We start from the raw sequence: 57,648 nt of genomic DNA, 5'->3' as shown, positions 1-57,648 counted from the left end.
GTGTGTGTGTGTGTGTGTGTGTGTGTGTGTGTGTGTGTGTGTGTGTGTGGTTTTTAAACTATACACATTAAGTAGATGCATCATGCTATATATGGTGGGGCTCAGACTGTTTTAATTCACAGTGTGTGCTCTGCTGCCAAAGGGCTCTCTCCTCCCACAACCAGATTCTTTGGGTTGGCCGGTGCTCCCCTCCTCCAGGCAACGCTACACTGGAGTCTGAAAGTGCTCATTCTGCTTTATTCTGCTTCACATTTGTTTTCTATGTTCTTTTGAACGTCTCAGCTGTTTTGTTGTTGTTGTTTTGTTTTGTTTTTGTTTTTTTTTAAGTGGGATTGCTCTGAAAAGGGATATTATTTTTAGAATAAATTGAATCAGGTGAGATGAAATCTAACAAAATTCATTATATCAAAGAAGGTTCTTTATTAGTTACAATTCCTATTTGAGAGATATAACCACGTTCATCATAAATGATAAAGAGTATGCATGTGGGGGGGCTCCCCTTTTCTGAGGAGTAGAGGAGGGGGAAAGGGAGAATAGAGTAGGAGGGTGAACTTGGATGAGAGAAGGGAAAGGGCTATGATTGGGATGTAAAGGTTACGCGGAGAAACCTTGTCTTGAAAAAAACAAAAACAAAAATTTAAGAAAGAATGGGAGGAAGAAAGAAAATGTCAAAAAAAAAGTGTGCATATATTACTGTGTTTTAATTATTACTGGTGCTGTAAGGTAGTCTGCCTTCTGCCTGACTTGTTAAAATTTTCAGTTAGCAGCTATTAAAATCCCCAAGTTCAGCCAAGCTGAATGGAATTTAGAAAAGACAGACTGGTACAGAACAACCTTTTCCCAGTTTTGTTGATATAATGTTCTTTTTGGAATGTGTACAATATACCTTTGTTCATTTAGCTGATTTCTCTACCCCACTATCTGGTTTCAATCAGGACACTGCATTGTGATGCTTATTCTAAGCATCACCTGTCTTAAGTTTGTGTAAACATGCCACCATTTGTTCTCTGTATTGTCAATAAAACAACTAGTCACAGTGCTGAGCAAGGGAGAGAATAGGGTGGGACATCCTGGTTCGGAGGGGAGGGGAAGGAAGCAAGGGGGAGAGAGAAGAGAGCAGAGATCAGCAGGACAGAACTTTAAACCACAGGGAGAGATGAACTGGACCTAAGATATGGCTAAAAACAAGTATAATGGGTGAAATCTGAATGGGAGGAAACTATGAGGGCTTGGAGGTTTAGGATGGAGTAACTGTTGCCCAGCATTGTGCACTAGGTTAATTAAATAAATCCTAGTCTCTGTGTATATATTTGAATATACAGATGGTTTAGAAATAACTGCTGCTTAATTAAAAGATAAATATTAATAACCCATAACACACTTTCCTATTTCACCCAAGAAATTTCTGTGTATTCTCATATTTATGTGTATATAAAATAGGTATTTATAAGCAATTGTTGATTTAAAAAATTATATAGTGATTTGTCTTTAAAAAATAATTCTTTGATCTACATATAATTATATAAAAAGTAATCTCAGGAATGTGCTGATTTCCACATAAAAATTAAATCTGAGATGAATATTTGATAGTACAGGATATGAAGCATCTTCAATATTTTTCATAGTTGAGCAGTATTTTTATGTTATGATCATCAGTGTTGAGACCATTGACTTATAATACATAATGCATTGCAGAAATTGTGGGAAGTCTGTCCTAATCCCAAGACAATAGGGTGACCCCAAGAACCAGGGTATTAAAGAAAGTCTGTCCTAATCCCAAAACAATAGGGAAACTCCAAGAACCAGGGTATTAAAAAAATAGTTAGTGTGTAGGCCAGACATCTCAGTGGCAAAACAAAAACAAAATTTTAAAAGAAACAAAATTCTGTATTACCCTTAAAAAATGTGCCCAAGTAAACAAAGCTTTTTAAAATTCGTACTTGACTTTGAAATATTTATGAAAGCCACTATGTCTGGAGCTTGGCAATGTACAGTCCATGTACAAATATTTTATACTTGTTCATGCCTGTGCCTGTGTGTGGAGGCCAGAGGCTGAGCTCAGATGTCTTCTTTGGTTGCTCTGCACCTCATTCCTAAAACAGTCTCTCTCTTAACCTGGAGCTAGACTGGCTCACCAAGACCCAATAGTATTTCCTTTGTTAATCTTTCTTCTGCTTTCTTACAACATATCCTAAAGTTACTATTCTGAGATTAATTCAAGAATAATCATATTATTTTAATATAAGCTAAGATTATTCAATCTTTTTACCCTCTCCTAAAAAGTACAAGATCATAAAACTATGTAAATTGCCTTCCACCCCACTATTTTGGTTGAGAGTGTTAGTTCTGTTTGCTCTGTTTTTTCATAGACTAAAAACCATTACTGGGCGCTAAAGAGATGGCTCAATCAGGAAAGTGTCTGCTGTGCAAGCATGAGTTTGGATGGAAGTCCTCAAGGGAAGCCAGCCCCCCCCCCAGGGGTGAGGAGGAGTGGAAAAGGCAAATCCCCAAAGTTCTTTGGCTAGCCAGCCTTCCCAAACCAATGAGCTCTAAGTATAGGGAGACACTGTCTCAAAACTAAGATGAAGAGCAACTGGAGAAGGTGCCCAAAGCCAACCTCCAGCCTCCACACACAGGGACACACATACACTTAGGCACTGGAATGCAGATGTTCATAATCACAAACAAGTACCCCCACACATGCAGTGCAAGATGCTCTTCTAAATTATAAGAAACCAAAAGACAAAACAATCAATCAAATGCAGATAACATACTTTATTGGACTATGGGTGTTTTGAGGACAATTGGGAATTTACAATGTTGGCTGCATTAAACATTATTACAGTATTATTCATTGCAAGTGAGACTATATATAGCCATTATATAGCTATTTTAACTCTAAGAGATACCTACTGGAGTAATTAAATTTCCTGTCTTTAGATCTTCTAAGCAAGCAAGCAAGAAGAACAACAATAAAATCCTAGAAGTTTACAGAGGGGGACTGAGGAGAGTAGAAAATTTGTGGCTCTGAAACAACAGTTGTAAATGTCGCTTTTATTTCCTCAGATGAAGGAATGACATGAGAGCCATACACAAGCAGTACTTATACAGAGAACATTTCCTTCTATGTTCTAATTATCCTTAGACCTAGACCTGTATGCTTCTAGCCTCTGTACAATCTCCAAGCTGACTGATTCAATACAGTTTCTTGTAGCTTCTGACTGAATTGTTCTGCCTGGCCTCATACTAACTTTGGCAATATATTCTAATCTTCTGGCTCCTTCTCATTCTCTGGCTTGCTCTGTCTTCATCTGTGTCTAGCTTGTTCTTTCTGCCAGCTGTCTCTGTAAAACTGTCTCAGGAAGACTGTCACACCACACCACCACCATCATCTGTGTCTAGCCTCTTTTCTTTCTCTGCTCTTAAGTAGCCTCTCTTTCCTGTCTGTCCTCATGAGAATTGGGTGGAGCCTATCTCTGACTCATTCTATCAAATCTTTCTCTGATTCATCATTTTGTCTGACCCTCAATAAAGGTCACTTTCAAACATGGCTGTTTCCTTCTACAAACTAACCTTACTTTCATTGTTAGGGATTAAAGGTATGTTGTAAAGGTGAGTCTTACTACAGCCAGATCATACTGTAAGCCACCAGTTTCCTCAGTTGTACTATTATCCCCAACTGACAAGCAGGACTATGTGGTAAGTAAAAATAGGGCCTGGACATAACTTGGCAGTAAAGTACTTACCTAGCATGGCAGAGAATCTAGAACTCATCTTCATACCCCAAACACACACAGATAGATAGATAGATAGATAGATAGATAGATAGATAGATAGATAGATACAAACAAAATCTATTCTAAACAACCTAACATCAGAATCATATCAGTCCATGAAGTCCCACAGCTCCTATAACGTCAATCACAAGCTGTAAATAACCATGACCTAAACCAACCCCTAGTCTCTATGTTACTCCCCTGTGTGCCAGACAATATATCTTGCTGTACATGAACACGCAGTAACCCTGGCCTGAAATTAGTGTGTTTCTGTCTGCAGTAACAGCTTACCCTGAGTGTGAGTTCAGCCTTTTCAGTTTCTAATCTATAAAGGTAGCCAAAGGTGTTGTATACTTGTGATCAGAGCAGTGACATTCACTCTAAGCCATGTCCTGCCCTCTGTTTTACAAGAGGGCTGGGTGTCCCTTCCCTAAGAGAACACATTCTATGAGGTCAAAGATTGCCCAAGTGGCCATGTTTTATGAGAGGGTTAGGTGCCTGTTCCCTCGGTGAGTTTGTGAGCTTGAAGACTGCCAAGGGAACCCATGGCCTCTCCACTTCCTCTCACTTTAGAGGGATAATGATAGATTAATATTATGCATGCTAGATTAGTAAACTTGCTCACAAACAAAACATATGAACTCTATTAAGTTAACAAACAATGACTTTTTTTTTTAAATACCAGGCTTATGTGTTTTTATTCAGTCTTTAACCTACAGAATCTCCACTCACAACACTGACTGGTAGTGGTTATAGTGTCATCGTCCTCTGAAGGATGCACCAGGCTAGGGAGTAAAGATACTAAAGGTTCCCTAAGGCCACACAATGATGAAGTCAGAACCAGAGCCTTAGGCAGTCTGAACTAGGACAGTACTCTTACTTGCTTCACTGGGTATCCTTAGAAGTATTTTGGAATTCTACATCTCAGTACTCAGCCTCAGGTCCCTGATGTCAGAGGAAGCCAATCTAGGAACAAACCAGCTCTTAATTGGGAGCATAATGTCAGTATCATCCTAAAGATGGTTATGACATGTCCTAGTCACTACATTCTATTGCTGTGAAGAGACACTATGACTCTTTAATGTCATAAAGCAACTCTTATGAAAGAAAGTATTTAACTGGGAGATTGCTTATAGTTTCAGAAGCTTAGTCTATTATTATTCTGGTGGGAAGCATGATGGCCAGGAGCATGGCAGCAGGCAGGCACAATGCTAGAGAAATAGCTAATAGCCCTGGTGTGAAGGCAGGGAGGGAAGGAGGAAGGGAGAGAGGAGGGTGAGACACTGGGCCTGACTTGGTCTTTTGGAACCTCAAAGCTTACCCCTCAATTGCACACTTCCTCCGTCAAAGCCACACCTTCTAATCCTTCTAATCTTTTCAAATAGTACCACTCCCTTGTGACTAAGCATTTGAATCTATGAGCCCATGGGGGCAACTCTTATTCTTCAAACCACTGCAGCACATAACCCTAAAATAGATTTTGCCCCTTTCCAATGAAGAAACCAATATTCCACCAGGAAGTGAAGCAACTCCTTGGGGCTACTCCTCCAGTGAGGGCTGGGCTTGGGGGAACCTTTCATACCCTAGGAGTCTCTCTCTGAATTGCTTCTCCAGGCCACTGGTAGCCTGAGCTGTCCTTCCCAGGCCAGGGTGAGGCTATCATATACTATAATCATAATAGAAATAGCCTTGTTGGTAAGTTCAATATATTCCTTGGTTCATTTTTTTTTTAATTGAGATTTTTTTTTTAAAGCATAGAAAATGCAAAAACGAATTGCAAAAATAGAGCATGGGGTTTCAAATAACTTAGAAGAAAACAAGTTATGTTAATTACAAGAAATTCATTCTCATACCCTCAGCTTAGTAAAGACAGAACCTAAGTTTGCTTGTGGATCATACAAAGGGCAGAACAGAGTAGAAGGTGCTAGGCCTGGGGACTGAAAGCCTGTGTCTGAGGCAGACTGTAGTATTTTGAGGGATGGTTGTTTGACCTCCACAACTTCTGAGTTTTCTAGCCTGACTTGTGAAAGTTAAAGCTTCTGTATATTTAGCCCCATTTTTCTAAAGGCTAAGTGAAACCAAGTACAAGGCGGCTCCAGATCTGAATAGGAAAAAGTTGGCCGTGCCTGTGGTATGGATTACTCAGAGGTAAACCTTATAGCACTCGTCAGCAGAAGAGAGAAAAGATGTGTGTATGTTTACATAAAACATGCATGTGCATGCAAGTGCTTGCATGCCTAAGTGTGAGCATGAGCACAAATAATATATACATATATATGTATATATTCATGAAAAATCCACTTGCAGTCTCAGACCACTGCATGACTTCTCCTGGGGAGAAATGAACAAATATCTAATCCCTCTGGATCAGATACCAACTGCAGATAAAGAAACAGTTCCACTCCAGCCTACATTGGTGAACCAAGGGGTTTACTTAGGGTCACTTAACGGAATACAGGTGACTCCACCACATCTGCCTTACTGAGAAGTTCCATCTTAGCTTGTGACAACCTCCCCAAAGTGGTATAGACAAAACCCCTCCTTAACTTACCTTCCTCTTCCAATTATAAACTCCATGTGCATCTTGGACAGGATTACATACACCTGGGAGCAAGGTGAGGCCAGGAGGAAGTGAAATCAGGGGTCTCTCTTTCTCTCTCATCAGAATTTTCTTTTTCACTAATGTATGTGATGAAATGGATGCTTTATCTCAGAATCACAGCATTCAAGAGAAGAAATGAAGTCTGTTTGTGAATCACATTTCCCAAGATCCAGCAAAGACATCGTGCTCCCATCAGATGATTTCTCAAGTCCATGGATAGTTCCTCACAATTCTTCTCTATTGATATGAAGCTGGTTCGTTTTAATATTTAATATTGTACTTAGAGAAAAGTGAAGAATTGTAGGTTTAGTGATTCATCTGTGGAACCAAGAAGCATGATGGTGGCCTGAGTCCTACGCCCTTGACCTGAGGAAAATTTGGGAAATGAGGGGATAGAATTGAAGCAACAGGGGTCCATTGGTTCCCCTTCCTTCCCAAATATGCTGCTTAGAAATCCATTCTAGCCTTGATAGACAAGGATTGCTGTACCTGGCAACTTTTCCTGCAGAGGATCAGGGAGGAACTGTGTTGGGTTCCTGCAGGTCTACAGGCTTTCCTACAACTGCTTCTCATGTGTCACATAAACAGTTATGTGTAGAGTCACATGATTGAGTCCAATCAAACTTTTATTGGGATTTACATAATTCTTACATGTCAGAAACATTACTCTTCCCCCAACTACCTAAGTCTATAAAAACCCATTCTTGGCTTGCTGGCCCTAGAAAAAGAGGTTGTGACTATCCTTGGCCTATGGACCATTTTAACCCCTCCTTAATTAAATAACAGAAATTGAAGCCATTTTCTCTCTTTCTGACCTCTATTTTCCCTTGTCTTATTTTTCCCCCATGCTCTCATTTGTACCTGATTGATCAGAACATTTTTTCCTCTCAAGCCTTACATCTGTGTTTTATGGCACTATAAACTTCCCAGGGAAATAAAAACCATTTGCCACAGATCCACCTGTAAGTATCCAGCAAGCTCAGTGGCCATGGAGAATGTGGAGCCTCTGGCTGACAGTTCCTTTCTCCCTTCCACCTCGTATAACAGAGAATAATATAAATGCAGGAGCTATACTTTCTCATTTTGTGGCAGAAAAGTTGTGAGTGTGACTATGAATCACTGCTAGAAAATAAGGTCTTTGGATTCTGTTGGAATAGTTCTGGGAAGGGAGAGAGACAGAGAGAGAGACAGAAAGACAGAGAGAGACAGAGAAATAGAGACAGAAAGAGAGACAAACAGGGGGGAATCATAGCCCCATCCTTTCAGCCAGGAGTAAAGTTCAGTAGCTGACCCTGACCCTAACATTGAGTGACTGAGGAATTTCTGAGTCTCCCTCTGGGCTTCATGATTAAGAAAACAATGAACTCTCGGGTTGAGGATTGCTACAGTCTATTACCCAGACCACCTTCATCCACGGGAAGTTTATGTTGCTAAAAGGATGATGAGCACCATGTAAATTTTAATTATAAGAAAACTTAAAATTGAGTTTCCTATGCCACCAATTGCTGCTGACTGTTCTTTTAGCACCCTTACTTGAGAGGCAACCTGTATGAACTACCCTCTGGCTAAAGTTCTACTCTGTCAACCAACATCTTCATCAGTCACTGCCCTACAGCTTCCTTCCCCTTGACAGTCAGTGGCCCTGGCGGTCCCTAGTTTTGAGTCTTCATCCTCATTCTTCACAGCAGATATCTGCCCCCACCCCAGTATTCCACCAAATCACTTCTTCCAGCAGCCTGATCAAAACCCTCTGCATTTTTATGTGCAAGATGTATTTTAATTTTTATTCATTGTTTGTTTGTTTGATGCCAGGGATGGAACCCAGGACCTCAAGCTGAGCACGCACTCTGCAACCTAGCTTTATCCTGGGCCCATCCAGAAATAGGTTTATTCCTTATCTTGCTTGACTACAGTACCTCCCTGACACCACTTTTCAGATTTTCCCTGGCAGTTTTTGTCATACTCGCTGCTGTTTCTCCTGCCCTCCCAATGTTGGGGGATCCTCAATATCCCCTATAATCCTGTTCTTGTTTTACACACTCATCTTCAGTTATCCCATCTATACTTAGAGCTCTTAATTGCTGTTTAATTACTGATGCTCCTTAGTCACAGACCCATGACACGGAACACCTCATAGACAGACACCTCTGCCTGAGCATAAGCGCTCCCTAAACTCAACATGGCAAAGCCACTCACTACCCACTCCCTGACTCAGTGAATGGCACCCAGGTCAGAAGCCCAGGAAGGTTTTGTACATCTCCCTCCATGGTCTTTATGGTCTTTATGTGACAAGCATGTCCTTTGCTTACAAGGGTCTCCCCTACCTTGTCACCTGAGGATGCAACCTTCAAATAAAAAGTCACCTCTTTGGGGGATACCTTCCCAACTCATTCCAGCTGTAGGCTGCCTCCTCCTGGCCTCCTTGCTTTCTCTGTAGGCACGCCTCCTCTGTAGCCTGTGTGCTCCCTGCAGCAGCCATTTGCCTAAACAGACCGGGAGCTGGAGAATGGAGATTACGTTCCATTCGTTCACGTGTGTCTGTTGCCTAATAGCATTTGGCACGTTCCCACAGAGTGTCCACAGAAGTTGAGTGAATTGCTGGATAGATGCATAGTAACTATTTGCTGGGTATTGATTGCGTTAACATTATTGAAAATGATGTTAATTATTAATTCCATGCTGAATTGGCAAACATTCATTTGATCAATTATATACTTTGATTAATTATGTAACTTTCAAATGTAAAGTTGGAAAAACAGTTAAGCCCTTTAGGGAGACAGAGGGTCATTCGTAGTTAGCACCGATCATACCGTTGGCTTCTAAAAACCCTCAGGTGTTAGTACCTTTAGTTAGATTAAATATATCCTTAAAAGCCCAAACGATATACTATTCATTTGCTATAGCATCTGCCTTGGTTGAACCTCAACACAGACAAAAAAAATAAAAAGACCCTAAATCTGGGCTCCTTTACTTCAGTTAGCGCATAGTTGGCACACACCTGTAACTCCAACACTTGAGAGGCAAGAGGATCCTGAGTTTAGGGCTATCTTTAGCTACTTAACAAACCTGAGACCATCCTGAGCTATCATTCTATCCCCTACTGACATTCTCTGCCACATTTTTTAACAGAAACATCTGGAAACCTGGCCCTGGGGAGTTCCTAGCACATTATTGTTATTACATGCCTAGAAAGTCACATGTGAATGGATTAATGATGGCCCGGTGAACCAGAGGACTAATGTAAGGAATGCTGGTGGTCAGGCTCTCTGGGCTTCAGTTCGGTGAGCACAGTTATTAACCGAATAGAGGGGCTCACAGTGGCAGCTCAGGCTCTTTTTCTAAGGCATTTTACACACAATTTAGTAAAGCATATTAAAGAAGCTTGATGACAAGCTTCTGTGCAGAGTCCGCCAAGACCCCCGGTGAGAAGGAAAATGAATAATGTTTACATCCTTCTTTCTCTGTTTCCCTGTTTCCAGTGCTTAATTGCTACAACAAAGCATTTTCTAAATTCTAGAGGGGAAAAAAAAATCTATGTTTAATTGCATACTTATCAAAAGCCCCTTTCTTCATTCACTGGACCATTATTTGTGCTAAATAGTTTCTAGAAAAGCTATTTTCTTGTCACTTCATCAAGTCCCTTCCTTTATTATTAACATTCAACTAAATAGGAATTCAGCATCCACATGCTCTCAGTGCTGTGTGTAAATGTCATCACATAGCAGAATGTAAAACATATTAGCTTTATCCATTTTGTGTTAATAGTTTATAATCCATTCAATAATTCAAGTATAAATCTGGCATAAGTAATGGTGACTTTACACATGTATCAATGAACAAATGTGTCTGAAGCATCGACTTAGCTGTGTCAAACAGTGGTGCGGAGTGATTTTCCCACTCCTGAAGAAACATTGCAGCCATCCACGTCCTGGGTGTGGATCTCAAGGTCAATGCTGATGTCCAGCTTCGCTTGAGATGCACACCAGTGCCTCAGGCCTATGAGAACGGTGAAGCCCTCCTTCGGTCCATGTGCAAATACTGACAAAGTGTCCAGAATGCATCTTCCTTTTCCAGGATGTTTATAGCCTGAGATTATGGTCCTACAGCGATCTCCTGTTGAGACTTCGCAACCCCTCCTCCTGTGCTGTACACATCAATGTGCTGAGGTTCCTGGTTATTCCATAGTAGGTGCCCTCCATCAGGCTGAGCATGGCCCCACAATCAGAGTTCCTGTCCCCCACCCTGTGCACACGTGTGTGTGTGTGTGTGTGTGTGTGTGTGTGTGTGTGTGTGTATGGGCATGTATGCAGGCACGCATGTGTTGTCCCAGTCAGGTTTTCAGGACCAAGCTGCTCAGGATGCAGTGGAAATGTGTGTTGCTTGCCTGATGAGGCTTTCAGGAAAAGTGATGTGAGCTCCCATCCTGGTCTAGAAGTGACTTAAGAAAGCAGGAAAAGGAGAATGGCTGTGGGGTTCTTTTGACAATGTGGGCGTGATCTTTAGGATGGGTTCCCATAACTGAGCGTGCACTGTGCACATTGGAACCTCTGTCACTGATCCATCGATCACTCTTTTTTACATATTTGCCTAGATGCAGGGTTAAATGAAAGGGAAGTTATAGAGTTGAAATTGTCTGCAAACATTAAAAACTGAGTCATGTTGTGCATTATAGCATACTGTGGGAAAAGCGTGTATAACAGTGAGCCCTTGCCATGACAGCACTCTCTAACCAACTACCCAGCAGCGATGGCTGATAAAGAAAAATGTTTGTCACACCCATGTGGGGACGGCTTGACAGCTGTGCTGACCTTGCTTGGACCTATTTGCTTGTCTGAGTCAGCACTCAGAGATCATGGCTAGCTTAGCCTAAAGGGGTGCCATGCCCTGTCACTTGGTCTCTACAAGTCTGGCACAGGTGTTGAAGCAAGCAGACCTAACCATGCCAGCACTTTTTAAACATCTCACTGTAGTGCTTTTGCTAACCCCCTGTTGAGCACACCAGCCATTTCTCTAAAAAGCTGCATATACACATGGATTGTTGGCATTGCCATAGCTGTCATCCAAGGTTACAGAGTTCGGAAAGAGAAGCCAGTGCTAGGCTCTATCATTGTTAAGTATGGGACACTGTAATGGGAGTGGTGCTTTCAAAAATACAGGAGCTGATCCTCAGGGCTTCTGAGCCTGATGTTGGAAAAATTAAACAAATAAATTCAGATACTATTAAAATAACTGGATAAAGTGCAATGTAAGTGCAACCACAGATTTATACACACAGGTACACGCACACTCTCTCAAGCACACACACTGATATGAACATGCACACATGGACACACACATACACACACATGCACAAATACACATTTTAAATCTAGGTACCACATGGAACAGAAAACACATTCTATTTTTCTTTCTGAGCCTGGCTTCTTTTTTCCTTTTTAACATAATGATTTCCAGTTGTACTCATTTTCCTGAATTTCATTATTTCACTTTTCTTCACAGATGAGTAAAGTTCCATTGTGTATATGTATCCCACTGGTTTTACTCATTTATCTGTTGGTAGATGTCTAGATGTTTCATTCTGCTGTTGTGAACAGCGTGGCAGCAAACACACGCATCTGCTCCTCCTTCCCACATCAGAAGCATTTGTTGTCAAGTCTTATTGACAGTCACCATTCTGACTAGGGTGATCTGGAGTCTAAAGACATTTTAATTTTCATTTCTGTTTTGAATAAAAATATTGAACACTTTTTCACTTATATGCTGGCCATTTAGGTTTTCTATTTCAAGTTGTCTGTTCAGTTCATTGGCCCATTTGTTGATGGGATGATGATGATGATGATGATGATGATGATGATGATGATGTGTGTGTATATATAAGAGAGAATATGTTTAATTCTTGGAGTTCTCTTTATATCCTAGATATTAACTCCCGTTGATGTGCAGTTAGCAAACATTTCTCCCCATTTTGTAGGCTGTCTCTCCACTCTGGTGGTTATTTCCTTTGCTCTGCAGTGGCTTTTGAATTCCATCCATCCTCTTTGTCCATTCTAGGAGCTGCGCTATGGATTCCTTTTCACAGAATCCTTCCTGTACTTATATCTTAAAAGCATTTGCTGATATTCTCTGGCATTTTCCAGTATTGCACTGAGGTCTCTCATCTACTTCTTTGGAACCATGAATTACACACACACACACACACACACACACACACACACACACACACACACATTTTTTAGAATCTCTTTTTCCTAGCAGGTTCCTCAGGAAACAGCTTGCACATGTTAGCACACCATACATTTTGATTGAACTTTACCAGTAGGGATAATGGAGACAGAAAGAATAAAAGGACATTCTCTGAGCCTAACTAAATTATCTGTTGAGACCCTGCACTCTCAGAAAGCTGAAAGCATGGAGGGGTCTTGGGCAGTTTCTCTTCATGTTGTCATAATCAAAAGGACATACATACATATGTGTGCATGTGTGTGTTTTGAGACAGGGTTTCTCTGTGTAGCCTTGGCTGTCCTGGACTCACTTTGTAGACCAGGCTGGTCTTGAACTCAGAAAGATATGTCTGTCTCTGCTGGGATTACAGGTGTGTGTCACTGAGCCAGCTGGAACCACCAATATTATAACAAAAAAAAAAAAAATAAGCATAGAACTGATTCATTCTTTTGCCATAGATTTCTGTTGTAAAACTTTTTATTGATTCTTTGTGAATTTCACATCATGCACCCGAATTCCACTCATATCCTCACAACCTCTACACAAAAAGAAACACAAGATAAAATAAAAAATAAAACATCTCACTGTGGAAGCTGCGATGTGTCACAGTGTGTCAAACAAACAGCTTAATTTGCAAATGCACATTGTTCACTGTACTGAGTGATTGGTCTGGTTTGAGGCCTCTGGATCCTCACAGGGACTCTTCTCTGATATCCTGTTGTTGCCCTGTGTCATGTCCTGCTGCTTTGGATCTGTAGAGTTGACCCTTAATGTGCTTAGACCACAGATGGAGGAGATGTAGGGGGGAGTCGCTTCAAAGCCCTGCATCTGGGCCTGGGTGGTAGCTGAATTGTTTAGCCCACCAGCTCTCCTACACCCAAGCCACCAGGGCCAGACCTCCCAGGGGCCCAGGCAAGGGGTGGGGCAAGCTCTGTGCATCCCTCAGACATCAACACGGCCCAGATGGTAGCCCAGACTAGGAACGTCTTGCATGGCCTTTCATGATAACATAGGCTACAAACATCAACACAGGTCCCTGCTGCTGCAGAGCCATGAGCCCAGACATTACCCTTGGCGGGAGCATGAGCCTGGGCATCACCAGGGCCTCAGGTGGCAGCACAGGCCACTCATATCAGAGTGTTTCTCTCCACCCTCTTAACCACTGAACCATCTCTCCAGCCCCTCTCTCCACCCTCAAATTTCCAGTTCCTCCTCTTTTCAGAGCGCATAAACCATTCTGCTTCCCTTTCTCTCCCATCTCTCCACCACATACTTGCTCATTCTAGAAGTGCCTGCCTGCCCTCCTGCCTCTGTCATAGATTTCTTAGTTTAATATACTTTGTTATAATCAAACTTCCTCTTGATTATGACAACATGAAGAGAAACTGCCCAAGACCCCTCCATGCTTTCAGCTTTCTGAGAGTGCAGGGTCTCAACAGATAATTTAGTTAGGCTCTGAGAATGTCCTTTTATTCTTTCTGTCTCCATTATCCCTACTGGTAAAGTTCAATCAAAATGTATGGTGTGCTAACATGTGCAAGCTGTTTCCTGAGGAACCTGCTAGGAGAAAGAGAGTCTATGGTGAAACACAATGGTGAAACACACTCACCAAAACAAAACAAGACAAAACAACCTTGTAATAGCTTAGAGTTTAGTCTAACCACATGAGGAAAACAGGAAGTGCTCTAGATATTTTAAGTAGGAAAAACTTAGTGTAGGAAAATGGTTAATAATGAAGAAGTGAGTTGGCAAACAGGGAACCATGGGCAGTGGAGAGAAAATAGCCACAGGATACAATCCAGGTCTGTGGTGGATCTAATCCACAAGAATCACAGAGTCATTGGATCAGAGAGCTGTAAGGAATCTACCCTCCACCTTCTTATTGCCCTCTCCTTTCCCATTTTACCCAGACTTTGGCCAGCCCGCCGAGGAACGACGTTTGATATGAGCAGAGACAGCACTGACACACTGAACAGAAGCTCACAGGGCAGACTGTGGCCCTGCTCGTTGACTCCTTTAGTGAGTGGCCCTACTTTGTGTCAGTGTAAGCTATGGTGTTAAGCAGTATAACAATTGCTCCCTCTACTTTTCTTTTTCTCCCCCCTCCCCCAGGTATCACTATATAATACATGCTAGCCTTGACCTATGTGGCTGAAGCTGACTTCAAACTCATGATTCTCCTGCCTTGGCTCCCTGAGTCCCTGGGATTACAGGGATGTACCATTACAAGTTTTGTTACTTGTGGTTTTGTGGTTTGGGTGCCCTGTAGTCATCTAATGTGTGTGTGTGTGTGTGTGTGTGTGTGTGTATGTGTAAACCTGCTGAAGAAGATCCTAATACACTTAACCAGCTGAAAGCCAATGAACATTGGCTTTCAAACTTGTAAATATTCACACATTCGTTTCGAGGCTTACTCTGAATGAATTGTATGAAGCATTTAAAGGCAAAGCTGTTTTGTTTAAAGCATGGGCTGGAGGGCTGGGCTCCCTCTAATCTTGACACACAGTTTGGGGACCTAAAGCTTCCCAGGTCCGATCCATCTCATTGTTTACAGCTGCACAGGCCCACCCCTTTTGTGTGTCTTCAAGTCTAATTGGCAGGCATGTGGCGACCCGTTCCATCTATTGCACTAGATAACACAGTATTAAAGAAAAGTCCAAAGAGGCCTCTATTAGACCCCAAGGAGAAGATTGCTGGGATGACAGCTCAGACCTCGGGGTCATTAGCTGTACACACAGCTGGAAGTGGTGCCGGATCATTCGGCCAAGTTTGGGAATAGAATGGGTTAAGCACCCAGCTGGGGTAGATCGCTTCTACAAATGGAATTCTTTGTCTCAAAGAAGAAGACAGGACAAGATAGGACGAGACTACTTTGCAGGGCGCTCTGCGTTGGTGGGGATTGTTACATGGGGAGACTTCTTACCACCGCTTCTGGGTGGTTTTCCCATGCTCTCCTCTGAAGGCTCTCCCTGGGAGGAAGAGGGGTCACTTGGGTGCCCCTGCCTAGTCTTTCTAGCCCGATACCTTCAGAAGGAACCTTTTGGGAGCGGGGAGCGGCCCAAGGGTGCAGAGCACCTTTGCAAAGGGGCCTGAAGTAAATCAGCAAGGACTCGAGGCGTCTCGGTCTATGGGTCGCTGTCTGCATGGATGCATTGATTGTGCTTATTTCCAAAATCAAACGAAACGAAACAAAACAAAACAACAAAACCCCTTTTCACTAGTCACTCTTTGTATCTCACAACTTGATGGAAAAAATTTCATCACTTCAAGTACTCAAGCTTGTAGAAATACACAAATCCTACTGCCCTCTGGATCACGGGAAGCAGAACTGTGAGGGATCAGTTGGGAAAACAATCAAGAGACTTTAAAGACATGCCCAAGCGATGTTTCTCTAGAAAACATGAAATGTAAGAGAAGAGAGGTGCTCAAGGCCAGCGGGGCCAGGATACTGGCTTCCTCCGTCGTGGCGCTCTCTGCCCATCCTCGCACCCTATCCTCTCTTTAGAACCCCTCCCTTCCTCAGCGCGCCCGTGTCCACCCACACCTTCCCACTGTCCACCTCGCTCCATTCCGTCTGGTCTCCGCACCAGCGTTTCCTTCTGCGGCCCACGCTCGCGGTTCCCGCCGCCCCTGCTCTTCCCGGCAAATGGGGGATCCTGGCCAAGGGGGCCGCCCGGAGCCGGCCCTCCCCCAGCCCCCCCTTCCGGACAGCTGGACCATAAAGCGCGGGCTGCAGCGGTGGAGCCCAGCAGCCAGCGCCCCTCCGACGGCTGCGCACTGCCCGCCCGCCACCTGCGCCGCTCGCTGCTCTCGGCTGGCGGACCCGCGGACAGCGCCCTACCCCGGCTGCCGCCCGCACAGGCCCCGCGGAGCACAAGAGTCACCATGTCGGCCCCACTCGCGACCGCCTTCCTCCTGCTGTACCTGGTTGTGCAGCCGTGGCAGCGGGCGGGCGCCCAGGCCGCCCCCCAGGGTAAGTGGCCACCCAGGGTCCCTCTGCACCCAGGTGGCTGTCGCTGTCCTGTGATCGCCCAGATGGGGCAGCTCTGCGCTCTGTTGCCCTGCCCGGGGCTCCTGTGGCCTCGCCCCGCACCTCTCAGTTCCTCTGGGGTCTGAATGGAAGTACGTCGTGACCTGGAAGTGATGAGGAAAGTCTAGAATTTTCCCCAAGTCCGTTACCCAACCGTGGGACCAATTCCCTAAACTACAGTTTGGAGGGTGCAAATTTATTCCCACCATTCACTGCAGAATGTGCCGCAGGGTCCTTGGTCTTCTGGCGGGGATGAGCAGTCGAGCAGCGTCTGTCCGGGCAGCCCTTCTCCCCAGCAGAGCCTGAGCGCCCTGTGACCCGCTGTTCAGCCACACGCCTGCCTGAGCTTGCTCCTTATACTCAAAGGCTAACTTCCCCCCAGGAGTTACCCTGATCTCTTGAGTCTCTTCAGAAATTGATCTTTTTCTGTGAAGAGATTTTAGAAAACCTCTTTTTTTTTTTTTTTAATTTTTTCTTAGAAAAAAATCAAAAATTTGACAGAGGTTTGAAATAACGTTCAGGTAGAAGGCACTCAGGGCTAAGCAACATTTCTTGTAAAGGCCACAGGGAAGAAATTACTGCAGTGGCTCTGGCGGCTTGCACACGGCCTTCTCGGCGCTGCAGGGAAGGGAAGAGTGGAAGAAAAACCCAGGTGGAGTAAATGAAATGCTTTCTGCCCGAAGCTGGGCAATGCAAGCCTGTGAGGCAGTCCGTGTTCCCCTCCCCCCCACAGTGGCCACCCGTGTCACCGAATGGTCCAACCAGGACCTTCCTGCTGTTTTCAGTTTGGGTTGGAATACTGGAGTCCTATGGTCTTGCACATCGTGCCTATTTCTAAGAAGATGGGAAAGGAAGTTAAACACACACACAGACACACACAATTCAAACATTTTCTTATCCTGAGAGGGTATTTTCTGTTATATAATACTCTCTGTTATATAAATTCTTGACATTGGAGCACACAACTTCCTGGCGTGAGTTAGGTTCAGATTCTGCGTCTTAAGCCTGACAGTTCTGTAGAGACTTGGGCTCAAGTGATAGAACCTAAAGCATCTGCTGGAGACCATCTGATTAAGTCAAGTTTCTGGTAGATTCTTTATTATAGACTTATCAAGTCGGCAATCAGCATCTCAACTGGATTAATTCACTTATTTCCTTTTCCCTCTGAGTTGGGCTGCTAAGCCTAAATTAGCACGTATTCAATTTCCATGCTTATCAGTGTGGAAATTTCACCTGTAACATTAGAGGCTAGTGTTTGACTCCGGTACTTTTACTGAAGTGTAATAGCATTAATAGGAAACGGTAGCTTATTTCCTCCTCAAAATCCTCTCTAAAGTCATTGCAAACTAACCCTAGCTCAGCCTCTGGAGAGAACAGCAAATGAATCTGACGATTAGCCATGCAGACTCAAGCCAGTTAAATCCCAGGCCTGATGGAAGTGGAGCCGGCATGGCCCACGAGGAATTTAGTCTGGAATACAGTTCTCTAACTTTGAATTTATGTCTCTTTCTTGAAGATGCCCTATCTAGAACAGAGTTTTCAGACAAATCACTTTATTTCAACCTTATTTCCCACTGGTGGGAATGATAAGTTTTCAATTCTTTAGAAATTAAAGACCTTGATTTCCCCATTTGAAGTATATAGTCAGCAGCTGTTTTTGTAGTTTGGGAATGTGGAATGCTAGGAGGATACATTTGCTGTTTTGCTTTTCAACACATCTTGTATTAAATTCACTACTATGTCAGAGCTTCTAGGGAAAAGAAACAGCATAGATCCAGCTTGGAAACAAATTATGTATTTAAAAGAATAAACATACTTGAGAAACTAGGGTTTCTCCAATTTGTCTTAGAAATTTTATTTATTTATTTTTTTAGTACAAAGCAATACTTGTTCATTGTAAAAACAATCAGAATTGCAAGAAAGTAAACAAAAAAACATTATACAATCTAGAAATAGCTACTTTTAATGTAAGATGTTATTGAATCAACTTTTGTTCCAAATCTGTCTAAACAAAAAAAAAAATCACTGAAGATAACATATTGCACATATGTATAATTTTGTAACTTTTTTACTTTATCATGAACATTTTTCTAAATCTGTATGACTATAACTACATTTCAGAAATATAGACCAAAATTAATGTAGTCAGTTTTGTAATGTAGGACATTAACATTGTCTCTGGTATTTTGATATCATATTTACTGTCTTACCTGATGGGTTGCTTTGATTGGTGCCAGGCATTGCTTTAACTGTAAAGTCATTCTTTGCTAAGGACACTTAATATTTTCATGGCAAAGTGCTCAGTCCAGAAAGCTTCAGTATTCCCAACCCTGCTTTTCCTATTTTCACCCAATTTCTTCTACAACGAAGCTATAGGATCACAAGTGATGGTAGATCATGTGCCTAAGTCTGTTACCGTCTTATCTATCATTTCTTTCCAATACATTCCGTTAAATAGAATTGCTAGGTCAAGGGGCATTTGTGTTTCAGAGTCTTTGATACAGTTAATTAAATTCCCTTCAGAATGTTTCTATCGATTTGGCCTGAAGACATGGTGTAGAGATAGAGAGCGTGCCTAACATGAAGCCCTGGGTTCAATCCCCACTACAGAGAAAAGAGAATTTTTACTAATTTAAATTTTACTTAACAGAATATGAAAGAATACCCTGAACTCTCATCTACAGTGTTAGGTATTTTAAACATTTTCAATTTGATAGCAAAATAGTATTATTTTAATTAGCAATTCCTTCTACTAAACGAGCATATGAATATTTATTTATGTACCTGTTAGTCATTTGTGGTTCTTTTTCTGTAGACTGCCTATTTTTCTGTTTAGAATGCTTATCATCTTGCTGATTTGTAAGAGCTCACCATTTTAATAACCAGATTACTGGAGACAAGAGATAGCTCCCAGTGCTGAAGTTCCCGCCAGCCAGGGAAGTATTCAGCCGTGTCCGTACACATTAGTAGGCCCTCAGTCTGAGTGTCAGTGTTACCCCATCAGCTTTGTCACTGGACACTCAGCACTGGACAAACCCTTTGCACCTCAGTGAGTCTTAGGAAGCATTTGCCAGGAAGTGCTGCCTAGTGATGTAAAACAATTCACAGCTAGACAAATGCAGCCTTTGTTGTTTGTAGACCAACTCCATCCCTCTGGGTGCGCTCTGTTTTGGTTCTTCGATGGGATCTTTTTAAAACAGAAATACAGGAGAAGTGCAGATGCTGTCACAAAAGTGGCAAGTCCCGCTCCTACCACCGCATGCATGGGTTCTGCCTCTTTCCCTGTCTTGTCATGGAACTGGAAACTGCAATTGGCTCTGGTCCAGCAGGTACATAAAGGACCCCACAAGTGTAATTTGCTGCTTGAGAACCTGAGAGAAACAGGAGGCTTTAAGCCTCTAGTGTTTTTCTTAGGAGACCTTTTCAGAGCCACTTGTTCAGCCAAATCCAATTTTGTGTTTGCAAATCTAGGCTTCTCCTTAGGGCTGTAGCAATAAATATTGGGCTATATTTCTTCTGTTTCAAATGTCCACCCACTAAGACAAGGAAGAACTGGTGATTTTGGCAATGTGGGGGAGGGGAGGGGCAGCAAGACGCTTCACATTATTTTGTAGCTTATTGTCAAATGCTCCCCCCACCAACTTATAACAACAAAAATTGTTTGCCCCAAAGTCAGTCCCTCACTGATCACACACTTGCTTCTCATCTCTCTAGTCTTTGACCTTCTGCCATCTCCCAGTCAGAGGCTGAACCCGGGTTCCCTGCAACCAGTCCTGACAGATCCCACACTGCAGGAGCTCTACGTAATCTCCACCTTCAAGCTGCAGAGCAAAAGCTCGGCCACCATCTTTGGCCTCTACTCCTCAAATGACAACAGCAAATACTTTGAGTTCACTGTGATGGGGCGTTTGAACAAAGGTAAGCCAACTTGTAGGACTTTCACGAAGTGCTCTTCCTAGTCCAGGATTTAGGGTCTACTTTCCTTTTCTCATTTCCTTTTCGGTGCCATGTTCTTCATACTTACCTGTATGAAGGTAGTTGGGAGAGAGAAATGAAGAATTGCTTATGGCCAATATATATATTATCATATTACACGAGGTTTCATTATGGCATTAACATACATGTAGGGAATGTGTTTTCACTGTCTTCACCACCAAATTGCCCTCTCTTGTCCCATCCTCTTCTCATGTTTTGAGAGGCTTGTTCATTTGTTTATTGAAAGGCAATGCATTTAATTAGAGTTAGACAGGGTTATTTAGAGGAGCATGTAACCACCAGTGGCCACACTACTGAAGAAGCTGTTTCTCCCTACCCCAGCCACCATTAAATCTGACCACCCATAGATCCTTGGGAAGTGTTGGATCCTTGTGAAGCCTTCTCCAACCTATGGCAGAATATCGACAAGCCTAGTCTTGTGCAGATCTTATTCAAGTAACCACAGCTACTGAGAGTGCAAAAATACAGAGACCCTGCCATGCCTGGGCAAGAGCATTCCACAACACTCCATCCCTTCCTTTGACTTTTAAATATTCCTGTCCTCTCTTTTGCTACCAAGATGCCTTCTGACAAGGTTCCATCCTCATGTTATTCTGAAACTGGTTCAGAAAGGATGAGCCCAAGACAACTGCACATTGCCTTTATCACCCTTGGCTTTCATCAGTGTGCAGGGTAGGTAGCTTAAACAACAGGCATTTATTTCTCATAGTTCTAGAGACTGACAAGTCTAAGGCCAAGTTCTAGGCAGGTGTGCTGCTTGTCTTACACAGTCATCTCTTCATGGTGTGGAGACAGTGCAAGCTCACACAGTGGAGACAGTGCAAGCTGTCTGTGTCTCTTCTTGCAATTGCATGAATCCTATAAACAGGGCCCATCCTCAGGACCCAGCCTCAACTCATTAGCTCCCAAAGTCTCACCTTCAAATGCTACACACAAATGCTATGGGGATTAAGACTTCAGTGGGTGACTGTGAGACCACCTTGCTGTCCCTGTGTTCCCTGGGATGCCATGGCTGAGCATGTAACTCAGAGCTTGGGAGTGTTTTGTTGGCCTTCCAGAAGACCACAAACCCCAAGCAGCAGGGAAGAACGAATGGTTCTCAGCCTGATTCACCTCAGTGCACCAGTCTCTCACTGTTATCTGCCATCTGTTTTACTGTCAAAAGTAGTTACTATCTGCACTGAGAAATGGCTCCCAAAGAAAAAAGTCATGGGATTTCACCCCTTCCTTTCCATTCATGCCCTGGGGACAACACTTGTTCCTGTTTATTAAGGAATGTGACATATACATATTTTGCTGCTTTGAGCATTTCTGAGATAGGAGAGCCGAGGCTCCTAACTGGATTTTATATTTATTTCAGCCTGCTTTATAAAGTAGACCCTTCCTAATGTTTCTGAGTGTCTCTTAGATGTACTCATCTTGAACCCTTCAGCCTACAGGCTGAGAGAGGAAAACCTTTGCTTGCACAGAATGGTAGCATAAAAAAGCTTAAAAGAGTGGGATATGGATCTTTTCCTTTAAGCTACATTCTTATCCCCGCTTCCCTCCTCCCACACACTTGCCTATGGTCTTTTTTGGTCTGTCCCTGAGTGTCAGGGTGATGTCTGAGACACTATGAGCAGATGGACCAGCCCTTCCTGCTTTTCCCCTGTTCCCTTCCATGCTAAGAGGTACACTTACCCTCCATGAGACAGCAGCCCCATTCTGTTCACATCTGTTGAATTAGTCACTGACTTTTTAGCTATTTCAGATGATATTGAAAAACTTTTTTTTCCTGCTCAGTTCAATATGATAACTAGACCAAAAAACTACCCTGGCTTTTCTTACTTGCCACATTGCTCCCTCTGTTTCTAAAATGGTCAGTCTGTGTAGACCATCATGCCAGGGAACACAGGAAACAATCCTCCCTGAATCGACTCTTCCCATTTACTCTCAAAGCCAAAGTGACATTCAGTCACAGCATGTACAGAAATGAGTGAAGGGCTTGTTACTGTTCCCTCTGAAGAGAAGCTGGCTATGACGTGCCACTGTAAGTTCTAGATGATCGACCTTTTATAGAAAAGATGAGACAGCTGATTGAAACCTTCACTTGTTTTCTGGTGCTGGACAAAGAACCCAAGGTCTCATGTGCACTAGGCAAGCACTGCGCCAGTAAGCTCTTCCCAACCTCCCTCCTATGGTTTAAATCTTAAATGTCCCCCAGAAGCCCATGTACTAAGCCCATGTGCCACTGCAAGAGCATTCCATGTAGCTGAGCAAGGTGGGTCACTGGGGGGTGTGCCCTGGACGGGGACATGGAGACTTGGGACTTCTGTTTCTCTCTCTCTTATGGTTGACACAAAGTGATCAGTTTTTGCTCTACCTCATGCTCCCCATCATGGTGCTCTGCCCGTGGACCTCTGCAGATATGAGGCAAAGTCCACCAGCTTGTTTTAATTTGTTGATGTCAGCCATTTTTTTCACAGCACTGGAAAATTAACCAACATACCTCACCTGCCAGCCTGTTAGAAAAGACATGATTCTTAGAAAAAATTCGAACAACAAAAAGTGTTCTGCAGGAATTCAGAAATGAGAATTCTCAGAAAGAGACATTTTGTGAGTATTAAAGCTTGGAGAGTTGAATAATGCATATAGAGTTGTTTCTCTAGAAAAACAGGGAAGGTACACATATTTGCCATCATTGCCAAAGCCAAAGTTCTAGAAAGGAGCAGCAGCCATGAAAGTAAAGAAGCAACGAGTTCCTAGGTCCAAGGAGAAGAGGTGTTGTGTGCTGTGGCATGACTTCTTGTTGAACTGTTTGGTGGTAACCGTGCTGACATAGTTCGTGGAGGTCTGAGAGAGTGGCCTCCCTGCATGGTGGTCTCCGCATCCCTCAACTGGCCGAAGCTCGGCTGCTCTCCCTTTGGATAGTTTGCAAAGAAAACACTTCCACACCCAGAAGGAATCCAGCTGTCTTTCTACTGACTTAAAGAACCCAACCTGGGGACTGGAGGATAACTGCATGGGGATCCTGGAGAACAGGCCCGCTGATCTCAGATGAACCTGGAATGAACCAAAGGGTGACTGCAGACTGATGACTGTAGAAGAGCTTGCCAGTAAGCTCTCTGCTTCAGTTCTTCCCCCTTCTCCAAGCCATCCTACCCATTGTCATTTCATTATCACTCACTAAATAGTTTTGGTCAAGGTACACCCAACCGCGAAGACCTGTGGTGTCCCCCATTCCCAAATGAATGAGATGTGATTGCCTTACCTCTCCAGGTTCTACGCATAACCCTCAACTGTGCTGGCCAGTTTGTACCTCAGTATAGCCTTCTCTGCAGTCCATGCTTCCGTTAGGAAGAGTACCATCCCTTTCCGGCCCACTCATGTCATCTTTCTTTTTCTGCCCTTTTGTGCTTGCCCTGTGCTCTCCCCATTACATGTCCCACACCGTCTCCAAATACCAAAATCCTGAACACCGAAGATCCATCTAAACACCATCGCATACTTTTCTCTAGGTGACTTTATGATTTCTAGTAAAGAGAGGTAGTAACTGTACCTCACTTGGTACTTTAATTGCATACAAGACTCTTCAGTAGGTTATGAGCTCTTTCTCAGCAGAGATAAGACAGGACTTTCTCTGTTTTTGTATTGCCACAGCATTTTGTAGGCACTACAGCAGGGCCCCAAAGGTAACTGATTCCATATATGCAAGATGAATAAAATAGTGACACAGCCTTTTGTAGAAATTATGGAATTATAGTGTCTGGTACATATAAATTGTTTGAGAGGAGTTTTTGTTGTTGTTGTTGTTGTTGTTGTTGTTGTTGTTTAATGAATGTATGGTAAAGAACTTTAGCTTCAAGAGGTAGTGTTTCTGGTGCAAATGACCTGTCAAATTCTTAGTAACACAGGTGGTAAGATCTTCATACAAATGAGTATTTTGCAGAAACTATGTGGTTGGGTATGTTTGAAGCCATTCTAATATCCGGCATGGTGACACCTTTCTTGTCAGCATCCCAGACTGGAGTCCCAGTTAAAAATTCTGACAACTGGTCATCATGAGTGCATCTGTGAATCTGTCAGTACAGTGAGGGTGATAGCAAGAAGGCATTTCTGAAATTATAATAACTTTAAAATATGACCCAATTTGGCAGTGGTGGTTTTCATCTGAGACTTCCAAGAACTAAAGAGTAAAGTCATTTGCCATTATGCCACCTCCCTGCGTGCCTGCAGCCAGGTCACTCTCAAATATCTGCCCAAGCAGACAAAGTGCTATCGTTTCTAGGTTTTTAAAGCTGGCACCCTGCCTCATTACTTTAAAATTCGGTATGATATAACATTTTTACTACAAGGTCCATTTCTTCCAAAGCACTTTTTGGAAAATTCATTCCCAATATAGCACAACTTCAAAACTTCCTCACTTGGGTTTAGTTCTGTGGTTTTGTTTTCATAGCAGCCACTGAGAGGGCATCTAATCAGGCTCAGCAGCTTGGGTCCCATGTCACTTGGTACACAGGTAAGAAATTGTCACCCTGTGACATCAGAACAGGCCTCAGACTGTCAAGGACACAAATAGGCTAGACTTACAGAGAAAAGTCCTCCATGTTTTTGTTGTTGTTGTTGTTGTTTTAAGGCATGACTGTGGGTGACAACAACAAACAGCCATAGGGCTCCTTTCAGACACCAAGAATGTGAAGAAGAAATAGACTCAGAGTGTGGAAGGAAATTAGGGCAATGATCAGGTTGGGGCCTGTCCTGGGATAAGGAGTTTAGAATTGACCAGAAATCACTAGGGAGCCATTGGAAGAGTTCATCTGCTTATCAGTGTGCTTGCTCTAAAAAGGAAGAATTGGGTCTGGAGCGATGGTTCAGTGGTTAAGAGCTCTTGTTCTTACAGAGGCCCTGGATGTGACCCTCAATACCCAGCTGGCAACTCACAGTGGTCTGTAGCTCAAGTTGAAGGAAATCTGATACCCTCTTCAGAACTCTGCCTGTACCAAGTGCAAATTAGTGCACATAGCATATATCATGCAAAACATCCATACACATTTAAGTAAGCACAAGCTACTAAGTAAGTAAACAGGCAAGAATGGAATCAGGATAATCCTAGAGGAACCTCAGTCTTCCAGTCTTAAAACTGGACAAAAAGGCCCAATGGTGGAAGGGTGAGGCAGGGTTCTAGCAGAGGAACCCATGGGCACAGCAGATAGAGGCAGAAGCAAGTGCGCAGCGGCATCTGCCAACATCAGCAAGATTAGTGGAGAGTCAAACTGGTGTGCAGCCATGGGAACTGACTGCGGTAGCTGGAGAAACAGGCTGTGCCCAGGGAGCTTTCCCCTGAGAGCCGACCTGGCAGAGGTGTGGTGTTCCGGGGTCAGGGGCTGGCTTCTGAACTCCGGCAGCTCTCTAAAGAGGGAGCACGTGCATTCTGGGAAGGTCTGGAGGCACCCACCAAGCCGGCTGCAGGGTCTCCAGAGACTAAAAACTCAGCGCTGTTTGAGGGTCTCTGTGACAACTGATGAGGAAAAGTTGACTTCCCCGACTCCCTTCTGGGGTGGACTAAGGGCTCGGAGGATATAGTATAAAAGTATGGAGGCAGTGAGGTAGGAAATTTGCCATAAAAGAGAAAAATGAAAAATGAAAGCAATAAGAGAACAAAAGTCATTGGCTCAAGAATGAAGAATGGTAAATGTCAAAGCACTTGGATAATTTTTTTAGCAGACACTGTGAAAGTTTCCACAACCCCCTTTTTCCCCTTGTCACAAGTCCTAGGCGCTTGAGGGAATGTGTCATTTGGGAGACTTTGTTGCATATGCACGAAAAAATAATGGCAGAAATATGGCACCTCTTCAGGACAGTCTGAGCATACAGGCAGGCTTGCTGCGTAGGCGAGGACGGGAAAGCGCCACTCTGTCAGCTTTTGTCTACGTGGAAAGCTTTAAAAGCAGCCTGAATTGTTCTTTGAAAGTTCATATTCACAGCATTTGCTCACTGGGCATGTTTATAAAGCTCATCTCAACTGTTCAGTTATGACAATAAGCCATGGCCCATGTGCCCCGCAAAGGTCTGTTAAAAGTGGCATGGCGCCGAAGAGATGTTGGCTTTTTACTTTGTTTGTTTGTTTTGTTTTTTTAAAACCACAGAAATCTTAGTTTGGGGGAGGAAAATCAAGAGCATTTGTTTGAACTCTGCGTCTTAAATGCATGTCTGTCTTCTTAAACTCTTAATACAGGGAGGATAAATAGTAGCTCTAACTAGAATGATGGTGTTTTGGCTAAAAGTGTGCATGACCTAATTCAAGTTTAATAGACAAGTGGTATTTTTATTGGCTTGTAAAACACCAGGTATTTGCAAAATGCTCTGAGTAGAGAAGGAATTGAAGTTTTAAGAAGTGAAGTGCTGCTTATGTTTGCTTTCAATTTCTTCTCTCTGTTACTGTACACGCATCCAATTCCAAGCCATGCAGCCATCATTTTAAATTAACCTGTGATACAGTTAGTAGTAAAGAAAAGAGGAAAGATTCTCTTGCATGCAAGATTCAAAACAAATCTTCATTTTCTTCTCAGGGGAAGTGAGTCAACACCTAGAACCCCCAAACTCAGGAGGAAAGAGAGGGAAGATAGGGAGAGAAGAGGGAGAATGTCTCCTTGTGTGTATTCTGCAATCATCATTTCCGGTCTTTTCACGCCATGTTTAATGTTTGTATTAAGCCTTACCCATATTCAGGAGACTTAACACTGCACCGCCATGGAAGGCCCAGATCTCACAAGTTCCCTCTAACAGGAAGCACACAGACTGTAAAGAACTCTGCGAGAGCCCCTCCTGGCATGCGCATGTCACAGAACATGACGAGTTCTGTTCTTCTCCCTACAGGGTTGTCAAATGAAAAACAAAGCGAGCAGTCTTCAGAGGAAGCAGGAAGTGAACCTAGAAAGAGTAATGTGGGCAAAGCCTTAAAATATACCGTTTTCTTTGGCAACACTGAAACATAACAGTTTCTTGGCTAGCTGGCCTCCATGTCAGCTCTGTCTTGGCGATTCCAGTTAGCTGAAGAGGCACTTGAGGAAAGTCACTTCAAGTTACTTGCAAATCACACAGATCAACACCACCAGAGACTTCAATATGTACACTAGCTTCCACTTTTTGTTTTTTAATATAAATGTGTTAGATTTGTGTGTGTGTGTGTGTGTGTGTGTGTGTGTGTGTGTGTGCCTAAGAGTGTCTCGACAAGTTCATCAAACCCTTGGAAACAAGTCATTTTAGTCTTTCTAGCAAAAACTCATCCAAAGAGTTCAACTCACAAATTGTTATCTTTTAGGACCATGTTTTAGCTCAGGTCCTAATATATTTAGGACATCAATAAAGAGAGAGAAAGAAAAAAGAGCTGAAAGCCAGAAAATTAAAATTCCCATGAGTCTTTAGTTTGTGCATATAATAAGATCACTATTTTTTGCATTTGGGAGAACAGAAAATAAGGTCATGGTCATAGTTTCCATTAGGGATGGGTTGCCAAAGACAGTGCTACATCTAAAACATGGTGTTAAATATGCCCACAAAGATCTAGACGTGTCCTGGAACACATCACACTGGCGCTCTGATCTTAGTCCTACCCTGACGGTGACGTGAGCAAGCCCCTTGTCTAAGCTTCACTGCTGCCCCAGTGCATACTCTAGTTTCATAGGGTGCCTAGGAGGCTAGCTGAGAACAGCACACTGTCCTGGAATGTTCAGAGGCACCTGTGCTTGGCGAGTTGGTGAATGCATGGCTTTAGGAATGTACATGAATTTTATCTGACTTTCTGATGGGGGAAGGTTCTCTTTATTAAAGTTGTAGGGTTTAATTTTGGGTTTTCTAGAGTTCTGTGGTTTTCCATTCTTACAAAATACCCTCAGGAGAAAGGTAAGTCACCTGATAGCACTGCACCGTGTCAAGGATAGTACCTGGCCACAGAAACTGGTAAATCAACGTTCGTGCTTACACCCTACATGGTGCTCAGTAGTCCAGCCTGTGACCGGAAGGTCCCTTAGCCCAGAGCCATCTTTCCTCCTTTCATAACACCTTTGCTCTGTATCTGGCTCCAGCCATCCTCCGCTACCTGAAGAATGATGGGAAGATCCACTTGGTGGTTTTCAACAACTTGCAACTGGCTGATGGGAGGCGCCACAGGATTCTCCTGAAACTGAGCAATTTGCAGAAAGGCGCTGGCTCCATAGAACTCTACCTGGACTGCACCCAGGTGGACTCCGTGCACAACCTCCCCCGAGCCTTTTCTGGCCTCACCCAGAACCCAGAGTCCATTGAATTGAGGACTTTCCAGAGGAAGCCACAGGTAGGAACCCACAACCAGCTAAAACAAACTTTTTCTGCCATAGTCACATCATACGAATGAGTACAAGGTAAAAGAGTCAGGAGACTGACTTTGTGACCAACAAGGAGAAACTGACAAAAAAAATGTGAGAAACAGTGACAAGTACCTAGTGATCATAGAATATAGTGTCACTCATTCCTGTGGCCCAAGAAAGTCAGAAGCTTGTTGTGACAACCTGGAGTCAAGACGTGCTAAGGACAGCTACTTCAGACTGTCATCTAAATTCTATACGCAAATTCCCAGCAGTCCTTGAGAGGTTCCTGCCACAGAATACCATGTTTTGTTTTTGGTGACAGAAAACCCCCCTTCAGATGCCAGGGTTTTCCTTGGCAACTGGCTATTTCCACATGTGCTTTAGTAAAAAAGGTGGGCCACACAAGCTCACGGGAAAATGTGAGCCTGCAGAAATGATGTTAACGCCTGTTTCCAAGCACACTGGGCTGGTCTTGTTAGGCACTCTGGCTTTTGAATGGTGGCACTGGTCTGTGGTATGCATGTTTTTTTTTTCTCCCAGGACTTCTTAGAAGAGTTAAAGCTGGTGGTGCGTGGGTCGCTGTTCCAGGTGGCCAGCCTACAAGACTGTTTCCTGCAGCAGAGCGAGCCCCTGGCTGCGACAAGCACAGGTGTGGGCTCCAGGGCCATGTGCACTGTAAATTCTCATCAACACAGACTCGTGTCAAGACTCCTAAAGGGGCTGAGCCCCTAACCAGATCCGGGCTGGGATGGCCCCAGAGACGGCCCCTGTACAAATCAGGCTGGTGGACTAAGTCCAGGCCAGGGAATCTCTTCACTGCCCTTTTATTTGGAATTTATTTATTTATTTATTTATTCACTTTACATCCTCTCCTCACCCCCTCCCTCTTCTCCCGGACCCAACCTCCCTTCTTCCCCCTCCCCCTCCCCTACCCCTCAGAAAGAGGAGTCCCCCAACACATCAAGTCCCATCATGGCTGAGTGAATCCTCTTCCTCAGTGGCCTGGCAGTTCACCCATCTAGGGGAAAGGAATCCGAAAGTAGGCAACAGAGTCCATGTCTGAGACAACCCCTGCTCCCCACCCTTTTATTTTTATAACTTGCAAATTTGGACCAACTAACCAACAGCATGAGTGGCATTATTTTGTTAGATGAATTAGATAAATCACCCTAAATTGAATTCAGATACCCTAGGTTCTGAATAACCTTGCCATAGTGATTATCTAGAGAGTCATTTAATTTTGAGTCACTTAGAAATGTCATCCAACCAGTCACAGAGGTGCATTCCTGTATTCCCAGCACTCAGGAGGCTGAGGCAGGAGGATTGCCAGTTTGATACCAGCCTGGGCTACATAGTAAGACCCTGTCTCAGAAAAGCCCAAGGGCTCGGGATGTAACTTAATAGTAGAGTGCTTTGCCTAACATGTACAAGAAAGGCCCTAAATTCTAGTCCTGCGGGCCCAAGCCACACTGGCTGACCGCTGCTTACCTTTGCTGTTCCTACAGGAGACTTTAACCGACAGTTCCTGGGTCAAATGACACAATTAAACCAGCTCCTTGGAGAGGTGAAGGATCTCCTGAGGCAACAGGTGAGGAGCAGAGCAGCTTTATGTGCTGGCCCGAGGAGTGGCTGGCCCGCATGGGCAGGAAGGACGTAGGCCTGAGGCATACCTCACATAGCCCCACACAGCCCACTGGCCCAGACTCAGTCAGAAGAAAAGAGGGGAACACGCTTGCAGTGAGGCTCCCTGGCCAAGGCAGTGGGAGGCTCTTCGAGTGCTGTAGAACCTTTCTTGGGCAGGTCTACAAGGATGCTTTCATTCTGGGTTATTTAAGTATTCCTTTACACTTATTTCCTTGTATTTCTAAAGGTCAAGGAAACGTCATTTTTGCGAAACACTATTGCCGAATGCCAGGCTTGCGGTAAGTGCTCCTGTGGTGGCCTGCTCCTTCTGAGGGGGGTGGTACAGACTGAGGGTCTGAAGTGAGGCCACATGACCGCAGCTTCTCACAGTTCTGCACAGGAGTTGATGGGAAAAGGAAAAACCATGAGGAAGCCATTTTTCATTTTGTATCCTACATAGTCTGCATGAATTAATAAACCTATGGATTGAACTGGTCTTGTTTTGCAGGTCCTCTCAGCTTTCAGTCCCCAACCCCAAACACGCTGGTGCCCATAGCTCCTCCAGCACCCCCAACTCGCCCAACACGCCGGTGTGACTCCAACCCTTGTTTCCGAGGTGTCCGCTGTATGGACACCAGGGATGGCTTCCAGTGTGGACCGTGCCCAGAGGGTTACACAGGGAATGGGATCACCTGTTCCGACGTGGATGAGGTAATACTCAGCTGGACAGGGTAGGCCCTCCAGGTCTCTTCCTTGCCACTGTGCATCAAGAAGCCAGGCTGTGTATTAGTGGCCACCTGAGTTGTCCTCCAGGCTTCAAAGAAGCCTTACGGAGGCTTGACATTCCTGAGACACAATGAGTGGCAGCCAGAAAGCATAACATACAATTATGGCTGTCCTTGTCACTTTTCTCTGTGTTTCCAGCTTGTTCCCAGCTTTTTTACTGGCCACATCGCTACATTGCTGTAGTTCCTACTTTCTCCTCCAACATCTGTGCTGACTGTGTCTCTGAACAGTCTATGTTAGAAGTCTGCATGTGTGAGAACTAAGGGTCAGTGTAAGGGCCCTTGTTTCAGAAGTGGTGATAGCTTTCTTTGCGCTTCTTAAACAGTGGAGCAGAGGGACCCTCACTGCAAGCACATCTGTTAGGGAGGCCTGAGGGCAGCCGAGGCACACAACCATGCAGCCAGTGATAGCGTGCCAGCTCTCCAGCCAGCAGGCAGAACTCTGGCAGGAAACCAGCAGAACCATCATCCAGGCCCGAGTCTGGTCACAGAACAGCGCCCATAGCTGGTAGCAAAGCTGCACCCAAACTGTGCACCGGAGAGAAGACTGAAAGGAAAGTGGAGGGAGACGCCTCTCACATGGGCCCTAAAGGCTAATGGCTGCTCAGACAACTGCCTGCGCCCAAAGAGTGTGAGGTTAGGCTGGCCTCTAGGAATCTCTCAGTTGGAAAACTGACGCTGCACATCTTCCACAGAACTGTATCTGGTTTTTATCTGTGAGCTGGAATTTGCCTCCTGTTTTGAAAGGGCAGGAAATGCTCATGTTTTTTACAATAGTTAATTTTTTTTTTAATAATAGATATCAGAACCATCTTGTAGGCTCTTTAGGCGGCCTTGGAATTGTCACGAACAGGACAGGGCAGAGAGGCAAGCCCTCCCTGAAGGACCCTGTCTAACTGCCCCCCAGTTTCCATGAAAGATTACCTGATGCTCTAGGAATCATCTAAAAGGCCCCTGGCGACTGGTGCAGGCACACAAGCCTTTCCCAGGACATTGTTAGAATACCAGAGAGCGTGGACACCAGGACATAAACTGGCTATTGTTAAAGAGCAATTTAGTGTTGACAGAGCCTCTTCCATAGTGTAGTAAACGGCTACAGGACAACCCAACCTGGGGTAATCAGGAATTCAACAGGTAACTATGATGTTGGAAATTGCAATTTTTCTCTTGTCTATTTACCCACAGAATATAAAGGAATAAATAAGCATATGAAAATAGGCTGTGGAAAGTTCCAAGTTATTTTCCCCACAGAGCTATAGACTGAACCTTTTCTTTCCCCAGTGCAAATACCATCCCTGCTATCCAGGTGTGCGCTGCATGAACCTGGCTCCGGGTTTCAGCTGTGGTGCATGTCCAGTAGGCTTCTCGGGGCCCATGGTACAGGGTGTTGGGATCAACTTTGCTAAGACGAACAAGCAGGTGAGCAGAAATGGTAATTTTCCATTCATTTCTCATTATCGAACAATTTTCTCAGCTTCTCAGCACAACCCTTCACCACTGCGAGCAGCAGCCAGTGCCTTGCGGCGTAGCGTGATATACAGCAAGGAAAGTGTTTTGACTCATTTCTGAGGGCGTATGTCCACAAAGTCTAGTGAGAGGAAGCTGTTACAGTTGGGGTAATAGAGAATTACTAGAACCGTGGAATTAAGGTATGCAGTATGATTTTAGACTCACTCTGTTGATAGCCTTTGGACATCTTGTCCTGTAGAATAAATTGAGAATCTGAGAGTCAAATAAAAGCTTGGGGAAATTAGATCACTTTACAGAGTCATTGTTGCCAATCCGAAGCTGCTTTCAGATGAGAGGGTTTGAAGAGTTGAAATAAACCCTCCAAGGAAGCCTACCCTTTTTCTTATATAAGCTATAAATTGCCACAAAGCATCTCAGTATTGCCTGACAGTCTCCATTTATCTCCAAATGCTCTGCAATATCTGGTCATTATTTAATTGACTGACTGTGAAATGCTTTTTGATGTTTTGGGCTCTTAAAAATTCTTGGTCTATAAAGATATTTTACTACCTTAGGGAAATTATTAGTTTTGAAAAAGGGCAATGGGGTCATTATTTTGTTGCTGCTTATCAAAGGATTCTAGAGGGCATCATTTTTCAAGCTAGAAAAAGAAAGCACATTGGACATAAGAATGACAAGGAGCCACTAAGATGATGAGCCTAGTTTTTCTTCTAAGGACAAAATCTCTCAGATTGAACCGAGGAAAATTGGCAAAATGTCATATGAAATGCTTGATGTAAGCTAGTAAGGGACACTTGACAGTGGATATATGAATCCACATATGTATATATTAATATATGTATGAATTCCTAACCCCTACTGTGTATGCATGTCTTTGTGTGAGTGTATGAAGGAGTCATTTTGCTAAAACTTCATGATAAATTTTTAATGAATTGCCAAATTCAGTAGAATTCAAAGACAATAGTGTTTCCAGGGCTCTAAGGGATGCCAGTGTCACACCAGCTCATGGACATCAGGAGCAAGGGCATTCAGTGTGCACATGAGTGCAGCAGTCATGAACATCAGGAGACCTCGTCTGTATTTATTTATCCTAGGTAAAGCCCGATCCTTAGATAATGTTCCTCTTCACGGCACAGAGATGGAGAAACATGGGTAGCTCAAATGAGCAAGAGAGTTTGACTTCAGCTTTGGGACACGGTTGATAAAGGGGAAAACACTTACCAGGCAGCACTGCACCAAGGTTACAGTCACAAACTATAAGCCTGTGCTGTCAGCTATCTGGGTGAAACCTTCCTGAGCCTGTTACAACACCGAGCCATAGGTGTGCAGATGCCGGCACCAGCGCCAGCGAAGGCCCCTCTCAGGGCCACTATGAAGAAGCTGTGATGAGGGAACAGGGAAAACACCAACTGAACAGGGTCAGTGCTGTTGTCAAAGAAAGGGCACTGTCTGGAAAAACCAGACAGTGCGAGAAGTATTCAAATAAAAGTATTATCACTTCGTGTATGTGGTTTCAAGGCTGACCACTCTGCACTGAACAACCAACATGGGCTCACACCTGGGAGAAGCTAATTCCCCTTCTCCTAGCAGTCAGCAGTGGCCTGTAGTTCTTTGTTTAGAAGTGGGACTCCATGAAAATTTCCCCTTTTCATGTTAATGTATCCACTGATATTGCTATTTTCTGGTCTTGTATATGCAGACGTTTCTAGGAGAAACTGTTTCCACAAAAGATGTCTTAGTATTCTGGATCTTATGATATTTCCATCCCCTCTTTTCAAATGTTCTCTGAAAGCAACTCCAGGACAGCCAAGGCTACACGGAGAATCCCTGTCTTGAAAAAGAAAAAAACAAAATTTTTAAAAATTAAAAAAAAAAATCAAATGTTCTCTGAGCCACAGATGCAGACGTTATTTATTTCTGTTTATGCATATACATACATATATTAATCAAAGAAAAAGTGGCAATTAACTTGAGGGTAGTGGGGCATGGGAAGAGTTCTATTCAAATTGAAAACATTTAAAAATAAATAAACAAAAAGCTAGGTAAAATCATTTTTTTGAGGAAAGGGAAAAGGGTGTTATCAATAAAAAGTAGAACCACTGAGTTTAATAACTCAATAGATAACATGTGTGAAATGTCACAATGGAACGTACTATATGGTAATAAAAACTGATTTTAAAAACTCAGTCAACAGGTAAAACAAACTAGACACAGCTAACATGAGAAGCTGAGAAGTGATTCTGAGACCACCTCTTGGAATTTAGCCAAGATTCACAAAACAAGTGAGAGGGCAGGGACCGAAAGACACTATTATGAGAATGCTCAGGATTCCTCTGATTCTCCAGAAATATCCAAACTGGAGAGAAGTTTCTAGAACTGAAGAAAAACAGCAATCCTCAGAAGCGTGTTGGGTACCAAGTGGGAAAAAAAGGAAAAGGCTCTCCTGACTAAAGTTTACAAACTAGAATAAGTTATGCACGCCATCTTCTCTGAACATCTTGAACCTGCACAAAGGCAGCATCTGTGATTAGATTAAGTGCACCAATGCCCAGAGAGCTAAAATAATCATCACTCACCATTGTACCTAAAAGTCTGTGTGTCTTTCCCCAAACATGGAAAGACATGTTTGCCTCTCTAGTTAGGCAGTTGGTCTGAGATGTCTTTGAATTTTTATGCCTAGGTGTGCAATGACATTGATGAGTGTCGAGATGGAGCATGTGTTCTGAATTCGATCTGCATTAACACTCTGGTAAGTATTTCTCACAGCTCTTCTATCAAAGTAGGGCCAGCTCAGAAGCAGGTCATAACTCCAAACACATAGACCATATGAACATATTACATGTGATTGGCAGAATGAGGGCAAAAGTCTGTGCTGAAAGCATGTTTACTGTTAGAGTCATTTGATAATTAATAATTAATTTTATATTAATAAGCCAAGTTCTTTATCCTTTGTCAAAATTGTTTTTTGATAATTATTTTGCCATCTCATCACGGTGAAAATAGTTACTGGCAAAGCCAACTTTAGGAAGGGACAGCTTCCTTTGGCTCCTCGTCCATTGTGCCCGGGAGGGATGGGCAGTGAGCGTGGGGCAGCTGGTCACTATGTGCCCAGAAGCAGGAAGCAAAACGACAGATGAATGCTGCTCTTCAAGTAGTACTGTCCTCTTGCCGCCCACTGGATGGAGCCACTGAAGCTCACAGTGGGATGGTCCTTCCTTAGTTAAATCTTTCTGGAAACGTCTCACACTATACCCAGAGAGCTGGGTCTCTCAGGGGACTCTACATCTAGTTAAATGGATGGTGAAGATGAGGACCATCCTCAACATGAAGAGCCTGTTGGCTTATATTCATGGTTCAGTATTTTACTGGTGACCACAGGATCATCAAACGGTAGTTTTTATCTTTTAAAAAAGAAAACTTTTCAAAAGCCATTTGCATTAAATTTGAAGGCTTAGCACTTATGGGAGCCCATAATTCAAATACTCTGGCATAGGCTTTATTTCTGGACATTCGTATTAACTGTGTGAAAATTAAAGATGGAACAGAGTGGAATATCAACAACAAAAAAAGGTTCTGATTCTTGTCCATCATCGTAACTTTTACAAAAGGCTTGATTTTTTGCTTACAACAATTCTCTGGGAAAACATTAATTCCTAACTTCCATATTTCCTTGCAAGTGTAGGTCCTTGAATGAATGCCACCATATCCATCGATTCTCAGAAGCGCCCTATGAGCAGACGGCAGCATGGACTAAACGTCTGCAACACAGGGATGTTGTGTAGTTAGGCTGAGGCTGGCCACAAGCAGCTTGGGCTTCCAGTCTTGTTGCAGAGCCTGAGGCATCGTCCACGATGCTGTTATCTTTTAGGAAAATAATGGTTCTTACACTTTTTAGCCTTTTCTAGGACAAAGCTTGTCTGCAGAAACAGATTTGGGAAACCTTGGTATAATGGTAATAACAGAAACCACCAGAGAGAAGAAAAGTAGACAGTGGATAGACCTCCAGAGAACCCCAAGATGAAAGAGTAGGCAAGAGGAAAAAAACAAACAATAGCAACAGAAAAAGAGAAGCTGGGAAAAGGACTGAGTTGACAGCATGTCCAACAAAACTGATAGATTATTTTAAAAATCACCGGCAAATTTACTAAAATCAACTGTAAATGATTCAATCAGTTAGGCTTTGTGGGTGAACACATTCTAAGGTACTATCATAAAAGTATGGCGCCATGTTTTACAGTGCTGTATAATATACGTAAAATAAACGTTTGAACCAAAGAGGGAAGGTCACATCTGCAATACCAGTACCCAGGGGCCTGAGGCACCCTAATTTAGATCACCCTAAGTTCAGGGCTGTTCTGTGCTACCTAGTGAGATCCAGGGCAGCCTGAACTGTGAAGTGATACTTTATCTAAGACAAAAACAAGCCACTAAGTGAGGTGACAGCTGTGCTATGTAAATTAACTGTGGTAATTATTTCACAGTGCAGACACACGTCATAGCATCACATTGAATATCGACACATGTCATAGCACCACATTGAATATCGACACGTCATAGCACCACATTGAATATCGACACATGTCATAGCATCACATTGAATATCGACACACGTCATAGCATCACATTGAATATCGACACATATCATAGCATCACAATTTCTGGGCCAGTGACATGGCGCGGCAGGGAAAAGCACTTGCTGCCAAGCCCAGCATTCTATGTTCAATTCCTGGGACCGTTGGTGAAAGGAGAAAACTGACTCCCACAGGCTGTCCTCCGACCTCCACACAATTTCATAACATCTGTGCCCACTCTACATGTCTCGTGTATATATACATACATACATACATATACATGTATGTATATATACATACATACACACATACACACACACACACACATATATATATATGTATGTATGTATTCATTCACCAACACACAGGAAGCTAGGAGACACACATGTGAGCCAAGAGCTATGGGTCATTATGCTCAACCCTGGTTCCACAGAGTGGAGACTCCAGCTTATCACCTCATCTTTGTTCCTTGTAGGGATCTTATCGCTGTGGGCCTTGCCAACCAGGGTACACTGGCGATCAGACAAGGGGATGCAAGGCTGAGAGGAGCTGCAGGAACCCAGCACTGAACCCATGCAGTGTGAATGCACAGTGCGTTGAAGAGAGGCAGGGGGATGTAACGTGCGTGGTAAGCCCTTGGTTTGCTTGATACTTTTTCCTCTTCCTTCTTAAGCACAACCCTCCCCGGTTTCTACTTGCTTCAGAATCAAAGTAGGCCAAGAATTAAAAGCTGTAGCTGAGACCAGCACAGACTATGTTATAATTGGCTCAGTTAGGTTTCTGAGCAACAATCTGAGGCCCAGCTCTCCATGATCTCCCCCCTTCTCAGGCTCTTGGCTAAGGAGCAATCAGCCCCTATGGGACACAAGCACCCTATGACCGTCTGTGGAGATTTTGCCTAAAATGCCAACAGCTGAGAGACAGGAGAGCCTCCTCCCTCCCCCCTGCTCTGACCCCTGGTTGTATGCTTCAGGGCACACCCATTGTCGTTCATAACTTTTCTCGCCTTTTAGATGCCCAGTGCTAATCTGATCTGATAACCTGGGTGGAAGGGCAGAGGTGAATGGGAATGCTGTTAGAAACACAGAAATCTGTCTCCCATGGAGGAGTGAGTGGCACCTTCTCTGTATCCCTCTTGAGCCTGATGCAGACACAGCTCAGTGAATGGTTAGTCTTCTGCTCCATCCCCAGCTCTGGGGCCCTGGCTCTTATCTCAGCCCTTTATAGAAAAGCCTTTTTTCTAAGACCGATTCCCAATCCCCAGGACCACAGTTCTCAGGGGACTTAGGCACCAACATCTCAGCTGGCTTCCGTTGCTCGCTTCTTTCTCTGTCATGGGGCTCCAGGTGTGCAGCAGGAAAGCTTTGACCTGTGCTCCCAATACCATGGTGAGCCCCTCTGAAGAGCGTAAAAATCTCCCCTCTGAGAGCGCAGGTGTGCTGGCACACACCTATAATCGTGTCTCTGTGAGTTTAAGGTCAGTCAGAGCTGCACAGTGAGACTGTGCTTAAAAAGAAAATTCCCTCCACATTCCACCTCGGACTTATACTGCTTTATCTCTCTGCTGGAAACTTTCCCCAAGTCATCTTATCACTTTTTAAATCAGAAAATAAGACTGAAAACTGAAATAATAATAATTAATAATAATGACAAGTATAAGAAAGTCAGCCCTCCACAGCAGTTCCAGCATTAGGCAAGGTCGAGAGGAAGCAATGCCTGTGTCAGAAGAAAAAGAACCAAGTTTTTCCCCAATCCTGATGGTTGGTAGTGTTATTACACACACACACATACACACAGGCACACTACACACACACACACACACACACACAGATATATATATATACATATATATGTGTACTTTTTTCCTAAAAAGCATTGAAAAGCAAGTATATATCTGTGCTTAAATTGCTCATTTTCTGTGGACAAATTGATGACTCTTCCGGGAGTGGGTGATGGGGCTCTTAATATGTTTTTGAATTTGTAATAAGGCACAGATGGTTAAGGATTAATAAACTCAGTGTGACTACTAAAATAATTTAATATGCCAGAAAATGGCTCATTAAAAATATATTTATTCCTAGAGGAAATGTTTTCCTCATTAAAATGAGTGGAGGACCGAGCCCACAGCTGAACTTCCTAGGTCTAGCAAAGGCACTGCAGAAGTCCTTGAGTGGGACAGGGCTCTGGAACGGGGCCTCTGGCATGGAGGGGTGGGAGCCAACTCAGAGAGAGCAGAGGAGGAGGACAGGTAAGGGGTGCCAGGGATGATCCTGGCCAGATAACACCTTATTGCTACTGAGAAAGCAGGACATTTCTGAGTTTGTTCCTGCTGCCGGTCCTGACTCTCCTGCGCGTCCCCGTCTTTGCTCCTTTCGGGCCCTCTTTGCCTTTCCTGCACCAGTGCCTCTCTGACATGTGCCGGACTTCATCTCCTCTCCTTCTCTATCTGCCCTCCCCCACCCACCTCCGCTGCCCGCACTGGATTTGACTCTCAGTCCCCACCTCACATGCAACGGCTTTTAGGAAGGGTTTTCTCTCTCCTTGGTGAGTCAGACATCCTGGCTCTGGAATACCTTCAGAGATGGGCTTTACACAAGGGAGACCTCAAAAGTGCACATGAACTAAATGCAAGAGTAAAAGTCAGAAGGGGCAGGCGAGGTTAATGCTCACAACTCTGAGAGCCTGAGCAAGGTGCTGGCCCAGGCTGAGCTCATGACTCTTGCATAAAAGAGACAGTGATGACCTTGCAATGTCTTCTTAAGGACTGGAGAAAATGGCTGGGAAAATCTACTTTAAAAACTGTTGGCACATAAGCCAGAGAAATGACTCAGCAGGTAAAGGTACCTGCCACCAGCTTCACACACACACACACACACACACACACACACACACACTGATAAATGAACCTTTGAACTCACTATTCCATGAGCTAAACTAACACTAAAAAGGACAAACACAGTGAAATGATCTGAGGCAACATTATCAGCCATAACAAAAATGTTAGAAACCTGGCATCCCCAAGAGGAAAACTCACTGAGTCTGTCAAGACAAGCCCAATGCAGCCTTATCTGTAATAGATCTATGGCCGCTATTCCATTTGGAGTGCTCTCTCCATGGAGAGAGAAGAGAGCACTCCAAATGGAATGTTGTGCTGTTTTGTAAGCTGCAGAAGAGTGTATAAACCTAGATGTGTGCACTGAAGGAGAAGACGAAAGAGAAGGACTGTGTACCTGCTTGTCTGTGGACAGACCCTCTGAGCATGTATGGGAGAGTGAGTCACCTTTGCTTGTCTGAGCCATGAGACCAGGAGCCAGAAGGAATGTTCCCTATCCATCTCCCTTTGAGCCTTTAGAATCATTAGTCTATTCCCATACAACTATAAATCGTTCTGATTTTTTCTTCCTTTGTTTGTTAATGAGTTTTGGGTTTTATGGAAGGGTGTTGAATTGACACAAATGAGCCCAGGTGCCTTCCTTCATTGCTCTCTGCTCATGTCTTTTTGAGACAGTCTCTACAGAATGCGGAGCTCACTGATTATCTGCCTATGCGGCCAGCAGGCCCTTACGAGGCTCCAGCGGCCACCTTTAGCTGCTGCACCAGTCTTTTCCATGAATGCTGGGGACCCGAAAATCAGGCTCTCACTCTTCTGCGGCAAGCACCTTAACATAGGCTGAGGCATATCTTTCCAGCCCTTGTTTTGGTTTGTGGTGACAGACTCTCAGGTTGGCTTTTAACTCACTATATAGCTAAGAATGACCCTTGAACAGTCCTGAGCTTACAGGTGTGGTCCAGCATGCTTAACACAACTGAACTGTTAAATCCCACCCACGCAGGGTGTGAGGCTCCTGGATCTTCCCCTGAGGACTCCCACAGGGGAGCAGAGACTGCACCAATCCCCTGCCTCCTTGGGGGCTGTTTTCTCAGGCCTCTTACAGGCTCTCCCTTCACAGTGTGGTGTCGGTTGGGCCGGTGACGGCTACATCTGTGGGAAGGATGTGGACATCGACAGTTACCCCGATGAAGAACTGCCCTGCTCTGCCAGGAACTGCAAGAAGGTAAGGAGGGCAAACAGGAGAAGAAATTTCCTGTGGACTTCCAAAGCCATGTCTTATATGGCTTTGGGAAGCTTCTACTGGTTCTATCTAAAAAATTTAAAGTAGCTGCATCTCAAATGGAACAAACAAAACTGCCACTAGCTAACCCAGGCAGCCACACTCAGTCTTGAGATCAGAAATACTTTTTGACTGGAGGCAGGTGACTAGGGCATGACTCTGAGCTGTTTTCCCTATCAGGATAACTGCAAGTATGTGCCAAACTCTGGCCAGGAGGACGCAGATAGAGATGGCATCGGAGATGCGTGTGACGAGGATGCTGATGGAGATGGGATCCTGAACGAGCAGGTACCAGCTTTGCTGGGACAGCATGCGCACTGAAGCACACCAGGGATAGTGGAAGCAAGCCTGTGAGGCCAGTCACTGGCCTCAATCACCCCAAACCTCAGGCTCTTTGTCCATGTCCCACAGCATTGAAGCTTTTGTCTTATAAGAGTCATGAGTGATTGAACTATACAACAGACAGACTTGGGCAGCCACACCAGGAAGGCAGGTATAAGTAAGTCTGAGTAAGTGTCCTATTTTCTCACCATTTAGGACAACTGTGTCTTGACTCACAATGTAGACCAAGGGAACAGTGATAAAGATATCTTTGGGGATGCCTGTGACAACTGCCTGACCGTCTTGAACAATGACCAGAGGGACACTGATGGGGATGGAAAAGGAGATGCCTGTGATGACGACATGGATGGAGATGGTAGCTTTGCTTTGCTCAGTCTTCTATGTGGAATATCCTTGTCCTTCTGGCCTCCCAAAGAGTGAGACTAGACATGTGGAATCAGAAACTCCCTCTGTAGCGTTCCCTTCGACCTTTGTCTGCTGGGCCGGTAACCCTACATGTTTCTGGTACCTTGGCAGAGACTGTGAGAATGCTTTCTGTCAGTGTCTTGTCAGGGCTGTGTCTGCACAGCATCTGCCTTCCTAGATTCTATCCAGTCTCTACCCCTCAATCTGGGAGAGATCTGGGGATGAAGAACTGAGTTTTTAGTAGGGTCAAACACTACACCCTGGGGACAGGCTCCAGAAAGCAAGCCAGGAAGATGTGGCCAGGCCCTGCTTTTCTCTGGGCAGGGCTGGGATGTCATGGCGGCTGTGCTGCCTACCTCTGGGATGCTACCACAGGGACTTTCTGTGAGGTCCAGGCCATAGGCAGCTCCGAAGCCCCATCAAGCTTGAGGAAAGACATTTTATTCAATATGGTCATAGCATATGACAACTATCATTAAAAGGCAGCCTAGAATCTGAGTTTCTGAAAACATACCATACAACCCAAAGAACCGCCTTTTAAAAAGACACCACCCCCTCAAACCCTCACCCCCTCACTCCTCCAGAATACACACACCTCCCCTAAAGCACAGGCTGGGGTGAGCTAAGGTGGCACCCTCACCCCAGTGGTATGCTGATGAACCAAGTCAGTAAACATTTGTGACATTTGTCCATTTCCACACTGTTACTCCTCTCTCCATTGTTAATCACTGAACACGACATTGGGGAATTCACTGAAACTGAAATGGGGATTCAGTAGGCCCAGGCCCAACTTCTGCACACCACTGTTCAAAGACCTTGTGCCTCCATTAAAATTTACATACCTACAAGGTCCCCTGGGTCAACTCACCCAGTCATCATGGCCTCCTTCTTTGCATGCTGCTTGAACCCTTAATACCTTAGACTAATTATAGTTCATTGGACAGCTGCCCTAAAGGGTTGTTCATGTTTGAGTCTCCCAGAATTTTCCCTTTGACATCACCCCCAGATACTAACGATGGCAGTGTGACAGTGGCACCGCAGGGATGAGACACCACAGACCGACCTCTCAGCAGCTACAGCTCTCTACCCTTTTCTCCTGACCCAAGGTAGCGTTCTTTTCCTTCAGGAATAAAAAACATTTTGGACAACTGCCCCAGAGTCCCCAACCGTGACCAGCAGGATCGGGATGGTGATGGTGTCGGAGATGCTTGTGACAGCTGTCCTGATGTCAGTAACCCTAACCAGGTTAGTGAGACAGGGTTCACACTGAAGAGTCACTAAAAATCAGCATCTAGAAAAACACAGCCATGCTATTGACCAGGTGCTGTTTTATCAAGGAGAAATTATATATATCAGGCCTGAGAATGATGGGACATGTGAGACAGTAATTGCCAACCACACTGTTGAGTCAGGATGTGGACTTGTGAGACCCTTTGAAATCATCTCACAGCCACACAACACTGATGACATTAGTAGTATAAGCTTAATGATACCCCAACAATTTTCTGCTGTCAAAGAAAATAGAAACTTGGACATGAGCTTAATCTCACACCCCTTTGGTGCAGATTAAGTTCAGTCGGTGAAAGGTTGTTTCCCTTCCCATACACCTGCTGCTTGGATCCCTGGGCCTGGGAACAGTCTGTTTCTGAAGCTCTGAACAAAATGGGAGTGCTCATTATCCACTCTGCCTGACTGTCCCATCCTGTCTCAACTGCAAAAGTACAGACGCAACAGAATCAATGTGCTTTGACCCATGCCTGTGGCTGGCTCCTCTCCAACTGAGCCAGAGCACCCACTCTCTGCCTGCTACCCAGAACCTTCCCCATCAGCTCATCTGGTGTGTGGGCAGCCCCTCCATGAAGCTTGATATTTTAAAGGGCTTTTCGAAAATTCAGCACTGGGCAACACCAATATGGTGTTGTCCTTTTGCAGTTTCTATCAGCCTAAGAAGCAATTCCTGAAGCCCAAGGATGATAGGCCAGGCTTGCCTTCCTGGGAACAGTTCACACATCGGGCCCAGTGGTAAATAACATGTTCTTCTGTCTTTACAGTCGGATGTGGATAATGATCTGGTTGGGGACTCCTGTGACACTAACCAGGACAGGTATGACATGCCTCCTAGTTGCAGGGAAACAGGTGGGAAATCTGGGGAGACTGGGAATTTCCAGAGAAATTTGCTGGCACTGGGCTCTAGGATCTCTGGATGAATCAGGTTCCCGCGAGACAGTAGTTTCACCTTTGCTCCAGGCCATTTATACCTCCCTGAAAGTGCTGTGTAGGAAGTCGTGGGTCAGCTCCACCCAGCAAGAGTTCAGACATCATGGAGCCTTACAGGAGGGCCTTGGAGTGAGACAGCCAGATGTCACTTATTATCTCTGTGCCTCAGTTTCCTTACCTGTAAAATGGGAATGGCTGTAGATCCATATAGTCCATAGGCTGTGCGCTTACATGCTTCCTCTACCCGGGGGAAGCTTATCGCTTCGTCAGTAGAAGACCATCGTCACACCTCATAGGTTAGCACAGGGCCATCCCTTGCAGAAGGTAGTGGCTGTGTCTTTGGTAGCACAGCACAGGAGAGGCTCAGTGATGTAGTCCGACATTGCTTCTCCCTCTCTCAGAGTGGAAGGTAGGACTGGTGCCCGAGACAATGCCCCTAAGCGATGTGTGCTGTGCATCAGGAATGTTCCCAGTGCTGGGCCATCGTGTACTCTGATTACCATCAATAGAAATTTCTAAAGTAGCCTATCCCACCAACCTCTAGGTATTTGCCTAAAACAAATGACTCACGCTGCTACATGCTAATTCCCATGAACTTGAGCCTCACCAGGAGGGGGCTAGGAACTGCTTGTTTCTCCACAGAGGTGGCAGGGCTGGCTCTAAAGGTGGTGCTGATCCAGTGAGCTCACTCTCATGCTAGGAGTACAAGAATTCAGCCTTCTCAGCCCCAGTGTTCCAATGTCCAGGTTGAACTCACTCTCTCTGGGGCCCTTCTGCCTCCTGTATGAAAAGGAGGCTTCCCTCTGCCCTCACCTAGAGGTTATACAAGAATTTCCTAGGTCACAAGAGGCCTTGAGTGAGGCAGAATGAAGAGAATCTGCTCTGATCCCTAGTAGCCATGGAAGGCCCCAGACACTTCAGACAATCCTCCCAAGTCAGAGCAGTTGAACTGTGCCTCCCCAGTTGGCCCTTCACCTTGAAGGGTCCTTTAGACCCGCCTTGGGATACAACCGTGCACCCACTTCTGGGAAAAGAGTGGCCCTCTTCACCACCCTCCCCATGGCGTTCAGTTTGAGTCCTCGTGGGGTTATGAGATGGGAATGGTGCAAAACAATGTAACAGAAAACACCAGGGCAATTAGGATATGAGCCAGGTGCTCAGGACACACTTCTGACAGGTGTTAAAGTGGAATCAGTCCCCAAGCTGCTCTTTGAGGTAGGCTCTGTTTTTATCATTATCAGATGAGGACTGAGCACCTCTCTGGTCCAGCACCATGCCTGAGGTCACTGCTCACCAATGCCTGAGCCAGGACTCACACACGTCTCCTGTCTCCTGCCTTATACTTCACACTTCCCCAGAGCGAAGCGTCATCTAGCTGTCCTCAGAGATGACAGCAGCCCTGAGTCACAGATCACAGAAATAGCCTCTTATCTTCTCAAACAGGAAGTGGCTGGCTTCTTGCAGGATACTGAGGAATTGAGGGAGTTGTTTCAGGGCCCACCTTATCAAAGAAAGGTCTGATAGGGTCTGATAAAACCCAAGCTGCTGACAGCCCACCCAGACTGCCTGGGAGCAGAGGCTTCAGTCTCCTACTTAACTAATCTTCCCTCTGCAGTGACGGGGATGGCCACCAGGACAGCACAGACAACTGCCCCACCGTCATTAACAGTGCCCAGCTGGACACTGACAAGGATGGAATTGGTGATGAATGTGATGATGACGACGACAACGATGGCATCCCAGACCTGGTGCCACCTGGCCCAGACAACTGCAGGCTGGTTCCCAACCCAGCCCAGGAAGATAGCAACAGTAAGTATGTTTAACCCAGGATGTGCACACACACACACACACACACACACACACACACACACACACACACACCCTTAGACTCCCTGCAGCCCTGTGAAGAACATGCACTCCCCAGGACCTCCTCAGCTCTCTGCATTTGCAGCAGCTTCTGCTTCTAATCCAGCCTGTGTGGACAGCAGATATCTGGTAGACAGCAGTCTGCAACTGGGTCAGAGCTGATTAGCCCTGCCCCTTCCTGAGCTGTTCTGGGCTGAGATCACACAAAACATGACTCACTACAGCTCAGTCACCAAAGGCCCTAGGCACAGCTCTGGTCTTGCTTGCTCCTGGCCCTGGGAGTGAGGAAAGGAGAGTATACAGAAAGAAAAGCAAAAACTCACAAGCTCATTGGGGACTGGGCAGGTAAGGCCCTGTGTGCACCAGGCCAGATACAAAGTGACCCAGGTGGAGAGGGCTTATCCTACCAAAGCTGTCCTGTCCCTGTGGGCCACCTTCAGCTTAGGGGACACCAGAGTCAGACTTAGCGATATCCTGGTGATAATAATATTCATGGTTTTATGCACATCTTAGACATTTGCCCCACAGGAGGACAAGCTTGAGAGCTACCAGGTGTTAAGCCTAGCTGTGCATAAGAACTTTCTGGGAAAGAGTGGGGACAACCTTTTAGACTGGTGTCACAAGAAGATCAAGGTTGGCTGTCATGAGGGCTCCAGGTCGTGGCCCAGACAATTCAGCAAATGCAGCTTCACTCTCCTGACCCCCAAAAGCTAACCTAGGGCATGGAAGCCTGGGCTCTCTGGGCCCCTGCCCAGCCCCCTCTCTGCTGAGGAGGTGAGCCTCAGCATCTTTGTGCTCCTCCCTTTGCCCTCCTAGATGATGGAGTAGGGGACATCTGTGAAGCTGACTTCGACCAGGACCAGGTCATCGATCACATTGATGTCTGCCCTGAGAATGCAGAGATCACCCTGACTGACTTCAGGGCCTACCAGACTGTGGTCCTGGACCCTGAAGGGGATGCCCAGATTGACCCCAACTGGGTAGTCTTGAACCAGGTATGCATTACATGTTGGCTGCAGTTCTGCTCAGCCCCTCTTCCTAGGACATGCTGAGAGTGGCGGCAGCATGTGGAGGGCACTGACTGCCACGTGTCTCTACTCTGTTGGCATAAGCTCCCCTCTCAGCCTCTTTTTACTATACTTTTCATAGATGAGGAAACTGACTCTCTCTCAAAGCTTCTGTGGTTGCTCATGGTGGCACTTCAGAAAGTGGCTGAGGTGGGTAGGCTTCAAGCCCTGGCAATGTAGTCCATGAGCCGTGCTGCTCATCTTTCCAGAAGACTGCCTCTGCATGTTCCCCTAATTATGCCACTGAAGAAGAAGGCACAGGGGCTGGTAGTTCCTAGAGTCACAAAGCACATCACGTCAGTCCTAGTTTCATGGCTGTTGCCCTGACAAAATACTCTGACCAAGGAATCTTGGAAGGAAGAGTTTATTTGCGCTCATAAGTCCAACTTATAGTCCATTGCTTGGGAGAAGTCAAGGCGGGAACTTGAAGTAGCTTGTCACACCACACCCGTCGTGAAGACTGAGAGAAATACACACATGTGTGCTTAGCATTCTGCTCCCTTCCTAGAGCAACCCTAGCAGACAGTGCTGCCCGCAGTGGGCAGAGCTTCTCTCCATTGCCTAACATAATTAAGACCATTCCCCCCACAACAGACGTGCACACAGGACACCCTGAGCTAGACAGCCCACCAGAGTATTCATCAGAATGTATGTCATATGTCCCTGCCTAGGTCAGGGGTTATTAAACCAGCTTAAGTGACAGTATTAGCAGAAGTATTTCTTCACAGAGCTAAGCTTTCGTTAAACCTTCTTGCCCTGCGTGCGCCTCCTTAGAGTAGATGTCAAACAACATGTCGGACACTGGACCACACACAGTCACAGCGCCTGAGGTTCTGGGCTGCCTCAAGCCCCTCAAGATTGCTCCTAACTCCCCCTCTCTCCACAGGGCATGGAGATTGTGCAGACCATGAACAGTGACCCCGGCCTAGCAGTGGGTACGTCCCAGGCCTCTGACTGTGAGTATAGAACTCTATCAGCCATTGATGTGGCTTTTTCTAATTACATCTCATCTCCACAGGGTACACGGCATTTAATGGTGTCGACTTTGAAGGGACCTTCCATGTAAACACCCAGACAGATGACGACTACGCTGGCTTTATTTTTGGTTACCAAGACAGCTCGAGCTTCTATGTGGTCATGTGGAAGCAGACAGAGCAGACGTACTGGCAGGCCACACCATTCCGAGCAGTAGCTGAACCTGGCATTCAGCTCAAGGTATTGCCAGTTTGGATCCCTATGCCTTCCTTTCTTCTAGGCCACTCACCTTCCCTTAAATTTAGAGCTCTCCTGAAAGGCACTAAGTTAATCTGAAAAATGGATATAGTCATGGTGATGCCTGGCTCAGGAGGCCAGAGCGACAGCCTTGCCTTCCTTTGGTTGAACTAGTACATTTCAACCTGTGTGACTCATGCTGCAAATGTCAGGCTGAGTGGAGTCAAAGGGGTGGAGAAGGTTTAAGGTTTAAGGCAGCTCACATTAAAAGCTAGCCAACGTCTTTAATCAAAGGGATGGACTATACAGGAGCAAGCTACTTCTGTCACTCCTGCTAGGACAGAGGGCACGCTTCCGCAGCCAGACTTCCACTGGGAGCTTTCAGTGAGCAAGTAGATTGACCAACAGACTTGTATCAGGAAAAAGATAGAGTGAATAGCACAGTTCTACCCACTGCTAACTTCCATGGGGCTGGGACCAGCTCAGGAGAAATGACATTGAAAGGTTTGCTTTTGCCAACAAAACTGCTGCCTGGCAATAAGCATGAGCTCACCTCCACGGCAGCCTCAGACACCCGAGAGGGTCTGCGTGTCCTGTCCAACATTCTGCTCACATGGTTGTCCAGGCTGTGAAGTCTAAAACTGGCCCAGGGGAACATCTCCGGAACTCACTGTGGCACACAGGGGACACCAGCGACCAGGTCAGGCTGCTGTGGAAGGACTCGAGGAACGTGGGCTGGAAGGACAAGGTGTCCTACCGCTGGTTCCTGCAGCACCGGCCCCAGGTGGGCTACATCAGGTAGGCGGGGCCTTCTGCCGGGTGGGAGGGGAGCACACAGTGCCCTCCACAGACAAGAGGGACTTTCCAGAGAAGTCCCAACCTCTGGCAGTCCTCAGGGCAGGCTCCCGGAAGAAAGGTGGGGTGATGACACTGGGCTTGACCGGTCACTGGACAGTAGGACCCAGCTGCAGAGCAAAGGTGCTTCAGGGGGAGGCCATGCTGTGGAAGTGCCCTCAGGGAAGAGTGAGGGTGGACTGGCTGGGCAGGAGAGAAGACATGCCACTGAGATGGTACCCAGATATCCTGAGGCTCCTCCAGGCCCCATGCCATCCCTCCTGGTGCATAGTCCACACTGACGGCAGAATCCCTTGCAGTCTGTCCTTTCTACGGGGCCAGAAGTTCCAAAAGGGCAGCAAGCGATCTCCCAAGCCTCAGCACGATGCCTGGGAGGCGCTGGACACAGCGGGAGCTGTCTATCATGTGACTGGCATGATGGCCTTTCTTTAGAGGACTGTGTTCGTTGCTTTGTTTGTCTGTTAACTAGTCTTGAGAGTTACAGTGCTTAGGGCTGCATTTTGCAATGCAGTCAGTGTTCATGTCCTCGACTAGCAATGCTTATGGGGTGTGCTTGGGGGTAGGGTGGGCTGGGAGATGGCTGTTTCCTAGCCAGGGCAGGAAGGTCCTGGTCCATTGCACCTGGTGAGAACAAAGTGGTGAGAGCTAATTCCTGTTCTGTCTTCGTGGTCTCCTGTCTCTCGCCTCCGTTCACTCCTCGGGAAGACCAGCTGTGCTCCCGCAGTTGTGCTCACGCAGATGTGATTACGTTCTTATGTGAGCAAGCTCTGTGCACCTTTTCTGTCCCAAAATGAAATCATGGAGAATATGACCTATCTATGTATATAGTTTTAGAAAAGCCAATCTGAACCCTAAAACTGCAGAGAAACAAGAATTGATTACTATACAACCAAATGGGAAATGCTTTGGCACAGCTACACCAGGAAACAAAGCCATTTGGAACCATGCCTGGAATCACACGAAGGTGGCATTTAAACACAGAGTAACGTGGGAGAATTCAGTATTACAATGGTGATGCCGGGGCTGATATGTGACCCAGATCCTAAGTTCTGAACAAAGCAGCGCACTCACACACCTCTCACTTTACCCTGGGGAGTTTAACTTAAAATCAGTGCAGAAAGGAGTGATGCTTAGGGTAAAACAGTTCCCTCCCAGGCCCAGCCCACTGACAGGGCCCTCACCTTCCCCTGGGTCTACAGGACGCTCCACAAGCTTACAAGTGTAGGACATGCTTTGGTTAGCCACTCTGGGACACTCTAGGGACTTCTGTCACTTAGTGCTACTATGACAACTGAAATCGTCCCCCGCCTGAAACTGCCTATTCTCTTGGTGAGAGTCAGGCTGTGAGAGCCCACCAGTGAAATCAGCCAGGCCTAAGGGAGAGGGAGCTGGGGCTCCAGGTACAGTATCTGGATGAAGTAACTCACGAGAGTAACACCACAAAACTCCTGCCCTCAATGGTCAGGCTATTTGTTTTAACCCACCACCACTAAGTACCTAGCCAGGAACAGTGCTTCTGACACCACGCTAGGCCCATTAGACACAAGTTAGGGAAGCTGGACACGTGATTCCTGTCCTGGGGAACCTGCACTCTCACTGGGGAGGGACCGGCTAGAGTCAGTGGACACCTCCGAGTAAAGAGGCAAGCTCGCAGCCCAGCAGGGGGCCTGTGCTCACCGAGACCTGTGCTGTCTGCAGGGTGCGGTTTTATGAAGGCTCAGAGTTGGTGGCTGACTCTGGGGTCACCATAGACACCACCATGCGTGGAGGCCGGCTTGGCGTGTTCTGCTTCTCTCAAGAGAACATCATCTGGTCCAACCTCAAGTACCGCTGCAACGGTAATCTTCTTCTTATTTCCTCTCAACATTACAGGGAATGACGAGATAGAAACAGTATCTTTTTTCTGTAGCACACATCCTTCCCCCCAAGCTCCACCGAGCTCATACCACGTGCTCATTAAAACCTGATGTTCCCTGCATAACACAAGTGAAAGACAGAGCAGGGCTTTCCTGTTTCCCAAATGTGAAAATTGAAACCCATATAATTTAACTGCATGGTTTTCAGTTAGGGGTTCGGTGAGAAATTTAGTCAGTTTAATTTGCAGGCAGCCTTTCTTTTCATAAGGCTCAAACATAATCACAGACTGAAAAGGCACTCTGCCTGCTAATTTTCCTCAGGCCTATGAATAAGCACTGCTGGGCTTTAAGCCAGCAACATACAACAAAGCAGCCTGAAGTAGAAAATGGCTGCGAGCCTGTGGGAGTCTTGGGCGAGCTGGCAGCGCCCCCTACAGGAGGCCTGTGCAGCATGCAGCGGGCCATGGTTCCAGGGTGCAAGGGCCCTCACTAACCGCCACCCTTATTCTTCTTGCAGACACCATCCCAGAGGACTTCCAGGAGTTCCAGACCCAGAGTTTCGACCGCTTGGATAACTAAGAAGCACCCTCACAGTTGCTTTCTCAGACACTAGAAACATCATCTTTTTTAACTTGCTATAATTCTCTTTATATTACTGTGGCTTTTCTTTTACCAGCCCAAATACATCAAAACTTTTTATACAAATGTGGAAATAAATAAGAGACTATTTCTAATAACCATAGTAGTCATTTCTACTGTGAAGCCAGGCTTTGACGGTGTGTTCTGGCTTCTGAGGGCTGTTTTTGTTGTTGTTTTTCTCTTGAGTGTGTTAGTGTGTGCCACTGAGCGTGTGTGTGAATCTGTGTTAGTGTGTGCCCCTGAGCGTGTGTGTGAATTGAACTACCAGACAAAAGGCCTTTTTGGGGGTGACCTTAGTTAGTACCACAGTAAAACCTGTTTTCTGTCCACGGTGTGGCCTCCCCATTCGTGGGCTGAAGTCTCCAGGGAACCATCCCTAGACCTCCGGAGGAGGTCACATTCTGAGAAACCTGAAGAGAACTGCCCTGTCCTTTCTGGGGCCCTCCCTCACCCCCTCTGTCACCACCTTCCACGGACACTTACTTATATATTTGGCTCCCCCTAGTGTCACGTGAGTCCAAGGGAGAAAAACGGGATCTTGTTACTGTTTTCAGGATCCCATAGTACCAGGCATGAAGTAAATAGCCAACAAACATTTACAGGCTGAATAAATGAAGATGGCCGCCTCTTAGGTAACAAGAACAATGGGCTGCGAAAGGGTCAGACGAGCCCTTCCTCAGCCCCTGAAGCCGCATGAAATCCATGCTCAAATGACAAGGACAGTAGTACCAGTTGCTGTGTGTACCTGGGCAGAAGCTCGCCTCATCTGTATACTAGCCGTTACTCTCCAGTGGTCAGTCAAGATACACAGAAATTTTATAAATGCCCTTGAAATTTAATTCCAAAGAAGTCTGGAAACTTATGTCTTTACTATTGTTATTTTATAGTTTTAGACGGGGTCTCATGTAGACCAGGCTGGCCTCCAGCTCTCTGTGTAACCAAAGCTAACCACGAGCTTCAGGTCCTCTTGCCCCCTTCCTCAGTGCAAGGCTCGCAAGCTTATGCCATCTCATCTGGTTACATGTGGTGCCAGGTATTGAATTTTAGGCAGGGATTCCACCAACTGAGCAGATCCCCAGATCAGCAATATGTTTTTTTTTTATTTCCATAACTCCCTAGACTATCATAAATCATAAACTATAAAAATTCATTTAAAGTTTTACCATTTTAAAGTATTCAGCATGTCTAGTAGTGACCAGCATGAGCTATGCTGGATCACTTCCTTAGCTATAAAGCCTGGGAGGAGGGAGTAAGTCAGGACATTAAGATCTCAATGAATGGGGGAACTTAAGCCAGCCCACCCTCGCCAAGGCTGACTACACCATTTGCTACCCAGTCTCCTCAGGGAGCCGGCTGGTGGAGCAGTCACATGACTCTTTTACAGCCCTTTCCCAATTTGGACCCCCCTGGGTGGGGAATGGAACACAAAGGCTGGAGAGAGGGGAGAACGCCACCTTTCAAGCTTCCTCTTTTACAGCTCACACAAAGGTAGTTTCTGAGCCCTCAGGTCTTTTTAGAGCCCTGAGGTACTCTCGTTCTTTCACTCTGTGGTATAGGTGAATTATACTGTGTAGTTATTTGGATGCTCTTTCTCTGGACCTCTTAGTGTTTTACAAGGCACTGTGAGGAATGTTACAGGTCCTCTTCTGAAGGAATATTTTGCATCACTGAAGCTTACCAAACCCTGTACACAGCCATCCTAGGCCAGTGTGCCGGCTGATTAGACCTGGAGAGTCTGGGTTTAATCTTTGCGGCATCCTCTGGCTCCTGCCGTCTTCCCACCTCCTCTTCTGTGACATTCCCTGAGCCTTGGTGAGATCAGTACTGTTGTCTCACTTGGAGCTCAACAGTCACTTAGTCTTGGGACTTTGAATGGTTGAGTCTCTGCTCTAGCTGCTGCCCCCTTCAGCTGAAGTTTCCCTGGTCAAGGCTGAGCATAGCACCACTCTGTGGATATAGACATAAATGTTTAGAAGGCAACTTGTCAGCATGTCAAGTTAGTAAAACATCAGTAGGTCCCCCTAGAGCCTATGCTCTCCCAAGCAGCAGGCTTTTGACCAGGTTTATAGTATGGACATAAATTGCCCCCTGTGGAACAGGCCTCAGATCCATCCAGAAAGTGGTTGGTTGCCCCATGACCTTCATGCCCTTTTGTACCAGGGGAGAATTTTGCTTGTCAGGTTGGTATTGAATCACATAGGGTCCACTACTGGGTAAGACCGCTGGCATCTTTTTCCTCCCAGAAGCCTGCATAGCACCTGCATAGCTAACAGGCAGGGAGGAAGTTTTCAGGCCAGTTCCAGCTCTGTTTCTCAAAGGTCCTCCTGTAAATCCAATTTGATATGAATGGCTTCAGAAGCTGAAACAGACACAATCACCCACCCACCATATGAATTCATTCCAATGTTTATCCTCTCCTGACTGCTTCTGATACTCAGGGTACAGGAGATGTCATATGAGAGAGCGCATGCACAGGATATAGGGAAGAGCCCTTGGAACAGAGAAGGAGTGCGGGGTATGTGGACTAGGCCCAGCGAGGAGAGACAAAGACAGGGATTCGTAAGCCATTCTGCCTCTGCCTGGGAAGGATGGGAGACCTTCCTTCTCCCACCCAGGGCACTAGCCTGTGCTTCACAAACAGAACTGAATGCCTGCATCTTCACTTTTCAAGGAGTCGAGGAGGATGATAGAGGTGTAGAAGGTAGTCACTATTATTTAAAATCCATCAAGCACATTTTATAGCACAAATTGGGAAGGTAACAGGGAAGGAAGTAGCTAATTAATTGAAATAAGTAAATAAATACGATCTGACCCAGGTGGGACCCAGGTGGCTGGTGACATGATCTGAGAGGAGGTGAGGTGCCGTTCGGAGCCACATGCAGGGACCTAGCAGCACTGGGTTTTTCTGGAATAAGTTTTACTCCTTTTCCCTTATGTGTGTCATCCAATGAGTGGTGGAACAGACAATCCTGTCAGGCCAATGATATAGAGAGGCCATTATAATGAAGCAAAGGTCAATTAGTGGTCATCTGAGTCACCTGATGGCCCAGGTAACACAGCCCATGGTTGCATCAGCCTCCAGCCATGTGGTTGCCCCTGTCTCCTCTGCCTGTCTGGCCTACCTCAGCCATGCTGGATAGAGTAATGCTTTTCTCTAGAGACTAAGTTCTTTATCAGATGGAAGTAGAATGCTAAGGCCACCTGAAATCACAACCAAAATAAGCCTTTCCTCTTTGCAAACAGATCACCTCATAAATGTTGCTTCAATAAAGGAATGTTGAATAACACAGGAGAAGGCAGGGATGGGGATATAGGCCCACAGATCCTTCCAGGCATGACTGTAGTCACACCTAGCCCCATTCTTTGAAGTTAATAGACTGGAGGGGCCTCAAGTCTGTTTGAACCTGTGTAATCTTTTATTTACTTCCCCAAACCTCAAACTTCCCTTTATGGACTTACTTTGGGGTATACAAAGGTCAGAAGAGGTTCTAGGTCACTGACTCATCCACCACAGCCTTGATGGAATAAAAAGCCTGGGTTTACTCCCCACCCAAATGGAACAGTTGAACTCAGGGAAACATGAGAAGGGGGGGTGTCACTGTCCCCAGGGCATGGATCCCACATCTGAATGATCCCAGAGGTCATTTGTCTTAGTTAACTTTTCTATTGTTGTGACAAAATATCATGAAGAGGCTAAGTTCTAAAAGGAAACATCTGGGGACTCACAGTTCCATAACGTTACAGTCTATAGTAGGGAGAATAGCATCAGACATTGGAGCAGCAGCTAAGAGCTTACATCCTGATTGACAAACATGAGGCAGAGAGAGAGAGAACTATTAATGGCATGTGCTTTTGAAACCTAAAATCCCACCCCCACAGACACACTGCCACAACAAGGCTGTCCCTCCTAATCCTTCCCAAACAGGTCCACCAAATGCAGATAAAGCATTCAAATATTTGAGCTTGGTGGGGGGGGAGTCATTCTCATTCAAACCACCACATTAATAATCTAAACAATAAACTTTAAAAAAAATCTGGGGCCTCCTGAAAAAATAAAATAGCTACCCAAGAGATACTGTTTGGAAAAGTCAGGCTCCTCAAGGAAAGAAATTGGAGTTGCTCAGGAGGCAGAGGGGAGGCAGAGGCAGGAGGAAAGGGCCTGGGAACAGAATCTGGGAGTGGCCCTGTGGATCCCATGCTTACGCAGCATGACAAGGTGACAGAAGCCTCTAACGAGGCAGCCAGGCAGCCGTGTGGCTGTGGGCTGGATTCTTACACTATCCTCTAAGAGCAGAAGGGAGGTTTCCCCCCAGGCCTGCCCTCAAATCTATCCAGTGACTCCACTGAGCATCACAAGAGAGCAGCAATGGTCAGCAGATCCCCACAAGAACACCCTGCAATTACAGAACAGTGGGTCATGGAAGAGAAGCCTTCATTCTCTGACACCACCCAAACCTCAGGATTCCTGAGGCAAAGAAGGGGTTGAGGAGGAAGCCACAGGAAGGACTGGCAGCAAAGGCCATCTGGAGAGAGGGGAGAGGACATGCTGGGAGGTGGGCTCCTCTCAGAACTCACAGAGGGAACAGGCAGAAGGGCAACATCAGAGTAGCCTGTACCCAAGTCAGTGCAGTGGGCCTCAGGGATTGCCAGGGAAGCTTCCACAGACATCTGTCACTCCAAACCTCCAGTCACAAGAGGCAGAAGCAGTCTCAGAGCCTTGAAAGCACACCTACCATTCCAGATGGACTCCTTGCATCGGTGTTATTATAAGAAAAACGGTGAGCACAAAAATCAAGGAAGTGCAAGAGGCTGGGGTTTAGATCAGGTTGTGGAGTGCTTACCCAACATGCACAGGGCTCAGGGTCTGAGCTCTGCCATCACATACGCTGGGCGTAGCAGCACACATGTGCAACTGCTCCTCTCTGGAGGAAGAGGCTGAGAAATCCAAGGTCATCCCCCACATAGCGAGGTGGAGACCAGACTGTAACGAGTGATGAATGGACAGCTTGATGGATTGATTGATTGATTGATTGATTAGGAGGAACCGTGACTGGTAAGATTGGTCAAGGAAAGCCTACCTGTGGGGACAGAGAGATTGCTCCATGGTTAAGAGCACATACTACCCTTGTAGAGGACCTGAGGTCAGTTTGAGGTGCCCAAGGTGAGCCACAGCCAGTTGTAACTCTGGCTTCTAGGGATCCAAGGCTCTCTTCTGGCCCCCACAGGTACCACACTTAGCTGCAAGTACCTCCACACATGTACACATGTAACTGAAAATAAAAATAAAAATAAAAGAGACATGTGAGTGGTTACATGAAGTTTGTAGTAGAATATAAATACAACAAAAAGCCTTTGCTTTGCTTTCCAATACACACTTCTAAAGCTGGATTCCAACTACCCTAAGTTTGGTGGGATTTTGTTTTGTTTTAGGGGTTGTTTGTTTTGTTTTTGTTTGTTTGATTTTTGAGACAGGGTTTCTCTGTATAGCCTGGGCTGTCCTGGACTTGCTTTGTAGACCAGGCTGGCCTCAAACTCACAGAGATCTGCCTGTCTCTGCCTCCCCTGAGTGCTGGGATTACAGGAGTGCACCACTGTGGCCAGGCTAAGTTTGCCTTTTTTTAACTACAAATTAAGCCTGAGTTTCCTGGCTTCTGCTATTTGTTCTTTTTTAAATTCAA

General features: G+C 45.4%; 1 protein-coding gene across 1 annotated transcript; it reads left to right on the top strand.

The window, feature by feature from the left end:
- The first annotated feature begins 16,380 nt into the window (after positions 1–16,380).
- Positions 16,381–52,062, top strand: Thbs4 (thrombospondin 4). Its single transcript, XM_055625436.1, has 22 exons — positions 16,381–16,573; positions 20,345–20,548; positions 28,690–28,937; positions 29,491–29,599; positions 30,456–30,538; positions 30,821–30,872; positions 31,082–31,284; positions 32,640–32,777; positions 35,509–35,577; positions 37,875–38,027; positions 41,350–41,454; positions 41,692–41,799; positions 42,049–42,208; positions 43,385–43,503; positions 44,310–44,362; positions 46,091–46,284; positions 47,158–47,336; positions 48,295–48,343; positions 48,427–48,623; positions 49,246–49,418; positions 51,174–51,313; positions 51,849–52,062. Exons 1-22 carry the CDS (start codon positions 16,486–16,488, stop codon positions 51,908–51,910), a joined length of 2,886 nt encoding a protein of 961 aa, XP_055481411.1. The 5' UTR covers positions 16,381–16,485; the 3' UTR covers positions 51,911–52,062.
- Positions 52,063–57,648: the final 5,586 nt, after the last annotated feature.

The sequence above is a fragment of the Psammomys obesus genome, unplaced genomic scaffold (assembly GCF_907164565.1).
Source record: "Psammomys obesus unplaced genomic scaffold, mPsaObe1.curated_primary_1811, whole genome shotgun sequence".
NCBI lineage: Eukaryota > Metazoa > Chordata > Mammalia > Rodentia > Muridae > Psammomys > Psammomys obesus.
This window is presented reverse-complemented; position numbering and strand designations above follow the sequence as displayed.

Coding starts and splice junctions, on each gene's coding strand:
- Thbs4 (XM_055625436.1), top strand. CDS start 16,486: ATGTCGGCCCCACTCGCGACCGCCTTCCTCCTGCTGTACCTGGTTGTG. Junction 35,578..37,874: donor CGATCTGCATTAACACTCTG/GTAAGTATTTCT, acceptor TGTTCCTTGTAG/GGATCTTATCGCTGTGGGCC. Junction 43,504..44,309: donor ATGTCAGTAACCCTAACCAG/GTTAGTGAGACA, acceptor CTGTCTTTACAG/TCGGATGTGGATAATGATCT.